A 61,866-nucleotide genomic window follows, 5' to 3' on the forward strand; every position below is an offset into this window, starting at 1 on the left:
ATTGGGTATAACATATTAAGTGGAGTAAAAATGTTGCATCAGTGGTATGTGTATAAAAATGAGTAAAAATGGCAAGAAATGTGTCAGAAAACAAAGTTATAATGTACTGTACTTCATATCTGCAGTGTTGTCTTTCTTGCGTTATATTTGTAACTGTGAGCCTGTTATTGTTGTTCTTAAAAATGAAAATTGAAAAAAGTTATTTTAAAAAAATGAGAGAAATGAAACTGATAACAATGATAATAGATGACATCAAAAAGAAACAAAAATAGCCATATTGGTTTGTTTCTTTGAGTGACGGGACATAAAGGCTGCAGTGACAAATGAATATCTACCATTGGTCCAGTCGGGCTTCCCTGATTGTTCAGAAAAAAATCTATTTAAAGCATTTCAATTATACTTCATGCATAATTTATGAGGTAGAAATAATTTGGCTGAAGTGGCTTTTAATGCAATGGTATATTTCATAGAAACCATACAAGAGGGAATCATAATTTTTCCCAAAATACAAGTGAGCAGTGGGGGTGGGGAGCACTGCAGCTACTGTCAGTATTATTTGGGTTAGTGCAGAGTACAAAAAAGTAACTAGGGAAATGGTTAAATAGGACTGCAGGGGGAAGGAAGTCATATGTTACTGGGCCACACATTCTTTTAAAAATCTGAGCTGGCTCCTGGAGTATCAGAAGTAAAGCTGATTGTATGAAAAATAAATCCAATAGAAGATTCCATTGGTTTCATTGGAAAATCCTTTTCAAGGTGTAATCCCTCCAGTTGGATTGCATTTCACTACCCATGGCAGTTTCTCTTAAAATGTCATGAAGAAAACACTGCATCCCTGCTTCAGAGGCAATTAAAATTCTCACTTGGAAAGCAAGTAAAGGCAGCTGTGAATTGGCATATCTGAGCTTTTCTCTTGACCATTGCAGCCTGGCAAAGAGAAAATATGCTTCAAGCTCCTAAGTAAGACACATAATGGTGAAGGATTCATGAGTTTCTGATTGTTTCTGCTGATTCCTATCCACCCACTCTTTTGCCTGTCTTTTTCCACTACCAGAACAGTTAACACAAATCTTTCCTATTTCTTGAGGTTCTTTCTTATTCCTCTTCCTCCTTCAAATCATGTCAAAGTGACCATGACATATCCTATATTTTTGGAGCATCATTTTATTTCTTGCACATCCCATTCCCATCAGATACTACTGAAACATATCACAACCAATTAAAACTAACATTCAAGACTAAAATCATACAGTGAGTTTATTGCTAGTTTAATGACAAGGTAAAGGTACAAGGCAGCCCTTTATATAACAGGTGTCACATTCTTGTCTCTCAGCCATCATTCAAAGAAAGGGTTGAGAAGAATTGGCAAGAAGTACATGAGAACAAATGATGACTGATGTAAAAAGAGGGTAAGATGGATGACTCAGCAGATGCAGAGCTTTCCATTTTTCCATCTACCTACTTTAGGCAACTCATACACTTAAAAATACTTTTTTACTCAAAAGCTGGCAACTTTAGAAAACCTAAGGGAATGAAAATACATATGTATGAAATGGGACTGGAAGGATTTCAACCAACAGTTCAATCCTAATCAGAGTTACAGCCTTATACGACTGCTGTAACTTTTGTTTAGGATTACACTGCCAGTCTACCAATCTGAAAAGGTATTTCAACATTGCAACATTTTGGCAAACAAAACAAAACTGACTCACATTTATAGATGTGTAATAAGAATTATAAGAATTCAGAGAAAAATGTTAGGATAATGTTATACCACAAAGTAATCTTAAAGATGAAGGGATATCAGCAGCACTTTATTAAATAAGTTCATTAAAAAACAACTCAGATACCAGATGAAGCATTTATTATGACAAAGGTCAGAAGCTCATTTCTTCATCTGAAAAGTAAGAGACCTTTCTTTCTCTGACCATACAATGCATGACATAGTTATTTAATGGCCATGATATAATGGCCATGATTGGTTTCCTACCCACCTTAACTTTCAAGGGCAACATTTGTCAATTTCATATAAGAGCAACTGCGTAAAATGTCCTCTGCTGGGACTGCTGCTCCAATCATACTCACAATCTCCCAAGGCTGCTTTAAAGTTTAAGACAAAGTTGGAAAATCAGAACTTTCTTGCATTATTAATGTAAAAATGGAGAAATATGCTAGGTGATACATTTCAGGTGTTAATCAAATTGTTAAAGACATTAGAAAAATCGTGTTTCTTCACGAACAATGTATAATGAAATATAACAAATAATGTCCTCTTTGGGGTCAGGAAGGAATTTGCCTCCAGGACAGACTGACCAGATATCCGGGAGGTTTTTTGCCTTCCTCTGGGCATAGAGCAGGGGTCACTGAGGGAGATGGGGGGAGGGATAACTGAATTTCCTGTGCTGTACAAGGGACTGGACTAGATAACTCTTCGGATACCTTCCAGCTCCATGTTTCTATGTTATGAATGTATTGCACTCATCAAATCTTTCAAAGGTACAATAACAGTTTCATCCCAAGCAGAGTTGGGATGGACTCATGAAAGCTCTTGCTGGAATAAATGTTGTTAGTCTGTAAGTGCTGCTGGACTTCTGTTTTACATTCTGCTTGCAACTCATTGCTTTCACAGCCCCCTTGAATCCAAGGAAATAAGGAGGAATAGCAATATTTTAAATAAATATATATTTTAAATAAGGAGGAATAGCAATATTTTAAATAAATATATATTTTAAATAAATATATATCCCATTAGTCTTCAAGGCAACAAGGCTTTACTTTCCACCTCATCTCCTTCCACAAATTATTAATTATTGCTCATTTACCTTTAAATGTTCTAGGGGAATTTCTACTGGCAAGATGTCAAGAAGAAATTCTATCCTTCATGTTCTAATTAATGAGTCCTCCTCACTAAAGAGTACTTGATTCTAATCAAAAAGAGTCCAGTAGCACCTTTAAGACTAACCAATTTTATTTTATTGTAGCATAAGCTTAAAGGTGCTACTGGACTCTTTTTGATTTTGCTACTACAGACTAACACGGCTAACTCCTCTTGATTCTAATGAAACTTCATTAGTGCATAGAATAGAAACTTCATCTTAGAATAAGCTTCCTTGATTGGCTTTCACAAGCCTTGCTATTTCCAGATTTGTACAACAATGGCTGGTTGACATTATGAGGTTGAGGAAGGTCATCTTTTCCTCCAATCTTGAAAGGATTTTCTTCCTCATTGAAGACCAGGGCCTGAGGCACCTAGGCCTTTGTTGGCAAATGAATGTAGAGATTCAGATTCAGTTTGAGATTGTCTGTAACTATACAATAAAATTCCTATTCCTGTTTTTTTGTCCCTCTAACAAAATGTGTGCCTGAACCAAAAGAACTCAGCACCTATCTTTTAGGGCCTGGCTAATATAAAGCATATTGATTATTAAAATTATTAAAAACATGTACCTAAGTATCTGAGGAGTTATATAGAATTACCATAAAAAGTTGAAATGAGTAATATATAGAGAATAAATCAAATTGTTTGATTTAAATGTGGGAAATTTTTATGGTTTATATATTTTTATAGGTTTATATAGAATTATTCAAAACTGGAAAATGGGATAAATTGTTTATCTAAAGACGTATAGTTTGGGTGTATAATAATTAAAGGAGTTAATGATGCACTGCTTAATATAATGGAAAATGTATATCTGTTTTAGACAGAGGAATTTAATAGAAGTAAGGGAAAAGGGACAGAGGGTGGGAAAGCTGTTGGAAGTCAACAAAAGGGGGGGAAAGGGAGGGGGTTAGAAACGAAAAATTAGGGGAAAATTGATTGTAATGTAAAAATAAAAATGTTCTAACCCAATAAAAAAATTTTCAAAAAAAAAACAAAAAAAAAAACATGTACCTAAGTATCTTGGGTAATAGTATCTTTTCATCAGGTTATTTTTTAGTGTTCAAAGCACTTTACTGAGTATATTACATACCAAAAAAATTATAATGATCCAAATTTACAAGATATTTAGTATCTGTTGAAAAGCATATATCCGCCTGTCAATCTAGAAATTCACACTCTTTAATCAATTTTCAGGAAAATCCACTATATTGTATATTTCTTCCTTCTCTTAAGTACTCTAACATGGATCAATTTTTTCACAAGTTTCCAAATTTCCCCCAAACTTCTTTTGATCTAATGTGTGTGTTACATGCCATCAAGTCGCTATCAACTTATGGCAACCCAATGAATGAAAGAACTCCAAAATGTCCTATCATTAACTGCCCTGCTCAGATCTTGCAAACTGGAGGATGTGGCCTCCTTTATTGAGTTAAGCCATCTCATTTGGGGTCTTCCTCTTTTCCTACTGCCTTCCACTTTTACTAGCATTATTGTCTTTTTCAGTGAGTCTTGTCTTATCATACAATAGTTTCATTTTCATCATTTCATCACTCTCACATGGTGTGGATCACCTTGATCTTGGTCCCCAGAGAGATATCTTTAAATTATCCTTAAGGATCTTTTTTAGTTCCTTCATGGCTACCCTTCCAAGTCTCAACTTGTTTCTGATTTCTTGGGTGCTGTCTCCGTTTTGGATGATGACTGAGCCAGGGAATAGACAGTCTTGAAAAATTTCAGTTAACTATCAGCCTTAAAAGTATATAATTTCTTAAAAGCCATTATTTTTGTCTTCTGGATATTCCGCTGTAATCTTGCTTTGGCACTTTCTTCTTTAACCTTCATCAATAGCTGTTTCAAGTCTTCACTATTTTATGCCAATTAAGTAGTATCATCTGCATATCTCAAATTGTTAATGTTCCTTCTGTCCGGGGTCTGAGTCCCAGCCCCCAGACTTGCCAGGAGGGAACAGTGGGAGGCAACCAGGAGGCAGCAGCCTTGCCACCCCAGCCAGCAACCAGGTCCAGAACCTGCCCACTGCAGGGGGAAGGGGCGAAAGGCCAAAGCCTCAGAGGGCTGGAGGGAGCAGGGAGAGACCAGCCAGTCCCATCCTCCAGGGGGAAGAGAGGGGGCTAAGCAGGCCAGAGGAAAAGGGCCAAGGCAGGGGGAATAGGGACCCAGCAGCAGCCCAAACAGGGCCCTTACCAGCCAAGGAGGAGCAGCAGCCACTACAGCCCAGAGCCACACCCCGGCTAGAGGACAGTAGCCTGACTCAGGAGTCGCTAGGAGCCAAGCCCCTCCAGGTGGAGCTGCCACAGGCATTCTAGGGGAGGAGATGGGTAGCCCCACCCAGCATCAATGAGCAGGCAGCCCAGAAGCTGGCCAGGGCAATTCCTCGCAAGCAAGGCCAGGGAAGCTCAGCAGCACAGAAGCCGGCTGGGGCAGCTCCTCGCGAGCAAGGCCAAGGAGACCTCAGCTGGGGATGGCTTGCATTCAACCCCACCCTGCCAGCAAGGCAAGGAAGCCTAGAAGGGATTAGTGCTAGGAGGGAAACACCTGAGGGAAGGCACAGCTGGGCCAAGTCAGGAGAGGGAACAAGCCTGGAAGGAGGGCGGGGTGGAGAAAGGAAACCCTATAAAGGGTGGCTAGGAAGAGCTCTGAGGTGGTGGGTGTGAGTAAGGAGTGATGGCATGGAGTGAGAGCAGAGCAGTGTGAAAGTGGAGACTTGGAGGAGAGTTCTGGGAGGAGGAGATGATGGAGGACGCAGGGGGTGAGCAGGCCAGGTTGAGCAGGCCAGTGAGTGGTCTGAGAGGGAGTCTGGGTGATGTATACTGCTCCTCCTTCCACAGAGCAGGGTCCTGCTGCATCCCTGGCGCCCCTTTGACATCAGGGCCGGCCCAGCCGGTGCCCTGCCCAGCGGTGGCAGCGACAAGCCCTGACACCTTCCACCAATTTTCACTCCATCTTCTTCTAAATCTAGACCAGCTTTCCTTATGATATGTTCTGCAAATAGGTTGAACAGATAGGGAGAAAATATACATCCTCATCTGACACCTTTGTCCATTGGAAACCATTCTGTTTCCCCATATTCTGTCCTAACAGTAGCCCAGAATACATCTAATATACTGTTTTAAGTTTTTATTATAAATTATACACAATAGGTAAGTTTATCCCAGATGATCTTCCCAGTCCATCTCATTCATTTTTCTCATGCATATCATAGTTTTAGATCATAAACCAGTGAGCAAGGCCTTTGATTTTAACCCTTGTGTAGGTCCACAGATAGGATGTAGATGCTGTAAATAGGCATGTGGGGGGTTGATGAATATTTCTTATAATTGTTCATTAAAAAATGCTCTGTCAGAAGCATTCCTTAGCCCAAGCAAAATGAGCTTAGCTCACTAGCCCTCACTGCCCTACCCATTGCAAGGTAAATGGATTCAGGGGGATATTAGTCAATTGAACATTTACTGTAAGAAATAAATCAGACTAAAATTCATGACTGAGACATAAATAGGGACATTATCTATCTGTAGTTTTATTTCACCTTCTTGCACTTTCCTTTATAACTTCTTGTCTATCACTATGAGGACACACTAATTATTCTCTTGTCCTTGTTCCTCTTAGTTCCTACAAATATTGTAGCCACTGGGGGATCAGATGTTTGCCAGGAATACTTACTGATCCAACTCCAAAGCCTGACTACTTGTAGAAAAGCAGGCTAACTGGGGGAGGGGGTGTTCCGCTAAAAATGCAAGGCATATTATATGAAGTTTCTGAAAATAAGCTATATTTGAAACAAAAGAATGGGTATATTTAATTTTTGCTTTAAAATATTATAGAACTCTTCTAATTTAAAACTGCGAGCAGACGTTAATCTCATTCAAGTTTCTATTCTTACTTAGCCTGAATTTGCCCTCATCATGTAATAGGTTTACAGTGCAGTCCTATGCAGTTACTCCAGGCTAAATCCATTGACATTCATGAATTTAAACAGGAGTAAGTCTGCATGAGATTGCACATAGTTATTAGGCACAAGCCTGTGTGGGGATTTTAGCTGCATAGAAGTAACTGAAGATGTGAAATAAGGCAGACAAATAAGCATTAAAAATTAAGGATTTCTGCTGTGGGATGCAATGGGTGCCAATGAATCTGGAGAAGAAATCAGTATTCAAGAGGCCTATAACTGGTACAACAAATTTATGACAGATTGCCCATCGGGACAATTGACCCTGTATGAATGCAAGGCATTTCTGGGTCTGCATGGTATGAATCCAGATGCAGATCACTATGTTGATCAAGTGTTCAATACTTTTGACTTGAATAAGGTAAGCCCTATTTTATTAATTACTTTTGCACTTGCCCTTTGTAACGCATACTGTTAACTGATATTATTAAGCTGTTTCTTTAATCAAACTGGCTAAGATACCCATTCTTCATAAATAGCAATTTTATGTCCTTAAAATGGAAACACAAAGATAACTCCTTATTGTAACAGTAATTTGTATTTAGTCATTCATTGCTTTAAAAGAATGTACTATTCAATGAAAACTCTATTAAGTGGACCAGTATCTATGCACTTTGTAAAAAGAGCAAAAAATGAAAACACCTGTCTGAAAATGATTTAAACACTTTTTTTAGTTACCCATTATCTGTTTCTAGTACCCGGTTGCATAGTTTTAAAGTTTCAAAATATTTAAGACCAGGAAGCATCTGAGAAGGCTTGTGGGGAGGGGAAATCCCATTTGTCGCTGTCAAGAAACTAACTTATTTCTAGTCTATTTCTTGGCCAAACTCTTACTTAGGCTAATCTGCCTGGTTAGGCTTCAAAGAAGAATTCTGCAGAACTTAAGGAAACTCAGAGCAAGCAGTTCCCAGAGGGATATTCTTGGACATGTTTTTTGCAGAAACCAAGTGCCAGTGAGATCATGGGAGTATCAAAGTCATGGGGCGGAGAGGGAGGTTCATCCCCTCCATTCCATCTCATTAAGGATCGGGTAGGGGCTGGTTGCTTTGATTAGGGAACACGTCTCAGCTGCAGAAATCCATGTTCCCATGTTTTAGCAACACTTAATTGGTTCTTAGAATCACAACATATTGCAGGTTGATGTGAGTTAAAAATGGAGTTTCCAAGTTAGCTCTTTGCTCTTGACCTGTCAGTCAGACAAGATTGCTGACCCTTAGCTGTATCTTAAGGTTGCCGGGGCCCCAGAGGCCAAAGTGGGGAGGGCTGGGGGCAGTGGGGTACTTGCCTTGCTCACATCTGCACTACAGCTGAACTAAATTCTGCTGAACTGACTTCAATGCGCCTGGCGTTTTCTCCCTTGTGCTGGAAGACGACGGTACTTTCCAACAGAAAGGAAGAGCCATGGGGTGCGCTGAAGCTAGAAATTCTCCATTTGGATGCTTCAGCAGAAATGCCAGTCACATTGAAGCCTCCAAACGGGCTATTTTTGGCTTCAGTGCACCCCGAAGCTCTTCCTTTGTGCTGGAAAATGATGTCATTTTACAGCACAAGGAAGGAAATGCTGGGCGCACCAAAGCCAGTTCAACAGGGTGGGGGAAGCATGTGCACGTGCTTCTCCCTCCCCCATGCCTTCCCCCCAACAAGCCAAGTTAGTGGGGCCGGGTGGACAGCAGGTGGGGGCAGAGTGATGGCAATCCTACCATATTTCATTCTGGGACTAGCCTGGAGATCTAACCCTTGGTGTTCTGTTTGGACTTCGTGGCTTGACTTTACAAGGCAACATTTGGTTTGTTAGTCAGAGAAGCCTACTAAGTAATCTAGACTTTAGATAAGTAGCCTTTACTGTTTTACTATTCTGTTCTGAACATTTTCTATATATGTAATCTTTTGTACAATTCTTAATGAAATATATTAATTATACTTTTTGGGTTTGGGGGCTTCATTCTGAATCCAGTATCTTGGCCCATTTGGCCTCAACTACCAAATAATTTTTTTTGTGAAACTTGTTCTGCAGGTGGCCTACCTTGCAGGGCTGACTTCTTGATTAACACCTGGAACATCTGGGGACTTTATTTCCTCAGTCTCAAAGCATAGTGTTAGTAGAGGAAATTGGAGTCAGTGTTCTACCCTGGGGTGTAAGGGTCTCTTGTCCCCCAGACTGTGTATGTTCTTGAAAACCCACCCTTGGGGACCTGGGGGCTGGTGACACTCACCTCCAAGCTCCAGCTTCACTACCCTCTCCTGCCATCACTGGATTTCCTTTTCCCAATACCACTGCCACTGTAACCAGTTCTCTTCCCCCACAACACACACCTTGTGTCCTTCCTACAATCCCCCTCCCTCATATCCTTTACCTCACTACTTCCAGTGTCCACAAACCATTTTCAGTAGCTACAACAACCCAAAATGCTAGCCAAACTCAGGCAATTCTAGGTTACAGATGTCCCCAAAGTACAGTTTGTTTCTGTAAACAAAAAAGTACCTGGAATACAAAACAACCCTAGAAATCTATGCATTTAGTCATTGCCTTTTTATCCCAAGCCCTTTTAACATACTGGGGTAAACAAAAAAAGTGCTATGGAGAAATAAAACCTTTGCTTTCAACCTGATGGCCACAGAGAGGTATGTTCACGAGGCAGAAAAATAATACCCCAAGATAAAAATGTTAGATATTATGGGTTTTTTCCCTTTGGAAGTTTATGTTATGTGTTTAACATCTTAGGTTATAAATGTAGCTTTATTGTTTCATTTTTTTTAAATGATAGCTTTGTAAAGGAACCATAATGGTGTGAGTAATAAAGGGGAAGGGTGAATCTACACAAAAGAAAAATTCTGCCTGATGTCCAAATGTTTTTTGAAGTTCTGAATGTTTCAGTATTGTCAAACACAATTGCTTCTATGTATTGTCGAAGGCTTTCACGGCTGGAGAACAATAGTTGTTGTGGATTTTCCGGGCTATACAGACCACGGCAATACAGCCCGGAAAATCCACAACAACAATTGCTTCTGCCACCCCAAATGATGTTCCCATAGGTTCCCCATCCACAGGAACAGCTTTTCGGGTGACAGGGTAGGGCGGCACAAGGCAGGAAGAGGCAGGAAAGATACATTCCAAGAACAGAGCTCTACTCTAAGTTATTGGGATTCAAGCTATTGTGTTCTTCCATCAGTCTACTGATAACAGTTTGTTAAAATCAGATGACACATCTCTCACCTTTTAAAAAGCCATCCTATTATAAGGTAGATAAGCAAATACTAGTAAGAGCCCGTCTTCATGACAAAAAGAATCCTTCTATATTTCATTTCAAGAACTACAGCAATGCATTTTTGCCACCATATTCTGCACAGAGTTGAAAAGAAATCAAAACATATAATAGTGTAGTCATCTCTGTCCACCTCTTGAATGTTCTAAAACAGAAAGCTTCTAGAAGAGATGAAACCAAATGCCAATCTAATGTAAAAATTTCATTGATATGAAGCCCTGTGGTGCTCACAGTTTCTCGTAATCTCTCCTGAATTAAGGAGCATTCAAGCTTATGGCGCACTCTCGCCTTTTATAATGATCTGGGAGATTTCAAGAGCAATTCATCACTGCAGCTGCTTCAGTTTGGAGGTAATCCACTTACCAACATGTACCAGCATTTCAATGCCTTTTTGAAGCAGTATTTCAGTTCATTCATGAGGTGAAGATGGTCCAATTATTTGTCTCTTGAAATAAGAGCAGAAATGCAAGAAAAATGATCGCACTAAATCAAACATGTAAGCAAAAAAACCACAGACTCAGACAACTAACAGGCCATTTCAGTTACATTCAGCACAGATACACGTACTCCAATTCATTTTAATGGGACTATAGGTTGTTTCCTACATTTTAGAAGCTATGATTTTCATAATTTTTCTTTTAAGTAGGGGGATTTTTCTAGTGGAGTCACAAGGCTATAGAATTAAACAGAGAAGGGAAAGGGGTCCAGGCATGATCTCTAAAAGCTGGGTGAGTTAAATTGAAGGCCTCAGCCAGTTCTTCATTCTGGCCCCAGGTTTTATATGCTTATGTGGTAGGTGGTGCAACTGGTAGAGAGAATCACAACTAAGAGCTAACAGGAAAACCTAAATCGTGAAAACTGACTAAGAATCTAAAGTCAAGAAGTATATAATAAGTTATAATGTCTATTATGAAATGAAATTTTTAAACATATGCATTGTATGTTGTAGATTTATTATATACGTAAACATTATTTCATTTATACAATACATACATCAGAGAGCACATATTTGTGCAAAATTAATGTTTCATCATTATTATAACACAGCCTCCAGAAAGATAGTAACAAAGTATCCACTTTGGAAAGAATAATTTACAGCAATCAAGTGCTAGTGCAATCCAATTCATAAACACATTCTGAATAAATAAATTATTGCACTAGCCCAAAAACAATATTGCAAAGTCCAAAGAGTCTAAAGCAGCAGGAAAAGAAACCAAGTTCTTAAAGTGACACTGCTCATATGGTCCATTCATAAAATATTTAACAAGTATGTCCAAAAATCCTGCTGTTATTGCAGAGTCCCAAACTGGCCCATGCTTCTTCTTTGAAGAGAAGGTTTCAAATGCGATCACAATGGGTAATCCGGTTATTTTCCCCATTTCAAAATCTTTTTCAAAGCAGTTACAATCTAAACCTAAATATGACAAAAATCTATCAATGGCCAGCTCAAATAAATCATTGCTCAATAAATCATAACTCTGTAACCCTCTAATCCTGAGTACTCACGCAATACTGGCATTTGTTCAAAGTCTGAAGAAAAGTTTCCTCATTTCGCTCATGCAGGAGGTTGAGGGAGAAGTGAGAGCTTGACAGCTGTTTTAACACTCATAATTTATGGCTGGTCTCCGTGACCAGCAATATTGTTCTTGGGCTAGTGCAATAATTAATTTATTTAGAATGTGTTTATGAATTGGATTGTACTAGCACTTTGTTGCAAATTATTCTTTCCAAAGTGGATACTTTGTTACTTTCATTCTGGAGGTTGTGTTATAATAATGATGAAACTGATTAATTTCCACAAATGTGTGATCTCTGATACATGTATCGAATAAATGAAATAGTGTTTATGTATATAATAACAAATCTACTACATACAACGCATATGTTTAAATATTTCATTTATAATAGACATTATAGCTTGTTATACAATTCTTGACTTTTGATTCTTAGTTTTCACGATTTAGGCTTTCCTATGTGGTGGCAGCAAGGCAAAGGATAAGCATCACTATGAGTTATCCCTCAGAATTAGGGTTCCCAGGTGCCCACCAGTGAGGGGCAATCTCCCAAGGTTTTGCCCTGTTGCCTACTGATTGCTGGCAATTGGCAGGTGGTGACAACCGCCTCAGCAATTGCCCGCCACTGGCAGGCAACCAGGGAAAGCATGCACTGGGCACGCTCCTGGTGTGTGAGGGGGGGCACGACAACATCACTTTCCAAAGTGGCTACATTGCCCCGGCCGTGAGTGTGCTCCTGCACTTCACTGGGGCCAATTTTGACCCCAAATGGACCAAATTGCCCCCAGACAAAGAGTGGGAGCACACTCATGGCAAGCATGATGACATTACTTCCCAGAAGTGATGTCTTTGTGCTTCACTGGTAGTACACACAAGGAGTCTATTGCATGTAAGTCTTGGGTCTCCCCCTCCCACCAGGAGTGTATAGGGACATGGGAACCCTAACCCCAGTTCTCACAGTTAAAGCACAAGCAGGATGCGGGCATGATGTGAAAAGCATGGTAACTCAGCTGGTTTCATTACATGAGCAACTGTAAATTTAACAGCATACTTTACTCTATAAGACTCAAACAACATATTAAACACAGGGTCAACTAGACTTTTATTTTCGTGTGTTGTTTTTACTTTTATTATGGCTAGGGCCTTAAATGCTGGAAGTAGCATAAGACTTCTGGACTCTGAGAGGGACTGCATGGGAAAGCCATGACAGGATTCCCTGATATCTTTCTTTAATATGATACGGCAGCACTGAGGAAGAAGGTGTTAACCCTCCCCTCCCTGCTCCATAGGGCATTTCCCAGACAGAATTCTATCTTCCTGTAGCTGCTATTAGCTATGTTAGGAAAGAAAGACAGATATTGTAGTATGTGTTACCAGCAGGGCTGCCATCAGTATATCTTCTAATGGAGTCTATTACAGCCACCCCCTTGCCTGCAGTCCCCCCTCCAATGCCCACATGCTCACATGCTCACAAGCCCTCCTTCCATCTTTGTTCCTAGTCATACATATTGCCCAGTGCCATCAGGAGAAGGGAATATGTGATGGGAGGTCTTGAAAGTGTTTGTGCTGGAAGGGAAGGATCCAAGTGGGCAGATGGGACAAAAGGGGGGGCACAAACAGGGGCATGACTAGGGTTGCCAGGTCCAGGTTGGGAAATTCCTGGAGATTTTGGGGGTGGAGCCTGGAAAGAGTGGAGTTTGGGGAGGGGAGGGGCCTCAATGGGGTATAATGCCATAGAGTTTATCCTCCAAAGGAGTGATTTTCTCCAGGGGAACTGATCTCTGTGGCCTGGAGATCAGGGCCAATTCCAGATGGGCACAAATAGAGTGAGTGCTTTCGCTTTTTCAGCGACCTCACTCGTAAAAACCCGCAATTTCCCATCCCGGCTTACCTGCGGTCCATGGCGCTCAGTTGCGCTCTATAAGAGGATGGTGTGAACGCGGTATTGCGGGTTTGCACACTTCTGGATGCTTCGTCGCCGCGAAGAGGCCCTCCCCTTTCCCTCCTTCCTTTGCCGGCTGGCCAGCAACAATATTCCCTTAATTTTTTTTTTAAACCAGGCGCCATTTGTGCAGTCGCACGTTTGCACAAATGCACAAAAGCGCACAAAAGTCAACGCTGCATATTCGCACACCTGCACATTTGCGCAATTGCGCAAAACACGTAAAAAAAAATTTTTTTTAAAAAAAACCGAAATGCGAACCAATGAAGGCCCCCGACGTCAACTGTGACGGGGAGGAAACAACCAATCCCGGGTACCTCAGTTGGCCGTGTGAACATCCGGAAGCAGGAAGGCACGGCACGCTGCGAGATAAAGCGGATGGAGACGAAAGTGAACGCGTGACCGGTAAGCGATTATTTCCGCAGAAAAACCGCAATTTCTGGCCATCTGGAATCGGCCCAGTTGTAATTCTGGGAGATCTCCAGCCACCACCTGGAGGCTGGCAACCCTAGGCATGACAATTAACAAGGCAGAGGCCCCAGGCAATACATTCGAATACCTGGAACCAGCCCTGGTTACAGGAAACACTGGGAGATCCAGTGATGATCCAGTAATTTGGCATTAAGGGGATAATGGCCTGGCCTGCCCCCCCCCCGAACTTACCTGTGGAGCCCAGTGCCCCAGAAGCAGCCACAACAGCAGCACAGCTCACAGGGGTGGCCGGCATGGCAGCACGGACCAAGAAGGCAGCTGGAGTGAAGGCTTGGCCTGTGGAGATGGCAGGCCTGAAGGCGCAGCCTGAAATGGCTGCAGGAGCAGCACGGGCTGCACAGGCTGCAGACCCAGCAGCTCAACTGGCAGGGGCTGCCACGTTGGCGGCACCACTCACAGCAGAGTTGAAGGCAGCCCCAGCCAACAGGGTCAAGACAGCCCCAGATGCAACAGCAGCCCCAACCAGGAGACCTGGGAGTTCCTCCAAGGTGGGAGCCAGGCCAGCACACAGGTAGGTGCTGGGATGCAAGACGTAGTGGAGCCCCACCAGCCCCTTCCTGTTGGAGGGAAACAAACCCCAAGGGAGGGGGCAGGAGGAGGTTTGGGGGCACCTAGAGATAGGCCAGCATGGTTGGCGGTCCCCTTGGAAGGGGTTGGGCCCTCCACTGACTGGACAGAGCCTGAGGAAAGGTGGGGGTTACCCATCAATGAGGCCCTAAAAACCCTGTTTGGGGAGGCTGATGAGGAGTAGTTGGGAGATGGAGGTAAAGTGGAAACAGAGTGGGGGGAGAGAGACCAGAGAGAGAGAGAAAGAAAGGCCATCTGTTCAGCAGAGGGAGAGAGGGTTGAGGGTGCTGTAAACCCCCTCCTCCCCCCATTTCTGAGGCCTACCAGAACCGAGATAAAAGGGAAGACCAACCTGGAGGACATGCTCCCCTCCAGGCTCCAACACCCTCAGCGAAGGAGCCTGACAATGTGATTTAGGATGGTAATGTTGGTACAGTGCATTTCTTGGCTGAGTTACACCCTTCTAAATCAAACAAAGAGTAACTCTGCTTCAGACTGAATTATTATGATACCATGTAATTTCCCCAGCTATTTTTCTAGAACTTGAGAACAATCTCATAAAATCATCAGTATCAGGTTTTTGTCATACAATTTGGAAATGTGGATCAATTGCAAGTAAAATTTAAATATACTTAAAAGTGAGAAAATGAGTCATACAAATCATACAAAAAGAGATTAGTAACAAACAAATTATTTAATTTTAACCTATTGTAAAAATTATGTTCATTCATGGGTCTGATGTCAAGAGAAGACTGAATAGATGGGAAATGCTGGAAGAATGTTAAAGTACTCTACAAGCACACGGAATGAACTTAATGCTTAATTTAAAAAGGATGCAACAGAACAAAGAACAGACATTAAAAAGCGGGGAAGAGATGGAGTGGTGAAGGAATAATCATTTGTCCTTGGGAATATGATTACAGGATTATCTAGAGATAGTAGCATAACGACTTAGTTGAGATCAAACGAATACCATAAAATGGTGAACGAGCTTTTCTGGTTTCACAGTTGGATGTTTAAGAAAAGGAAAGCAGGAGAGAGGAAAAATTTAACAGGTGTGGTGGTGGGACACCTGCTTTGGAAGAGAGACTTAACTCTTTAAAAGGTTAATTTACATGCAGATATGGAATAAAGAGCGCCAAGATATTCTTGTATTATTTTTAAAAAATGGGTATCTTTTGAATTTAGTATAGACTGCAATCCTAAGAACATTTTTCCGAGAGTAGGGCATCTTGACTAAAATGAGCTTTATTTCTGAGTAGACCTACTTAGGCCTGCTCCTTCAATCTGCAAAGAGCTTTCTGAATCATCCTCTTACCACCAATCTCTTCTGATTTCATACAATATGTTTTGATAAAGATCAAAGATGGTGATGGATATATGCAACACCATAAATATCAAATGTTGTGTACAGATATGAAACAGATGCACAAGACACTATTTTTAAAAGCAGCTCTGAGAGATAACACTTCTCACTTGTATAACATTTATCCACATGCATTTTGTCTCAGTAAATAATTACAACAGCCCTTTATGGTAGGCCAGTTCTTTGAATATCTCTGGTGGGTGGGGGGACTGAGACTGTGAAAGGTGGCTTTTTGAAGCCATCTAATGAGTTGTTGAACTAACATCTGACCCATAGACTTCCCAGCTCACAGCTGACACTGTTTGCAACTAACAGTTGGCATAAGCATTTATGTCTTGATGTTTAATAGATTTGGGGAATATACAATTTCAGACGGAAAATATAACGTGATTGCACACAAACTGAAATATATGATAAATGCTAATTTGTTGCTGCATAAATCAGTGTTCATAGGACATTATAGTAACTGTTACTTCCCTATTTATTTCAGTTATCTTTTTGTTACTTTGACTTAATTATTTGAAGCCACTCCAGGACAATTTATGCTTAAATCACTTGCCAATTGCAATTAGAAGTGCTTAATGCAGTATTTAAGCTGTATTGTTAACCACAAATAATAAAAATAGCATCCAGAAACCTCGAAGCCTTCTTTTTCACATGGACTGCATGGGAAAAATTACAACAGAGCAGCTCCGATGCTGAATCGGTTAACATAACATTGTCTTCTATTAATGCTTTTGCTTTTTTTAAGAAAAAAATTATTCTCTAAAGTACTTGGAGTGAGGATCTTTCTCTCTTTGCAATACTTAGAAGTAGTGACAATGAATCTTTCCCATTGTCCAGTTGAGCAGATGTGCTCTGGGAATTCCATGCCCGAAGATTCATTTGTAGGCACATAGGGGCCCAGTTCAGACCAGGATAATGGTACAGGAGTGAGGGAAGAGTCTTAAGTGTTCTCCCTGCAGTGTTTTTCCAACCCTAAACAGTGCCATTATTTCTAACTGGGCTATATACCAGTTTCCCCAGTGGGGTAAATAGCTACTCCCTAGGTCCTTTTCAAGTTAGGAAAAAATGGCCTGGTGGGAGGCTTCCCTCTTCCCAGGTGTCACCATGCTGATTTGAACCAGGGGCCCATACACCTAAGAATTAAGTTCTAGCCATAGAATTCCCAATACACTTCTGGTTGACAGGACTTGTGATGGGAACAGATACCAGTCCAGGACCATGTATTATATAGTTAGGTACTCAGTTTTACAGCAACTCAAGAGACCAGGTCTTACCCACATAGAAAGTTGACAACTGAAGGCCTCAAAATCTATTTAATTTGTTAAGGAAAAACTCCAACAAGATAATTTTGGAAAGCTATGGCTCGCCAACTTACCGACAGGCCAGTTTGCGAGGCCGCAAGAGAGAGCAGCAGGTGGAGACTTGCAGCGGCGGCTTGGCATAGGGCGGCTCCTTCTGGCCCACAGGGCCCAGCAGGGGCCTATCACTGGGCCAGGGCCTGGCCAGCCAATCAAGAATGGCTTGCCCGGCTGGGATGCAGGCCCTGCGCCTTTACTGTGCAGCCACCCCTTGCTGCCTCATGCTTCTCCACAGGTCTGCGTTCTCACCCAGCCCTCCTTTCCTTCGTGTTGTTCTTACATGCTTGGCTGTTGGGGTGTATTGTATTTGTTTATTTACAATGTCACAACTTTAATGGCAGTTTGGCACTGGGCATGGATCCATTTGGGGTTAACACAGCCTGTGTGCTCTGTTTACCCATAGTGAAGATTCCCTTACGGGATCTGAGGAGTGGAATGGGGCAGTGACAAGGCCAGCTTGGGGGCTGTCTGGGCATGCTTGCTCCCCAGTGATAGAGGAACCACACAGAGGCATATGCCCACATGCATTCCTGCTTGCTGTCATTCCATGGTGCTCATCCTCAGCTGGTGTCCTGAGGGGATCAGGGGGTGATCGGCTGACAGGCGGGTCAGCCGATATGGGATCCACACATTATGCAGTGCCAATGCTCTGTTAAGCTGTAAGCAATAAAGCTGTGGCCTTTTGATACCTCCGCACAAGATTTCTGTGTCTCCTTCTTTTGCCTTAGCCCTCTTCCCTCATACTGGCAACACAAAATAAGACTTGTAAGTTTATTTTTAAAACAGACAGCGACACCTGGAGTCCCCTCTTGTGAGGATGAACTGTCCGAGCCAAGTTTTAACACAGGTTTTATGGAAGAAAAAGAGCAGCAATATCTTCTTGTCATGCATAAAAAATACAAAAGGTTTGTTATAATGAAACTTGTGTTACTATACTTGACAAGAACAACAACTTGTACTGAAGCACAGTGAATCAAATAATGCTGAAGCTGCATTCACATGAAAACTGCAGAATTCATAACTATTTCACTTAAGTCTTGTATCAGACATTATTTCCAGAATCCTTTCAAATTCAAGCTGCTTTGGGTCCCAATGGGAAGAAAGTAAGGATATAAATGAAGTAAATAAAACAACTGATTGGATAACAAAATTGGAAAGGTGATATAAAAATTTATTTCCAGTCCTGTTTTATTTACCCCTTTTCACCAATTCTCTGGGGTTGCTATTAGTCTTTCTGACAGGGTCCCTGTGTCATTATATTCAGCTGCTATGATTCTAAGCTCCACGGGGGCAGGAGCCTGTCTTTTGCTTGAATTATTCCGTTAAATTGGCAACCCTCTACTAACCACCATGAATTCCAGGGGTACTGAAGAAACATGTGTTTATAAATATTTTAAATAAATAATTGCTTCAGACATTGTGTTGCTGCACTAAAGAAATAAAAAATACGCTTTCTAAATGTAAACAGTTAATTGTTCACTTCTTTGTGACACTGTTACTTTTGTGAGACTGTCCTCAGTGTTAAAGTGTGGATGAAATTTGGATATCAATGTCAGAGCAGTCCATAATGTGCTGTGCTGAACTTACATGTGAGTAATGTTGGCACCTTCCTTCATAACAGTTTGTTCATTCATTATGAACTGCCAATTGGATCTGAGAAGATAGAATGTTTAAAAATAATATGGCAAATTGAATTACCCATTAAGAGCATAATTTCTCTTAGTGGCTTTCTATCTGTTACTGAGACAAGTGTATTGCAAAGAGCTAGCTGTGTTAGACCATAGCAGCAAAAATAAACAGGAGTTTAATGACTCCTTAGACATTAATGGCTGGGGTCGACCTATACTCAAGCATAAACATAAATGGACTTAGTGTGATTTTGCTCTTGCAAGATCTTGTGCAACACCTATCGCTTCCTTCCTATATATAATAGTGGCAGTCAATTGGTAGTACAAGATCTTCCACAATGTTACCAAAACTGCTATTTTGGGGGGAAATTAGCTTGCAGTCTGGGTTTAATTAGTGCGGATCTTAACCAGCTATACCAGAGTCCGTCTTCCAGATTACTCGTGCAATAAAGAGGCAATGACTAATAAGTTTAAAACGTGTTTACTAATAGTGTTGCGTATGCCTACAATAACACACACAATCAAGGTACATAAAAGAACTAAGAAATAAAGAGTAGGAAAAATAGAGCCATTTGCATGAGCTGGGAACCCACTTGAGATCGAAGAAGCGGGGAGACATGCACCTGGTCACGGCGGGGAGCAAAGACATAGCAGCGAAGCGGAGCGATATCTAATGCCTGCACTAGACAAGCAGAGTAATGGTCGGAGTTCAGGAGGATAGGAATGGCACGCTCATCTCATGGCCAAGGAAGCCTGCTTAAGTACCCCAAAACGTACCCTGAGGCGGGTGCCTTCCATGTGTTTCTCAAAAGGGGAACAAAGGCTTAATGGGTCTACAACTGTCCTTAATGGTCCACTTTAGAGTCTAATTGTGTGATAGTGACACCTTGGTAAGAGGGGACAAAGGAGGGGAGGGGAGCACCGGGCAGGTTGATTGAATCTGCCCGGAAGCTGGAGTTGTCTTGATGGCATCAGCTCTGGAATGTGGTGGTTGTATTGAGATGCATCCATTAGGTGTTCTGGACAGTCGGCACGTAGCTTCCATTCCGGGGCGGCTTCCAAAATATGCATAGCAGGGTGAGGCTGGGCGCTGTGGACGTGACAGGAGCACATTCGCGAAATGGCAGCCTCAGAATAAACTGTCCACATTGGTTCTTTGCTGCCTGGGAACATGGCTTCTTCCTTGGAATGTCTTGGGCTTGCTACCAGGCTGCCTAGTGGTGAGGGCAGACCCAGTGACCATCCTGTAAGGGGCTCTCCATGGGAACTGACCAGGGGGTGCCTGGCCAGGCTCGTGGAGACTCCCTCCGGCTGGCACTGTGCTGCTAGTGGCATGGCTCTGGGCCCAGGTGAGGTAGGTGCCCAAGGAGGCAGGAAACAGGCATGGGTGGCACAGTCCATTACAGCAGAGAGAACAGGAAACAGGCATGGGCAACGCTGCCCTTAAACAGAGTCTTTGGTGGATCCTTAAAACAACAACGCAAGAAACTGACACAGTTCATGGCAGGCCCCATAACAGGAGGAGGGGGGACCCTGGCAACAACAAGCAGAAATACAACTGGGGTTACAATAAGTATAACTTAACACAAGTGGCTCCTACACTCTTTTCCTTATATATCTGCTTGTGCAAGAGATCTAGCTCAAGTTGAAATATTGTGCTTTTAATATCTCCCAAGCTTCTAGTCCCAAAGGGTTTAAAGATGCTTGAAGAAGTCTTAGGAAGCATAATTCAAAGATGAGAGACTTAATATTATCTCCAGTATCCATGAAGGCAGGTCTTCCGTGTCTTGCATAACTCCTTGCTTCTTCACAAATAGCAAAATAGGCAAATATATAAAAGATTTTTTGTTAGTTTGCATAATTCATATCTGTCACTATATTCAACTGTTTTTGGCATGTAATATTGATTTTTTAAAAAAAGGATATACCACTATGCCAATAAACTTCGACTATAAACATCTCTGGCTTTACAGCATCTAAAATAAGATCCCTGTAAATGCAGCAGTGTTGAATAATTTAGTCAATTTCCATAATATAGCAGGATTTGAGTCCAGTGGCACTCCATCTACAGACAAACATGGCTACCCACCTAAAACTTTCCATAATGTAATCTGGTCAAAGAATGTGAAATTGTTTTGATGTTGATTCCCTTGCTGCAGATTTTGGAATTCTTTCCATGGTTATTGAAAACCCTGATGCTTGATAGGTTGCTAGTAATGAAGGCCCAAGAGGAAGTCATGGTGCAACACAGATGATGTACTCTTCAGCAAAGGAAGGGGGCAGAAATTCTCTGAGCAACTGCCTAATCTCCAAACAATGGGGGATTAGTCTTCAGTTAAAATTCTGTTGCTGAGAGAGAAATTTTACCTACTGCAGTAGTGCAGTTCCCATAACTGGACTTGTGAACTTCTTTATGGGCTTCTGTTTCTCTCCTGTAAAGTAGCTGACACTAAGCATTAGAACCCTTTAGAGGCAGAGAGACTGAATAAAGGTAAAGGTAGTCTCCTGTGCAAGCACCAAGTCATTACTGACCCATGGGGGACGTTGCATCACTATGTTTTCTTAGCAAACTTTTTACAGAGTGGTTTGTCATTGCCTTCCCCAGTCATCTACACTTTACCCCCCAGGAAACTGGGTACTCATTTTACTGACCTCAGAAGGACAGAAGGCTGAGTCAACCTTGAGCTCGCTACCTGAACCCAGCTTCCGCCAGCATTGAACTCAGGTTGTGAGCAGAGCTTGGGCTGCAGTACTGCAGCTTACTACTCCCTGAACGTCTAGGATACCTCTTTGATCCAAAGTAGCCTTTATGAATTAATTTTTGCTCTTTCAAACTACCAATAAAATTAAGATTAAATGTATCCTTTTTACAGATGAGTTGACTTTCTCAGTTATATACTTTCATAATGAATTTGAGGCAACCTGGGTTTAGAAGGCCCAGGTTCTGTAGTCTATATTCCAAGGTCACATTTAGCCATTCATAGAAACAAGAGGCATATGCACATACAATATTATCATTATATGATTACATTACACTACAACTTCAGGGATTCCTGAATGAAGTTTGTTTGGATCCATTTCCGTTCTGGTTTCAGGCCAGTCATGGGACTGAAATGGTCTTGGTTGTTTTGGTAGATAACCCGTTCTAGGAGATGGGCAGGAGAAATGTTTACCCTGTTTATTCTTGGATCTCACAATGGCTGTTGATACCATTGATCGTGGTATCCTTCTGGACAGCCTTTTGGGGTTGGTACTGAGATGCAATATTGTGGTGGTTTTGGTCTTACCTCAAAGGTAGGTTCCAGAGTGTGGTGCTGAGAACTACTGCTCTGTCCCTTGGCTTCCTGCCTATGGGCTCCTGCAGAGTTCCACCTTGTCCCCCACATTCTTCAACATCTATGTAAAACTGCTGGGAGAATCATCTGAAGATTTTGGCTGTTGTCACCAATATGTGGATGACCTTGGGTCAGTCACAGCTCTCTCAGAGTTCTCTCAGCCCCACCCACCTCACAGGGTGATTGTTGTGGAGATAATTATATCATACTTTGTAAATCGCTGAGTGGGCATTAAGTTGTCCTGAATGGCAGTATATAAATTGAATGTTGTTGTTGTTATTATTATAAAAATGAAATGCTTCCTGAAAGCACTTGCCTGTGTCCTGCCTTTATTATTTATAGGCTGAATAAATGAAATACTGTGCATGTTAAACATGTATCTATCTTTTCTTCCTTAGGATGGCTTTATTGACTTCTTGGAGTTTATAGCTGCAATAAATCTCATTATTCGAGGGAAAATTGACCAAAAATTGAAATGGTATTTTAAGCTATATGATGCTGATGGAAATGGAGCTATTGAAAAAAGAGAACTTGTAAAAATATTCAGGGTAAGGAAATTGTATATAGCAGTACATATGCTGATACAGGAAACCAATTATTTGAATGCATCAGAGTTGCAGCTTGAGTTTACTGATGATTTTAAAGATCCCTAGCTAGACCTTCATCTCATGAGGTTTCACAAGATCTAGCTAGACAGATGTTTCCTTTTCTCCCCTTTACCTGGAATGTTTTGATGGGAAAAAGGATTATGTGCCTGCTCTAAAGTCCTGTCCCTTCCCATGGATTGTAGCAATTTAGGAACTATGGATTTAAAGGACAGATCTCTGGGTTTCATCACTGTGTGGATAAGTGCAAGAACCCGTTATTTTGTATGTGTAATTAGTTCACCCAGGATTTTTTCCCGCACACTGATGATCCTCTGTATAGCTGTCATTGCCACTGCAAACATAGAAATATTTGCACAGCAATGGATTGTCTGCACACTGTTTTCCTATGTTTTTTAAAATGGGCCATTTTTTTTTTTTTTTTGTAATTTCTAGAGCACTATAATGCTGTATAGTAATATAGTAAAGGAAAGCCCTCCAGTGGTACAGGGGAATGGTATCCGTAGTGAGCTGAGCCAAGGATAATTGCACCATTTGGGATTATATATCAAATGGGAGGAAGGCAACATGGAATAGTTGAATCTCAGAAGCTGAGCAGGGTTGGTACGTGGGTGGGAGACCTACCAAGGAAGACTCTGCAGAGGAAGACAAAGGCAAACCACTTCTGCTTCTTATTTGCCTTGAATGTCCCTTGCCTGGGGTCATCATCACCATAAATTGGTTACAACTAGAGGTGGATACGAATGACGTGGGAATTCTAGGGTTTGGCTCTGAAAGACCCAGGCCATTAACAGCTTTCCATCCAAACTTATGAGCGAAAGTTTTTTAAAACTCCAAAAGCTGAGGTTTTTTTTCTCTCTACTCCTTTTCACCCCCCTTTCTCTCTTTTAACTTTCGATTCCTCTATCTCCCACACAAGCAGTTGGCTAAAGAATGTAACACATTTAACACTCTGTAACAAGCAAGGTCCTCTGCTTTTTCCTGCAGGGATAAGCGTCTTTTCAGCCAGAAGCCGCTGTGCTTTTTGCTGACTACACTAAAGGAATTCCTGAGAACGCTCTGTCCCGCAGAGAAGGCAGATAAGAAAAAAGGTACTTTCTGTAGTCCTTGAATCGGGTCCACTAGCCAATGGGATCACTCCAGGAGTGACGACACATAGCCCATTGGACTACTATAAAATGAGGCTACAAGCCCTTACAAGATGGCCTGATGCTCTAAACAAGTGGCTAGGGAGGCTCCTGCTTGGGAACCTCTCTGCTTGGTCCAGGACTCAGTCCAAGGGACACTTAGATTTTATCTGACTTGCTTTGGGTTAAGTATTAGAGTGTTAGATTGCCTGTACCCATTAGTGTAAGTTTTAAGCTATATTCTGATTTAGAATATGGATGTGTTACTGTATTCTAGCTTAAGAGTATAGAAGTTAAGTTGTAAGCTGTATATTTAAGTGTGTCCCTTTTGTAGAAAACTGCTTTGTGTTCTTAATTGCTGCAATAAACTCTACTTCTTTTAGCAGCATATGGTGTAAGTGTTAAGTACCCTTAAGAAAAGGAGACCAAGGCTTCCCCAAAAAGTGGTCGACTAGCTAGGAAAGCCATGGAACGAACCAAGCACCACAGCTAACCGGCAGGTCCGGTAAAGGGAGGGGAGGACCTGGCCACAAAGGGGGGCTCTGGAGGCTGGCACTTGGGGTCCCCTGGCAGCAGCTCCCCTCTCCCTCAGAAAAATCACACCACAACGAACTGGGGAAAAATGAACTATGCAGTTTGTGGTTCATGGCGTTTCATGAATCACAAACTTGCCCCAGTTCGCAAACTGGATCGTGGTTCGTGGGGTTTAAATACCCCTTTCTGTACTGCTTCGCAGCGGCACAGAAAGGGGCATTTAAACCCCCGGATTAGCTGCTTGTTGGGAAGATCCCTGACAAGCAGCTGATCATTTAAAAAACAGGGCTTGGCTGCCCAGCCAGGAGTTCCCAGCCAGCCAGCCAAGCCCCACCCACTGTTTAAATTGCCATTTCCCAGCTGCTCTGAGCAGCAGAGAAATGCCCATTTAAACACGGGCTTGGCCGGCTGGCTGGGAGCTCCTGGCTGGCCAGCCAGGCCTGTCCTGGTTTAAGCAGACATTTCTCCCCCGCTTGGAGTGATGGGGAAATATCCTTTTAAACAGCAGGTGGGACTTGGCTGGCCGGCCAGGTCTCAATTTAAATGGACACTCCCCCCTCCCCCCCCTGCTCAGAGCAGCGGGGAAATGTCTATTTAAACTGGGACGGGCTTGGCTGGCTAGGCAGCAGCTCCCAGCCAGCCAGCAAAGCCCCGCTGTTTAAATGGGCATTTAAACAGTGGCCATTTAAACAGTGGGTGGGGGTTGGCTGGCCGGCGGGGAATTCCTGGCCAGGCAGCCAAACCCCACTGTTTAAATGGGCATTTCCCCACCACTCGGAGTGGTGGGGAAATGGCCATTTAAACAGCAGGTGAGGCTTGGCTGGCTGGCCGGGAGCTCCTGGCTGGGCAGCCAAGCCCATCCTGGTTTAAATGGGCATTCCCCCCCCCCGCTCCGAGTGGCGGGGAAATGCCCATTTAAACAGCGGGGCTTGGCTGGCCTGCCGGGAACTCCTGGCCGGACAGCAAAGCCCCACTGTTTAAAAGATCAGCTGCTTGTCGGGGAGGTCCCCAACAAGCAGCTGATCCAGGCATTTAAATTCCCTTTCTTGTGCTGCTTCGCAGTGGCACGGAAAAGGGCATTGGGGTTTAACACGAACCATGAATCGGTTCATGGAAGTTCATGGAAAACGAGCTTCCATGAACCGCTGGTTCGTGAAGTACGAACCGGCTTGGTTCATTCTGAACTTTAGTTCATATTCCGGTTCGTGCCCATCTCTAGTTACAACTTGATGGCATGCACATACATATAACCTAGAGCAGCAGGACTCTAATCTGGAGAGCTGGGTTGATATCCTCACTCCTCCACTTGAAGACAACTGGGTGACCTTGGGTCATACAGGTCTTTCAGAGCTCTCTCAGCTCCACCCACCTCACAGGTTGATTGTTGTGAGGATAATAAACTGCTCTGAGTAGGTGTTGTCTTGGAGGGCAGTATATAAATTGAATGTTATAATTATTAAAAAGGATCCTTCCTTTTTCCTCCTCCCATCCCCTCCTGCCTGGTAAATCCCCTTATCCTCCTTTCTCCCTTCCAGGCAAATGCCCTAACCCTTTTTTTCTTGGCTCCCTCCCAGACACCCTATCTCTGTCCCCTCGCAGCAATTCCCCTTCCCTTCCCCCTCCCCCACCCCTTCTCTCCAAAACACTCTTACCCTTTTCCCCACCCCTTCAAACACCCCTTTGTCTTGCTCCCTCCTAAACATCCTTCTCCTTTATGTGGTGCAGCTGAGCTCAGCATGGCCTTCCAGGGTCTCGCCACACTGCAACTCTGCCTGGGTATTCCAGTGCTGTCTGGGCGTGATCCTTCCTGGGGCAGCTTGTTGCTGCTGCACCTGGGGCACTTTGCTGTGTCCTTGCCCAGGCATGGGGCACCCCGTTGCCTTCTCACCTGGTCATGGGACATCTTACTGCTACTGCTCCTGAGCCTCTGTTATTCCAGGCACCTAGTGAATATAAATTTACCTCCTTAGGTTTCAGATTTATTTATTTATTTGCAACCCTGAGGGTGCTCTAAGGTTGCTGAAACATCTGTTTTATTCCCAGGTGGGCCCCATCTGCAAGTTTAAGTATCCGCAGATGGGTGCCACTTGTTGGCTATTATATATAAGATGCAGAAGAAGTTCAAACATGGGTTGTGTGTCACATGCCTGATTTCCATCTGCTGCAATGCAAATGTAAAACTGGCATTGACTTGAATGTATGTATGTTTGTTTCTGCATGATACAAGAGTGCCCTTGGTCAAATATTCACACAGATCCACCTTAAAAGGTGGTTTTATTGTGCTGAATAAAAAAGACTGTCAAGTTATTCTAACACTCGCTTCATGACGATTTAGTTACACACAATTTTAGGGGTGATAAGAAACCTTTTCTTGTCATGTACCTACATATATATAAAATAAAATAATCCTCTCTTTAAAAGATGTAGAACATATTTAACATTCTAAAAGACCAAATTCTTTAGGACAGGATAAAAACATAGTTGAGTTTGAAAATAAATCACATAGAATGTTCTGGCCTTCAACAATAAGTTAGTTGCAGCTGTAATCTTTAGGCTCTGTTTTATTAATTTAATATAATCCTCATTACTGGAGATTTACAAGAATTTTTATCTTAATTTCTTCCCCTGTGGCGCAAACATTGGGTGGCTACTGTATATATTCACAAAACAGAGAACAAGAAGTCTTTAACATGTTTGCATTTCTGTTTCTTCAGTCTGTTCAGGCTATCACAGGCAACCAAGATACTACTCCTGAAGAGTTCACAGAAATGGTATTTGAGAAGGTTGACATCAACCATGATGGTAAGACTATTTGGATCTTCAACTATTTTCCTGTAGAAATAAAACACAAAGGGTGTGTGTAAAAAGACTAGAGTGATAAATCTATAACAGTCTGAAAACAATCTTCTTTAAAGTATTATGTGTGGTTTACACTGGCTTAATTCTGCAGAAGAATTGCTGCTGATCTTTAGGAAGATGATGAAGATATTTTTATTTAGGACTGCTTTTAATTAATTGTGTGTTCATGTTCATTAGCAGTCCTAAACAGTGTTTTTAAACTTTGTTTTTATTCATTTATTATTGTCATTCTATTTATACTGTGGGAGGGAAGGTGGCCCAATCTCATCAGACCTTGGAAGCTAAACAGGGTCGGTACTTGGATGGGAGACCACCAAGGAAGACTCTGAAGAGGAAGGTACTGACAAACCACCTTTGCTTCTCACTTGCCATTAAAGCCCCTTGCGGGGGTTGCTATAACTCAGATGTGACTTGACGCCATTTTTATACACACATTTATACTATAAGCCGCTTTGAGTTCCTGCAAGTTAGAAAAGCCGCCAATAAATGTTTTGAATTAAATAAATGAATTAATAAATAAGAAAGCTACCAATTGGACATTCTTTAAACTAGAAGTTTGAAAAGTACACAAAAATTAGCCCCTCTGTAAAAATGATTCTTTCCCCTCTACTTTAGAGTAGGAAAGCTAGAAGGCTATTCCATGTCTAATTCTTCCCTCTCACTATGGTCTAGGCAGCCATAAATGGGGTTGTTAGAGCAATTCATTTCATTTATCACATTTGTATCTCATCTTTTTATCCAAGATACACATATCCCATTTTATCATCCCAACAACCCCATGAGATAGTTTAGACAGGAAGTACCTGAAGAGTTATACCCTTCATTGACTTCAATGAATTTAGAAGGGTGTAAGCCTATTTAGGAGTGAACTGTGACTGACTTATCTAAAGCCTCTCGGTGCACAACCTAACTGAAGCTCAAATCAGTCATCACACACACATTTGCATGTATCTTATTTTCCTGATTTTATTTTTACAACCTTTGGAGGCTGGGAGACTGAGGATGTAAGGTCTTGTACAACCAATTTCTGGCCATTAAAATATATAGGGAAGAGAGTGCTAGTCATTGCACAAGACCTTGTGCCATTTATGTTTCTGTTTGAGCACTGCTGGGTTAGATCCTGTATAGATTTCCTTAGGAACAAGGAGTAGAGTGATTTTTGTTGCCCTCCAGAATGAAACAGGGTCACCAAATATAGCTTTAGGAGAATTCAAGGGAATTGGCGAAAATTGCCCCTCATGGAAATAGACAGGATCCAAGCTGTTGCGTGTGTATGATTTCTCACTTCATACACTTTAACAGTTCTTGGTTTGGCAGAACAGAGTCTTCTGCTGGCAACCTTCAAAGTATTCAGTGGCAGCTTGCATAATGCAGTCTTTGATTTGCTAGCAACAAATATGCTCTAGGAGCATATTTGCATTTTCCTCACCACTGGGTGACAGCAGCTGGCATATATACACTAAGGACCCCAGGGAAGACTTCCTAATATGGCTTCTAGATTGGCTTAGTTTCCTGCATCTCATCTTTTAATAAAGAAATCCAGAGTCCAAGAGCATGTGACTCAGAGGGCAATCTTGTAAATCCATCCAAGTCAATGGTGTTATAACACTGCTTAATTGCATTGACAGTGAACTTGCTGAAGCTAAACAGGCCTGGGTCTAGTCAGTGCATGGGTGGATATCACTTTGGAATCATTTGTAAGCTGCCTTGAGTTCCAGGATGAAAGAAAAACAGGATATAAATTCAATAAATATTCCCTGTTCTTACGTACTCTTGAGTGTTCTATACAAACTGGCAGTGGCTACATAAAAAACTGCAGCCCCTAATATATTTTACGTCTATGATTGCTCCACTATAGCCAAGATTTTCATTTACGTAAATAATTAATTAATCAATTACATAAAAACTAATTACTGTCAATGTATTGTCGAAGGCTTTCACGGCCGGAGAACGATGGTTGTTGTGGGTTTTCCAGGCTGTATTGTCGTGGTCTTGGCATTGTAGTTCCTGACGTTTCGCCAGCAGCTGTGGCTGGCATCTTCAGAGGTGTAGCACCAAAGGACAGAGTACCAATCCAATCAAGTACCAATCCATATGCAAAAGAACCTCCTCAGGATACAGTGAAGCCTCCTGCCATTAGCATTCCACACCCTGGGAAACTCTTACAGGATGACTCAGCTCAACCCCACCCCTCCTGAGTAGATACAAATGACCTACATCTTTTCCACACTGTGACACTGAGAGATCTCTGTCCTTTGGTGCTACACCTCTGAAGATGCCAGCCACAGCTGCTGGCGAAACGTCAGGAACTACAATGCCAAGACCACAGCAATACAGCCCGGAAAACCCACAACAACCATAATTACTGTCACTTAATGCTCACTGTGGAGATTGCTCTGTTAAACAGATGAAACTGTGTAACTGGCTTAAACTACAAACCATACATTAGTCACATTGAACTAATTTTGATTAACTACCAGGTGTGTGATTGTTTCCTCTCCACAACTCCCAAGACTTCATCTGGTATTCAGAATTGATCAAAATAAGGAAACATCCTTTTTTTTAAAAAAGACATAACATTAACTCATACTGCAGAGTAAAATATACTTGGAAAGTACTTCATGCAGTGAGAATGCAGGAATTTCATAAATCCCACCTATCTCAATTTTGTAAAGCTCTCTCTTAGGACTCATTTACACTACATTGTTTTACTGGTAAAAATTAAATATTGAAATTAATGGACCACTTTCTATGCAATACGTTTAGAAAAGGTGTTAAATTGTGATTATATCTACTTAATATGATGGATTTCCCATAAGAATTCTGAGAATGGTGATTTAAAAGCTATTGAAGATTCTCTGTTAGAGATACAGGCATCCTCACAGAACTTCAGTATCTAGATATGAAATCCTTTGGAAGACGACATGAATAGAGAAAATTCTGAAGCATGCCAAGGGAGATATGAGGAATAAATCAATACTGACTGGATGGGGAACACTATGCTGTAACTTAGTAGTTCCCTTCCAAGAGTATACTACTAGCAGAACACTAGAACTCAAATTCCTGCACTTCTTTATTACAGTGGTACTTAACATGAAATCACAAAAACTGAGGAGAAGCTGAGGAGGACTGAGAGGGAGATGGAACATATGTTAACATATGTTAACATATGTTTAAGTGTTTGGAGAACATTCAGGAGCAGCAGCTTCCTCAATGGAAGCTGTCTTGGCAGAATCTTCCTCTTCCTGGGAATTATCTGGAGGTTTTGGTACATATATTCCAAATCCTTGTACCTGTTTTGGGGACAATCTGAAATCAGAACTATGTGTGGTCTTATACTGTACCTATGCACCCAGCTTTGCGGGGATCAGAACAGCATCTGCTCTGGGTGAGTCCTGACACTTCACTAAATGAAATGGGTTATATAGGGATGGTATAGAAATAGTAAGAATCTCCTTCTGGGCTCCTCCTGTAGCAGGTGTGTAAATGGCCTAGGAGTCAGAAGTCTATTTTAATTATAGCATGCAAGTGCTCCCACTTCATGGGGAAATCTGATTCATAACATACAAATACTAGGAAGAAAAGTAATTGGTGGTACACTTATTCATCATGGCATCGACTTGAAGCTCTTCTGGTATTCTGGTCTGAGACAGTTTTATTTTGTTTCTGAGCCCGTGAAAGCGGGGAGGGCGGAATATAAATGTAATAAATTAAATTAAATTAAATTGTTGTGTAATCTTACAAAAATACTCAAATGTTGTTTTTGCTGAGACCTAAGGGTGTTTTTCAGATTTTCCAGACCTCCTATAAGATGTTCCTTTATTTTGCATCACTACATTTTCCAACTTCCAAGAATTAATATGATACCTTGTGACAATTTTGTCTAATTATTATACTGATTCCTACTCCCCATGATTTTATTCTAGAGGAAATCTCTTTAAAAGAATTCATCAATGGAGTGGAGAGGGATGAGAATCTCTTCAGAACGATTTCAAAGTTCTTCGACCTTTCCAATGTACTGAAAATTATACAAGGTGGCAGAAAAAAAAGTGTCTGTGAGTTTTGAACCTTAGATGGAAATTATAAAAACGTTACAAGGAACCTATTAAATGTCCACACAGAATGTTACTTCACATCTACTGTTCAAAAAGAAGAAGAGACACAGAATGCCATTTCAGACATTTTTCAAGTCTATTTTGCTATTTTTCCCACCGCTAGATGTGGATTCTACTGTGAAAGAACAAAATTTTGCCTGCATGCATCAGAAAAGCTGTAATACAGAAAACAACATTTACAGTGTGGTGATAAACCACTAAATAGGATTGGGTTCCAGCTAGATGAATTAAGCTATGGTTTAATTAAGCAGAGTTTACATTGACTTAATATCTGCATTAATCAGTGTTTAAAATACCATTAGACTACTTGAGAAACTCCTCGATATACTTCTGGTTTCAAATATAAATATCCTCTTCAGTATTATTACAGATGTCAGTTAATGTGACGATGTTTGATGTTTTAATTATTTTGCTTTGGAGAGGTTTGTTTGAGGTCTGGGAGGACACCATGTAAATAACAGTACTTGGGGAAAATATTAAAACTTCAGAAGAGGTTTAAAAACACCGGCTTTAATAATCTAAGATAAATGGGATAGGATTGATGCTTCTCTGATTCAAAAGAAACCGGGTTAACTCTTACAAGAAGGCATAAAAATACACTTTTGTTATCAAAAGAACAAATTCCAATCCATTTATCATAGTGGAAGGGGGGAAAGTGAGCATCCAAAAAGGCTTGTCTAGCTAGCAGAGTCCCATGTTCCTATTTGACAGGCATGGGAAAAGGCAGGTAGCATTTTAGTTCCTGAACATCTGCTGAATCTCTCCATTCTTAAAGCAGCACCCATTGAGAATTTACCTTGACAATGAACCACATTCTCTGACGGAAAGAAGGCCTGCTAAATACTTCATAGTACAATTGTAAACAGGCTTACACTCTTAAATCTATTCAAGTCAGTGGCCTTAGAAGGGTGTAACTCTGTTTAGGACTGCAGTCTCGTTGAATGGAAATACACGCTATATTGCCTTCTAATGATGTTATAGGACTTTTATTTTTAATAGAAATTGTAGCAACTGTGATTTCCAAGGAGGAAACCACGGGGAGTGTATGGGTTTTATGTAGCCCAACTTGATGATCAGTTACAAGCTGCATTACCCCTGCTGGGGCAAGTTTTCAGATGCCCATATTTATTCTTCTGCTTGTGGTAAAAGCAGTTTGGAGGTGGCAATTGTTGTTAAGGATGGAAATAGCAGCACACAGAGTTAAATACCCCCTTGCCTAACAGTGTCCCTGAAAATCACAGCCAATGCAGCTGCAACTCTGCTCCATGATCCAGGCAAGTGGCATATCCTGGGCCTTTCCACCAGTCCACTGACAATGCTGCTGCCTCTGCCTGAGCATCCCACAGCCATAGAAGTTATATTATTTAGGCAAGAGATGGTTACATCCCTTCTTCTGGAACTCTGAACTAAGTGAGAGAATCAGATTGCCACTGATCGGCCTTACTTTCATCTGCATGCTTGCTAACAATATGAGTAAAAATAAGCACAGACAAGAAACCACTCTGAATAAAATGCTTAGAAAAAATAGCATGATTTCAATCATGCTATTTTATGCATTACCAGAACAATGAAATATATAGTGTAGCATGGACCTGAGATTTTTGGCAATGCGAGGCCCAAGTTCTTGCAGACACCCAAAGGTCAGTTTCTCAGAACCCCTAGCTGAAGTAGCACTTCTAATACCTCAGAAATGCTTTAACTCTGCTACAAGTATATAAATAAGTTTGTGTAAGTTTCCATCATAGACTATCAAATCTGATAAATAATAGGCAAGGAGAGACAAATAGTCTAGTGATCCCCCCCCCCTTTTCAGGGGACTGAAGTCTATGTCCACTTGTATATGGAATATGCTACATCTGTAATTCCTCGTATTATTTGAGATCAATAGAGCAGAAAGCCAGTGAATGCAACTTGATATTATAAACACTTTGACTTTCAAGCTTTGGCATTTAGATCTTTTACATTTATTTCCCATTTCTCATTTCTGCCTAATCAACACAAGGATGTTACTAAAGTCCTTTTTTGGTTAACAGATCAGCATTGCACTAGTTGTGTTACTCATTACTTGATTTAAATATTTATGGTCTTTTAAATAATCATGTAAGAAAATGGGCACTAAAAGCAAGCAATAGGGAAAAAATGGCCAGTCTCTCAAAAGGTTACAAGGACACACCTACCATTACATTTACAATGTATAGTCCATTTAATTATCTATATTAATGTACAGCATAATTTGAAACAGGTATATTTCCCCCTTGTGGAACAAAAAGTTTTCAGCATGGAAACAGACTGTTAGATTTATCAGAGCAGGAAGACTGCCTCACATAAGTACAGGTGCAAGGTAAATTGCTGGTGATGCATCAATAAAAACTTGGAAACTAACCTTTTGCTGTGCCGTTCTTTTAGAACATAAGATGTCCTGTTGGATCAGACCAGTGGTCCATCTATTCTAGCATATCCTGTTTCACAGTTTCCAACCAGTTTCCCTGGAGGGCCAGCAAACAGGGCATAGAGGCCACCCTCCTTCCACGCCTGATACTGCCTCATACCAGTGACTTTCAGAGGTTCACTACCTCTGGATGTGGAGGTCCTCTTTAGTCCTCATGGCTAGTAGCCATTGATAGGCCTAGCCAAGAATCTCCTCTAAAAAAACCCCACCCCTGGTGGTGAATTCCACAATTTAATTATTCACTGAGTGAGGAAGCACTTCCTTTTGTCTGTTTTGAATCTTATGCCTTATCAACCTCATTAAGTGAGAAATGAAAGTTCTATCCACTTTCCCCACCTAATATACAACTTGAACCTCTACTGCGTTCTCCTTAGTAGGCTTTTCTGTAAATTGAAGAGCCCCAGACTCTTTGGCCTTTCTCATAAGAAAGCCATAATCCCTTAATCATCTTGGTTGCCCTCTTCTGCATTTTCCCCAGCTCTGCAATTTTTCCCCCAAATGAGGCCTCTGTATCAATTCTTTGCTGACTCAAGCTTGGGCTGACCTTACCCTACTCTGAAGTAAAATTCTCCTCTCAAAGTGTATGAAGCCATTAACTGGGCTGGAAAGCCTTTAGTAGCGTGGTTGTGTTTGTAGCTTTATCTTTCTTTATGGTCCCACCCTAAACGTATAGGTTGTGATGTTATCCAGCCAAGTCTAAGTAGAGGGAAGATCAGGGGTTTGTGTTTCCCTTATAAAAAGAAACTGGCACACTAGACTTATGGAGTTTTAAAAGGAAACAGGTTTATTTACAAGTAGGTTGGATAAGTAGGCATATAGGCAGGTACTTAAAACTGAAGTAACTAAGATTTTTGTACAGATTACTTCACTGGTGTGAGGCACAAAACACTTGGTATGACTTAGTAAGTTGCTGACTTGAGAGGTTGGTCTTATCAGACTTAAAATCTCTAGTGAGTTTGTTTGACACTCCTCCACAAGTTAGGTGCTCCAGTTTTCACACACACACACACACACACACAGCACATCTATCCTTTTTCCTGCAGAGTCAAAACCCTTTCAGATACTGGGCAGGAGTTATAGTTATGCCAAGGCTATAACCGTTCCTTTGGCCAAAGAGAAGACTCCTTTCTACCCACTTCCTTGGCCCACAAGTTCCCAGGTCAGCAAAAGTTAGTGCTGTCTGTCACACTAGTCCAAGGACTAAAAGTGCTTCATAAAAAATGTTTTTTTTCTGTAAGGGTACTCTTTTCCCTTCCTTCCTCACACAGAGAACTTTCTGGCTGACCCTCTCTGGTCAGATGCCAGGCTGCAACTCTTATCATTCTTCAGTTTATTTCAACTGTCAACCCCTCCTTGTAGCACCGTCATCTCATCATTCTAAAACCAACTGCCATTTCAGGCTAGCGGGGGGGGGGGGCGGACGGACGGACAGACATGTCAATCCTCTTCTCCTCCATGTTGCTGTTTCAAGCATCCGCCAGCCTCCTGCTTACCCACCAGTGCCCAATTACCTAATTCTGATACTCTTCATAATCCACGTTGGTTTTCATCATCCTGAATAATTTGGTATCATCTGCATACTGGGTCATGACAATGCACACATACCCCATCCCAAATCATTTATGGACAAATTAAATAGCACCAGTACAAATAATGATTGTGGAATCCACTTCTTACCTCATTTTATTTCAGTAACTGTCCATTTGCTCCTCTATTGCATGCTATTTAACCAAGAATAATCTGTAAGAGGACCCATCACTGCTAAAAAAATTTAGGAGTCTTTAGTGAGGGGCCTTGTGAAAAGCATTTTAGAAGTCCAAGTATATAATATCAATGCAATAAAGAGCAAGATTGGAGTCTAGTAGCATCTTAGAGACCAACAAGATTTCCAGGGTATAAACTTTTAAGAGTCAAATCCCTCTGCCAGAGGTAATTGGGAGCTGGCATGGTATATTAGTTAGGATGTGGGAGACCTACGTTCAATTCTTCAATCTGTTACGGTGCTTGCTGGGTGCCCTTAGGCCAGTCACTCCATTTAAGCCTAAACTAATTCACAGGACTGTTATGATAATAAAATGGTGAATACATTGCCCTGAGCACCCTAAAGAAAGGGCAGGGGGAAAAAAAGTGTACTATATGTCTACTGGGTCACCCTTATCCAAATGCAAGTTTTATAGACTTCTTCTAAAGAAAAGAAGTTATGTCATAAGGTTGGGAAGCTGAACTTCCTCTGAGGATCCTTCACTGAGTGCATAGTATCTTCCTTTGTCGCCTGGCTGTATAAGAACTACTTTTATTTTTATATTTTGTTACTTTTGTAGGTCATTTGGTGTAACTGAAAAGTGACTAATACAGATGAGAAGGAAGGCATTGCAACATACTGAATGTTCATTCCATTTAATAGTCAAATAATTTTGTTACATACACAGTTAATTGAAAATAAATGTATTCATCTCTTTGTGGTATTTTAATCACTGAAGAAATTGGTTAAGGACAGGAATGTTAATTGATATAACTGTAAACAAAACTGAGAAAAGGCAAGGAATCTTAAGTTGGAGGGGAAAATATGTCAAAGCAAGCTTAACTTCCTGTCAGCCAACATCTTAACTGAATAGACATATTTTCCCTCTTCTTTTCAAAACTGTCATTTCTGCACAAATCTAATTCCATATCCTTGATATTTATGTAATAATTTCTGTTGTTTCAGAAAGCCATAAACAGAGTCAAATTGACCAAGTCGATCAGAAAAGATATTCAGGAAAAAGCTCTTTCAAATCAGTATGTGGCCGAAGTTAAAATCACAACATTACATAAAATGCAAGATAAAATAAACCATCAGCAGTACAGTGTTAAAGCCAGCCATACAGGTGTGCTGCTCATGCCAGCATGACACCAGACCAGCCAGTATATTATCCTTTCTCGGCACAGAAAAGACATTATTTAAAAGTGCTAATCTTTAAGAACTGAGAGCATAACAACAGCACTGCAATCCATAGAGACACTGCCAATACGTACCAATCCCAAAGTAGCAACTCAATGATAAACATTGTCATATCTGAAAGGAACGAAGCAACGCAGGTTAAAGTGATATTGCCCATGCCCCACCCACATAATTGGACAAGGGAAGAAACAAAAGCTACAGAGCGCATTAACTGTAAGCGCTGCCAATGTTTAAACAGGTTGGTGCTGATGTTAGGAGTACCTTTGGTCAATTTAGCTCACATGCTTAGACTGTGCCTATCAAGCCACGCTGATTCACAGTACCATATCTTCTTGATTGGACTGCTGTAGCATGCAGTATTGGGATTGCCTTTAAAGACATCTTAGAAGCTTCAATTAGTACAAAATGTAGCCAAAACTCCTTTCTATGGTCACCTACTCAGTATACATAATGTAACTAGCACACTAATTTCACTGGTTACCAATTAGCTCTTTTAAAGCCTTTCATGACCTGGAGGCCCTCATAATTATCAAACTGCTTGTCCCAGGACCAGGGTGGATTTGATTTAAATCAAACTGATTTAAATCACGATTTAAATCACTAGTCAGTAAGGCTTGATTTAAATCATAGTTTTCTACATAAAGACTAATTCTTGCTGGTATAACTTTAATATGCAAGTAGATGAAGATTTTTAGAATAACAACTTTTCATATTAGTTTTACAGTTGTATAAAACATTGATTTTAATACTATTAGAAACACATTATAGTTAATTTATTGTGAGATGAATTATCCCCAGTTTAGGTTAATCATTCATATTTGGACAACTTTTCTGTTGTACTTTATTGGAAGGAGAAAAATAATCATTACCTTAATAATAACAATTTAAATAGTTTTATTTATTCAACTGAAACAATAACATTACAGCATATGTTATTTGCTTAAACAAACATCCATGTTTGTTAACTCCTCACACTTAGTTTCTTCTTGTGCAGATCTATTCCACTCCAAACAATCAGAAAAATATTGTTTCTATTCACTAAACTTCTTGAAACTTAAGGGGTTGATTCGGTTTTCATAGGTTTGTAGAGCAATTGGATTAAGGTCTTTTTCTCAACTCTGTTCATGTTATAAAATTTTTGCTGTGAAGAAGAGGCATGTGATCTCTGCTGAGCTGACACAAATTCAGTTTTGAGAACTGCAAAACCAAGCATCTGTGATAATATCTTGTAGGCAGAGAAACTGCCCAATGATCTTACAAAAACCTCTGGAAGAGCATGACATTGTGAATGGATTAATGGAATTTATTTACCAAAAAAATTAAACATATACAGCCTTATTCTACATAATTAAAAACTAATCTTTATTTCATGATGGAATAACCTTTGGATGGTAATATATTTTCCTCAAAAAGCATTTTATTTAAAAAAATCCAATTTAAATTTAAAAAATCCGATTTAAATAAAAAAAAAATCTGATTTAAATCAAAAAAATCTGATTTTTTTTAATTTTTTTTTTAAAAATCATTTTTATCCACCCTGCCCAGGACTCTTGCATGCATTCTTCAGACAGCTGTCATGTGGTGCCCTCTTTTTGAGATGTCTATTTCTCAAGAGGCTGATAGCAGACTTTTCTGTGGCAGTTCCAGCCCTTTAGAAGTACATTCGCTTGCCACATTCATATAGGTATGTAAAATGGGTTTTGTTTGAGAGGGCACTTGATGGAGGGTAAACTGTAGATCTGCGGAGTTTTTTATTCTGTGTAGTGTTCTATTGTTGATGGGCAAAGGGTCCAGCCCATGTTGGTCTCAGTTTCAGAGTCTAGCTCATGTTGGTCCCAAAGCAGATCAACCAATGATCCAATAGCAATGTATTAACCCATCAAAGATAGAGATGTTTTCATACTGGAATGTAAAGAGCAGCCATCCAGAATTGCAGATCAGTTTCCCATCCTAGATGTAGACTGTAAGACTCCTCCTGGGTCCTCAATCACCATATCTGCCAAATGCTATCTCCCCCAGATGTTTCTAACAAGCAACCAGTATAGCACAACTGAGTTGTAGCTTGCTCAGGGAGAGGCTGCAATCCTGCTTCCAGCCATGCACCAAGCTGGGTGCACTTGTGAATTCAAGAGAACCTGGAATACTCTATTGATGTTGCAACTAGCCATACATACCAGGATAGGAAAGGGCAAAGCATTGTAGAACAGTACTCTCTTAAAATTTCTGATTCAAGCCCTTAATGTGGCTACCTACCGCACAACCCTACAAGGACCCCCAGGCACAACTGAATTTTGGAGATCAGGAGACCAGCTATCCCAGAATCAATTTATTTGCTTAGCACCTTCCTATTTTGCAATTTCCCTTAGGTTCATGAATTTAATTTCTGCTGCCTTTCATCCCAGCAATCATTTTGTCCTCTCATCTGTCAACACCAACACTTAGCAAAGGAACTCTATACCCTAGGAACCCTGCCCCCTATCAGAGTCCTATTTTGACTCTTGAAAGCTCATACATTGGAAATCTAGCTGGTCTTTAAGGTGCTATTGGACTTGAACCTTGCTCTTCACGATTTTTCCAATGAGATTCCCAATCTGAAGGCAATTGCAGTTAGCAGTGGGCAGGGAGTGAGGATATATTCTCATTTGCCAAATGCCTTGCTAGTGTAGTTTGTTTTTGTCCCATTGTGGCACATAACATGACACAATTTTGGTCCACTTCTTGCAGCTGAAAACATAGGTTCTTTTAGAAGCTTGTGCCACACCATACTTTTTCTTCTGTAGATTAAACTACTTAATAAAATCTATTTTCCCCCACAATTTTTGTGTTCATTGTCTCTGCATACCTTAAAGGGGGGGATCATTGCCACTTGTCAATATTCACACACAAATAGCTTACTGCTAAAGTGACCTGTAGCACCATACCAAAATACTTTTACAGGCTTATACAGCATATTCATACAATTTAATGCCTTTAATCAGAAAATTTATTATCCCTCTTACCTCAGATCCGTTGTCTCTGCCATTTTGTTCAACCAATCTTCATTTTCCTATTTCTATACCTTTCCTCAGCTACCTTGCCAAGTCTATAGCTTCTCTTTTTCCTCGGACTTTGTGAAAAGTACCCATATCCCTAGGGTCATTGTGATGTTTTCACTGTGATAAAGACAGCTTAAAGGTTCCTTCCTGTGGGCAGATAAGAATGATGTCTGCTTGTGCAATGTTTGGCATGTAAGTAAGTTTTTGTGTTTTATTTTTGTGTTACTCTGGGGTATTTAATATTTGTTGCCATGCAGGCCTCTAAGGGAAGAAGTGAAGGCTGGATAGGAGTCTGTTCTGATTGGACAATAGCAGTACCTAGCAGGAGGAGCAAACTAGAGTTCTTTGTGTGTGTGTGTATCTCAGAGAAAATGAGACCCTTTCAGTCTTCCATAAAGTTTGCCCAACTTAGGAAAAATGCTTTCTCTGGGATACACACAGAAAGAACCAGACTTCCACACAGATTGACCGACTTTGCCAGAATGAGCTAAGTCTCTCAGTACATTGTCTAAAAACGGCAGTTTTCTCTGCCCTCCAGGGTACAGCTACTGTCCAATTAAAGCAGACTCCCTGGATTTAAACCAATAGTAAAACCTCAAATATTAATGCAAACTTATTTACATGCAAATCATTACAATCCTTCCACTGGAAATCTCTCCTGTTCTGAAGTGTGTTTTATGAGAGAAAGGAACCACACATTGTAGCTGTGGAGAAACATTCATGTTTTGTAGCTTCCATGCAGAAAAAGGTATTGGAAGTGAAAATATTCTAAAACTGACAAATGTAGGCAATCTTCTTGTTCCTTGAGTAACAACAAAATGACACTATAAAGTCCAAGAAGGTTGCAATGTCGTCAAAAATCAACATTCCTGCATGGCCATCAATCATTCAGAGACCCCCTTCAATTTAATTAAACTACCATCACATATTTCACACATGTAAGCCAACTGCTGGAGCAGGGCAGAACAGCACATTAATTGGCATGTTTGAATTCAATCTAATTTGTGTTTTCTTTAAAAAAATATTTTATTTGCCTTTTAAACATATTTACATGTAAAATATTACAATGCTACTGGAAGTCTCTCCTATTCTGAAGCAGCAGTATAGTCACAAACTACAACACTTTGTACATTTTTCCACAAATATGTGTCCACCTGCATAAGAATATCATTTTCTACAAAATAATCTCCTTCTGCGTTTATATTAAGGTTATCAGAAAGCAGTATGTACCTAAAATGCAAGAAAGATTATTTTAAAAATTATTTTATATAGTTTGTGATGCAGGGGGCTTAATATATTTCTATTACTTCGTTATGCTGTGAGTCGCCGTGAGAATTTTCAGGGTTAGGGACAGTAGATAAATGATACAGGAAAAGAAATGAATAGCGTCAAAGAAAGATAACTGAGCAAGGACAATTCTTAACCTGAGAGGAACATCGATGTCAGAAAAATTAGAAAAGTAAAGCGTCCAGTGGCTGGCAGAATAACTTGCAATCAGAATACAATTTGTATTATTATATATGTACAAAAAGTACAACTACCCTAAAACTGGCAATATGTGGGAACTACCGGCGTATTTTCCCGAAATAAATCCCCTCGTTTTGAAGAAAACTCCTTTCCTTCCCTCCTCATTCTACCAAATCTTATCTCCGCCAATAAACTGCTCAGGACTAGGGGACCCATCCACCTTCGCCGCAGTTTTTCTCCGAACCCGCGCCGAATCTCGAAATTCTTGAGCCATTGAAAATTTTCGGACTGAGTTGCTAGGTGGGATTGTATAGGCCCTTCCCTTTAGACGGTCGTTTAGGAACTCGGTAGGCAGGACCCGGATAGTGTAGAAACCATCCAATCAAGTCAGGGCGTTCTGGTTTTTTTTTTTAATACTCTTTGCGGCCTCTGATTGGATGCTTTCCCTGGAGTGACGTGACAGCTACCTATCCGAATATGGAACACAGCATACGCTCTTGCTAGATTGGGTTGGCGCTAAATTTGAATTGGATGATAGAGTTCCTCCCCATCCCGTTCAGTGTGGATGGAGGAAGTCGGGGCCTCTTCTCGATGGCGATGAGACATGACGCGGGAGAGGAGAGAGACGGGCAACACCGACGTCCGCTCCGCAAAGAGGAGCGAGGCGGGCGCTGCTGGGGCAGACGCCGGGACTCCGAGAGCAGCTTCAGTTTCCTGGAGCGGTGCCAGAAGAAAAGCGCTGATCGCTTCGCCTTGTCCATGTACAGCATTATGGAGAAGGTGGGGCTTGGAGCGAGGCCTACCTCTCAGGCTTCACGTGTGGGCTGAGAAAACGAGGAGAAAAACGACTGACTCCTTGGAAGGAAGCCGGGGTAAAATGGGGCGGGGGGTGGGTTCTTGCACAGTGGCTGAGAGAGGGCGCGAGGATGGGGTGTCTCTTGACGCCCCTCGGGGCCGGATCGCCTTCGTCCTTTTCTCTGGGCCTCTGACATACGCCTTAGAAATGTGTGTAGGAAATGCTAACTCTGTAAATCCAGCTTTTAAAAACTTACACGAGTATAACTCTTCTTCGGCTTGCCACTGGTGTTTTTAACGTTTAGTCTAGCAAAATTTCTGCCCTTTTAAAGGGCTAAATAATGTGCCATAGTTAAGTAGATGGTTTCCTCTCCCACCCCTTGCAAGGATTTGGGTAAGAAGGAGCTGTGTCTGATGTATTTTGCCTTCCCATTCAGCTGTTAAGGGTCAAAGTAAGGAAAAAAGACATTTGGAGATCTGATCATTGATCTCTGGCTTGGTGTGTAGTTTACCTCTGCGTGGTGCAAACTAGCACCATTCTAGATAGATCTTGCTACATATGTCCTTTTGGTTTGAAGAAACCCACTAGGTCTAGAATCTTACTGAAGTTGTGGTTTCTATAGTCTCTCTGTGTTACAGGCTGCCTGTGTAAAGCTTTCTCTTACTCATATGTCTTGCAGTGAACTCATTTTAAAAGTGTCTCTATCTTTTAACCTAGTACAACTTTCCCTTTGAAGATGATAAGATTGTCTCGATCAAGTCGCTGATGTATGATACACCTGACGGTAAGATTTCTGTTACTAGCTATTTATATTTAATTTGCTTTTTGGAACTTATCCTGTGCACTACATATATGTTTGGAAATGTATGGAATACTGTATATGTGAATGGAATTTTCTCAGTCTGTTCAAGATTTTGTCAAGTTTTGCTAAATTTTACCTATAGAAGGTTAGCCTTAAGGTTTTCTGGGTTATCCCCATTCTGTTTATATTCTATATGTAATCTTATAAGTTCCTTTCCAGCATATTTGTACAGTGGCTCAGCTGATATCTTAGGAAATGTAAGGTTACTTTAACCATCTTGAAAATCACATTCATTGACATGAGAGTAGCTTTTATTTATTTTTATTTAATGAGAATATCTTCATCTCTGTGCAGCAGTTGAGGCAAAGAATAAAAGAGCAATCAAATTCAAGGTAAACTGGAAGATAAATATCAGAACAAAGTCTTTTTGGACATTTTATTCTGATTATCAATGGGCATGGGTTGTAAAATCTTAGAAATGACTGGTCTAGTTTGTGATGGCAGTGTTATTTGAAGAATTTCTCCAAGTTAATTATTTATGTGTAGTAGTTAGATTTAAAGAGCTGTAGAAGGGAAGAAGTGAAACTCAAAATTATCTGTGGCTTAAGTAGTGGAGTTTTAAACAAAATACATGTTTTTGTTATTGAGTAGAAGTAAATGTGAAACAAGTTGTGGAGGTTTGAGAGTTTCTTCTTTTTCCAATTCCACCATAATTTAGATTTCATAGATAATGTCTCCCTTATGATACATATAAAGAACTGAATTACTTTATGTGCATATAAGACCATATATAATAGAGCCTGAAATTTCAGTGTATGATTAAAAAAAATTACCATTGGCTGTAATTGTCTGCAGAAGTGGCACTTCTTAGCTCTTTCCCAGAACACTGAGAGGACTCAGTTTTCATGTTAGCAGATGGTAGGGTGCCCCCAAGTCTTTTGTACTCTTGCAGACCATTAGTGTTCCTCAAACCCTAGTTTGAAAAACTCTGCCCTAAGCCAAAGAAGACCAGGGATGCTATGCAGAGGCACACAATGGCAGACCACCTCTTTTCATCTCTTGCCTTGAAAATCCCAGCAGGAGTTTCCATAAATCGGTTACAACTTGGTGGCACCTTTCACTACCAGTAATAAACCACTATTATACTTTGGTTAATGCCAAGCTATAGGCTAATCGCATTTTTTCCTAATTTGGCTTACAAGATGCACTCTCTCCAATAATAGAAAAACTATTACATTTCCACAGTGAAGCCTTAATCATTTTAAGTAGTTCCTTACTTTTCCATGGTATGGTAATAATTATGCAGTTTAAGCTCACAACCACAATATGTACCCAAGAAATAGAAATAATCTGAACCATTCCTACTGTCATTCTAACTGCCCTTCTCTCATTAAATTCTGTAGCACATGGAGAAAATTAATAACCCATATCTAACAAAGCACCAGGCTGTCCATAGTTATGAATATGCCACCTACAAAGAACATCTTGCTAATGACTGATATAAAGCTGGAGTGAAAAGTGTTCACTTTTAAGACCCAGGGTCTAGCCTAGTTCCTTGAACAACATAAGTTTAAATTAAACCCTGGGGTTAGAGTCCCCGTTATGCGGCTGAGAGGGAAAACTATTGCTTCTGTCTAGTCCAACAGTTCAAAGTGAAAGAGCCTGTTTGTGTCCCTTCTCAACATTTTATTGTTTATGTGGAAGGGTAATTCTTGTCCCTTGTTTCTTGTGTAGATTTGAGCAGGATCATGTTGCCTGGCAAGTTTTTCCAATCAGAAAGAATGGCGAAGTGTGTAGTTTTTTGTTTTCTAAGTCATTGGGATCTCTACTTACCTAATTGCCAGTTCTCTAGGTTCTGTCATGCATTAGTTTGGCCAAGATACAGAACTCAGGAGGCTGTATAGGTAGGAGTGTGTTTTATTCTGACAGAGCCCAGTTTTGGTTCTTGCTGTAGAGGTATTCCCAAGTGTATCCCTTTTCATTTTACACTTTTCCCCATATAAATAAGTGTTGCCATAAATTGGGACTGGAGTCCTGCATATATTTTGTCAGTTTGTCCTATACATTTCATTTGGAGTTACTTATGGTTAAGCTAAGATCAATATCCTTAATCACAGTATTTATTCTATACATTTTTATAATGCTTCTTCTATCATTTTAGGTCCAAAAGTTTGGGGTGAAGAATCCGAAGGTGAAGGCGTAAATGGCTCACACGAGACATCCAAAAATGTTTGTTTCGTAATTAGTGCATTTTTATGTTTAGAGTTATCAGACAAGGTTATTTTCTCATATTTGAACACATCACAGTAAACCTAGAATTTTTGTGGTCAATATTTGTGTTGATTGCAGTAGGACTCAAATACAATCCTTTGTTTTCTCATCAAGCAGATACCAAAATTAACTCTAAATAATCCAATAGCTTAGTAAAAGAAATACTGTTTGTGGCAGGCTTAGACTTTGTGCATTAGAATCAAAATACTTTCAAGCAGATATGGTGATATGAGCAGATAGATGCTTAATGTTTCATATTGCTTTGCTAAGTATTTTGGAGAGGCAAGCATAGCTGAAAGTACAGCATTGTCCAATGTGTGTGAACATACCTCTTGAAATGTGTATTAGCATGGTGTGAAAAGTTATCAGGGACTGTAATGTTTTAAAATTTTATTCTTGCAATGATGTTTCTTGTTTTAATTCCCTCCCACTCCACCCCTGGAACTTTAAGCTATCTGAGGAAGAACAGTTTGTGGACTCATATGAAGAGTTTCCATCTTGTACAGGTAAGGTGAGTTTAGAAGGTAGGGGAAGCTCTTACAGTTATTTTAAGTCGAATCTAAACAGCCTTGGTTATGGATGATGCCTGAGTGATGTATGCGCCTGCCACTTCCTCTTTTGCATGAAAGCAGAACTGCTGAATGGTTTTAAAGGAAAGGATTAAAAAGTGATTACAGTTCCACTGCAGGGTTGTAAAAAGCAACCTTTTAATTTCTTAGAGAGTGACTGGTCACTTCCAAATGATCTCTCCTCCTTCCTCCCCTGTAAAGAATATCCATGACTGCCTTGTTCCATCTCCTATATTTGAAACTTTGATCTAACTATCTTTCTTCAGGTCATGCATTCGACACCATCACCTCCCATCATTTCCTACCCCTTAGGGTAGGGGGGGGAAACGCAGCTTTCTTTGATTCCAGCTCTTCACATTTTGGGTACAATTAGTTATTGGGGTGATTAAAAACATTTCTCTAGTTACTAAATTATAGTTTATATTACAGCTTAGTACAGTAATCCCCAGTGTAGCACCTGGAGCGGGGCTGTGGCACCAGCTGATGTTTTTCCAAGTGTTCACTTGCTGCTTAAGTCTAAGCAATAAAATCCACGGATTTTCTGTGGAACAGACACAAATCAGGAACTTGTTGATCACTCCCTACCACCTGCCTACCTGACAAATTGCTGCGTGCAGGCATGTCACAGCTGTGCATCCTTTCCTTGGCCATAAACAAGACTTCTAGATCTTTGGACTTGGAACGTTTTCCTGTGGGTGTACATAGAGCAAACCTTACCTTTGTTGAAACTGAAACCAAACAGCACCTTTTCTTTGAAGCTGAGCTGCAACTAGCTTTTCTCCACCTGGGTGCCGTAGATTCATTAGATTAATTCATGAAGCATCACTTTTGTCTCTTCAAGGAGTACACCTTTAAAGCAGGTGCCTCTTTTGTAGGAGCATGCTTTCCTTGGAACATTTTGAGATTGAATTCTCCCTCCTTTGGCAGCCATGTTGTGATGACACCTGATATCTCTTTTGAAACAGTCCCAAACTACTTGGATTCATACCCAAGTTAGGAACCCCTAGATTAGTAAAAAAAAAAAAACCCACCCAAAGTGACAGAAATGTCATTTATTTTACACAAGTCAGAGACAGAAAGGCCTGGAGGGATACGATCTACAGAGTAGCCAAGGATCGGACATGATTAAATGGCTAGGGTTGGATTGGAATGCTACATAAAGTACATTTTCTTGAAGGTTTGCAGGGGTTATCTTCTCCAAAGATAGAATGTTAAAACAATTAAGGAAGTATGTCTTACATTAAAAAATTGAGCCTACTGGTATTATGCTAACTAGAAAATATTTTTTCTTAAATTTCGAGCTGTAGATTACCAAAGCAATTCTGAAATGTCATCCATTAAAAGACATCTGGAAAATATGCACCTCAAGGTAATATCTCAGCATAAATAGGTATTTAGAATATTCAAATATACTGAACTTGGAATATTTTGATAAAGAGAAAAAAACTAACCACTGTAAGATATGTAGACCCAGGGAACTGACAGTAAGTGTCATGTGAGTTGTAATTATACAGTTTTGTTAGTTATTACAGCTTTCACCAATACCTCACTAAAGATGTATAGCGGAGCGAGATTTGGGTCCAGTAGCACCTTAGAGACCAACAAGTATAGTGGTTAGAGTATTGGTCTAGCATCTGGGAAACCCTTTTTAGGATATCCATTTTACTATAGAATCTTCCTTATTAACCTTTCACATACTCTCAGCCTAACCTACCTCACAGAGTTGTAATGAGAATTGGGTTTCCATTGGTGAGAAAGACAAGGTATAAATGAAATAAACATACTAGTTAATAGTTGAACAGTACCATCCTAAACAGATTTATTCTCTTCTAAACCCATTGATTCTGATGGACTTGGAAGGGCGTAAGTTTGTTTAGGATTGCTGTAGAAATATTATGAAAACATTCACTTGCGTGTTAAAACAGAAAATATGCGTCCATACCATTTGCTGTGTTGATACTAACATATTTTTCTTCAGCATAATATTGACAGATATAGGACCATATACAGTGTTCTTCTTGAATATAACTTTAAATTTCTTTTTAGTGATAACTATTCTTCGCTGTCTCTTCAAATTTCTTCACCTTCATTGGGCAAACTTTATTCACTTTCGACATTTTTCTTTTTACAAAGGAGAATATTCCTCTTACATGTAGTTCTGGATCATTGAACAAGAATAAATACAGAGCTGAAATGGATGTGCTAGTGAATGATGATGCTTTTTGTGTGCCAAAATCACCTATGGTAAGCCAAATGTACATGTTCCAGTAAATCTTCATGCGGTTCTAGAGTTCCATGGATGTTCCTGTTTGTCAGCAGATGTCCAACACTCACGTATGTCCCTAATTTATTCAATAGAGGGATGTGATCACATTTTTGTGAATGCACATTGGATCTCTGGATTGAATGGAGAGGCCTTATAAGCAGAGTAACTTGCTTATGTTACCTTATTTAGAAAGAAATTATTTTCTTCCTATTCAACATGAAGCCTCTGTGGTAGCTTACTAAAATATAAAATATAGAACATTGTGGTAAAAAAACATAATCGATAATGAAGCCACATGCATAGCAATTAAAAGCATAGATAAAAAGCAGAGTATGAATAAAAATCATACCATTAAAAGCACAAAATAATAGTTTACCTGGCACTTAAATGTTAAGAGAGAAAATGCCTTGCTCACATGTCTTGAGAGAATGTTCCAAACCCCAGGTGCTGTGACTCCTTTCCAGTGATCACATGCCTTGTTTGAGAAGGCAGGGATGTGTTGTAAAGGTCTTTGTGAATATCTTTAACTGATGAACAGATTCATGATGGGGAAGTCAGTTCATTGGATATCTTTGAGTTTTGGTGCTTTAGAGATGTATACTATAGCCCCCAAATGAAGGGAAGATCTCTTAATGATCACAGTGATTTTTTTTTTTAATGATCACAGTGGTCAGTACCTGTTCAATTTGGCCATTGCATTTTGTACCATCGAAGTTCCTTTTCTCATAAGGAACTGTTAAATTACTGAACTGCTGGCTGAGACTGCATTCAGCATTCATTTATGCATCCTTCAACCCTGTTTTTTAAAGAGTCATAGAAACATAGGCCGTTTCCACATGTACCGGCAGAGCGCTAACCTCTCACAAGAGTGTCTTCCTAGCATGATTTCTGACATCATCACACCACAAAAACGGGAGCATGGCACGATGATGTCAGAAATCACGCCAGGAAGACACCCTCGTTGCAAGAGATTAGTGCTATGCTGGTACGTGTAGAAACGGCCATAATATTTGACAAATGTACTGATTTGGCACGTATCCTAATGTAAAAGATAGGCAGCGTATTTCAAATTAAAGCATTCTAATTTCTTTGGCAGTTGTATCACATTTTTCTGCAAATATTTAAATTCTCGTCACTTTCTTTTGGCAATTTTTGCTTAGATTTTAAGAACAGAAGCAGAGAATATTCATGAATCTTCTTTTCAAGAGCTGATGAATGAATCCTTATATGGTGAGCATCATGAAAAATATTTTACTGCAAAAGTGCTTAACAAAGAAGTTCATGGTTTGCCTATGTGGCTGATGAAGGTGAAACTATGCAATCTAGTGACCATAAATGCTTTCAAATTAACTGGTTACAACATACACCAATACAGGTCAAAATATTTCTTGTAGGCTAGGATAAAATATCACCCTGAATTCTGAATTGATTCTGTAATTTGGTTCTGGTATTTCTGAAAATTCAGCCATTATTTTCTACAGGAAAATGACTGTGGAGGCTAACCAGTGGGCTGGGGGAGTCATTTTTCAACCAAACTTCACCAAATTTGGAGGGAAACTGCTTCTGACTATTCTTTCAACCCCCCCCCCCCCCCAGTTTCATGTATATTGGACCCCCCCCCCCAAAAGGTGCCCTCACCCACTCTGGGGGCTATCCGGGGGGCTGCGGTGGCATTTTTCAAGCAAACTCCACCAAATTTACAGGGGATATACTCCTATCTGTCCTCTAATGACCCCTCAAGTTTCAGGAAGATTGGGCCCTGTGGGCCAATTCTATGGGCTTCTGAACAAGATACCACCAGCCACTCCATTGTTGCCTATGAGAAAAAAGTCAAAGCTAAGTCCCCGTTGCAGAAACACTGGGGCAAGGCTGACACAGTCAAGGAACCCTCCCAAATGCAAGCTGAGCTCATCTCAGAGACAGCCCAAGAAAACCAAATTGAAGCACAGGAATGGAATCTCAGAACCAAAGTGAAGCAAGGGGACCAACACCACATCGGACAATCATATCTATTCCACCCAAACCCAACTGAAGCAAGGGACAGTGTTCCAGCTTAGCCCAACAGAAGCAAACTGAAGCAAGGGAATGCCTTATGCTTGTGGCTGGGTACTGCTTGGTTCTCTGCTGTGGTGGTTCCCCACTGGCTGAACCCTGTACCTGGCTGCTGTGAATGACACTGGCTCTCTTGGGCTAAGTTGCAACAGTGTCCCTTGCTTCAAGGAAGGTTGCAGAGTGTGGTGCTGGAAGACCATAGCAGAGCCCCTTTAGCCTACAGGGTTCTGCAAAGATCCATATTGCCCCCCATGCTTTTCAACATCTATGTAGAGCTGTTAGGAGAGGTTATCAGGAGATTTGGGCTGAGTTGCCACCAATATTCAGATGATGCTCAGCTCTATCTCGTGCTCCCAGCAGAGCCCAGGGAGGCTGCAGAAACCATAAATAGGTGCCTGGAAGCAGCTTTGGGATGCATGCCTCCTCTCTTGTGTTGTTTGTATGTTTTCCTGTTTTATTGATTTTTAAAAAATATTTTTAATGTTTTAAATGTCTTTAATATTCTCATATTTGCCACATTGGAAGACCCTCTTTAAGAGGAAATGTGGAATAAAAATAGTTTAAATTAATAAAAGGGGAGGATAAACCTACAATCTGCTAAAATAGGCTAATTCAGCATGATCCAGGGGGCATATACTTATGTACAGGAATTGTGGAAATAGTTCTGGGCTCACATCTGCACTTCTACCTGTGCTATGGAGGTGAATAGTGGGGCTGACTTCCATAAGAGTGTTTGAGCTTATCATAGTGCACACATAGTTTGGGAATAGAAGGAGGATCTCATAAAATGTATGATGAAGATGCTGTCATTGAATCATAGGGTTGGAAGGTACATCTCGGATCATCTAGTCCAACCCCCTGCACAATGCAGGAAATTCACAACCCCTCCCCCCCCCACACACACACACTTAGAGACCCTTACTCCATGCCCAGAAGATATCAAAACACCATTAGGATCCCTAGCCAAACTGGCCTGAGGAAAATTGCTACCTGACCCCCACATGGTGATCGGCCTTACCCTTGCATGTAAGAAGGGGCCACATAGGACTTGGTCTCCAGACCCCTCACCATCTTTGTTGTCCTCCTCTGGACACGTTCCAGCTTGTCTAGATCCTTCTTAAATTGTGGTGCCTGAAACTGGACACAATACTCTTGGTGAGGTCTAACCAGAGCAGAGTAGAGCGATACCATCACTTCACGTGATCTGGACACTATGCTTCTGTTGATACAGCTCAAAATTGCACACCACATTGCTGACTCATGTTCAGTGTATGGTCTACTAAGACCCCTAGATTCTTTTCACACTTACTACTGCCGAGACAAGTCCCCCCCATCCTATAATTATGCATTTGATTTTTCCTGCCTAAATACAGAGTTTTGCATTTATCTCTGTTGAAATTCATTTTATTTGTTTTAGTTCTGTTTTCCAGCCTGTCAAGATATCCTGTATCCTGTCTTCTACCGTATTTATTACCCCTCACAATTTAGTAGCAAATTTAATAAGCATTCCCTCTATGCCTTCATCCAAATCATTTATAAAAATGTTGAACAGAACAGGTCCCAGGACTGATTCCTGAAGCACTCCACTAGTCACTCTTCTCCAAGAGGTCAATGAATCATTAACAAGCGCTCTTTGGATGCGATCTGTCAACCAACTACAGATCCACCTAACAGTAAGAGGATCCAAACCACATTTTACTAACTTGTCAACAAGGTTATTATGTAGAACCTTATCAAAAGCCTTACTGAAATCAAGATAAACTACATCAACAGCATTCCCCTGATCCAGCAAGGTAGTAACTTTCTCAAAAAAAGAGGAGGTTAGTCTGACATGACTTGTTCTTGAGAAACCCATGCTGGCTTTTAGCAATCAAGGTTGTGTGCTCAAGGATTTGTTCTAAAACTTTTCAGGTATAGACGTCAAGCTCACAGGTTGGTAGTTATCCAGCTCTTCCTTTCTCCCCTTCTTGAAGATGGGGGCAACATTTGCCTGCCTCCAATCTCCTAGCACCTCACCTGTTCTCAAAAATAATGGACAGAACCTCAAAAATTACATCTGTGAGTTCTTTTAGTACCCTTTGATGCAGTTCACCTGGCCCTGAGGACTTAGTTTCATTTAAAGAAACTAGGTGTTTATGTTAATCCTAGACTGTAACCCCCATCATGTGTTCTGTTATTGCCATGTTGAGGACCATTTCCCTCGCAGGAGAAGACTGAGGAAAAGTAGGGATTGAGAGGTTCTGCCCTCTCTTCATCGCCTGTTACAATTTAACTTTCCTGTCCCTGCAGTGGACCTACCATGTCCTTGCTCTTTTTCTTACTTTGAACATAAGCAAAGAACTCTTTTTTTGTTGTTGTTTTTAGCATCTCTTGTTAGCCTAAGCTCATACAGAACTTTAGCTTTTCTAAGGCTCTCTTTACAAACATTGGTCATTTGTTTATATTCATCCTTGGTTATAAGGCCTTCCTTCCATTTCCTAAATGAGTCTTTTTTATTTCTCAATTCATTGGAAAGCTGTTTATGGAGCCACCTTGGCTTCTTTAGGCTCTTCTTGTTTTTTTTCTTCTCATAGGAGTCGTTTGTGATTGTGCCTTCAATATTTTGCATTTAAAAAACTCCCACCCCTGTTGAACTCTCTTCTCAAGTATTTCTGACCATGTGATTCTACTTTCAGTTTGTTAAAATTTGCTTTCCTGAAGTCCATCTTATATATCTGACTACATACAATTTTTCCCTTCCCCAAGACTGTAAATTCCAAAATGACATGGTCACTGGCTGCTACCCAGGATGCCCACTACTTTCACCTCGTCAACCAGTTCTTCCCTGTTGGTGAGAATCAGGTCCAAGTCCTTGGATTGGAACAAAGGAAACCCTTGTATGAGCAGAAGGGCCTGCTGTTCATCTAGGGGCAGGAGTGTCAATTCCACAGACTTCTTAATTTAGCTGTAGAAGTACCTCAACCCTCAAGAAGAGCTTTAATGTGAAAGGCCTGTAGAAGTTGGGGCAGGGTGGAAAGATTGTGTGCTCAGTTGCTATGAAGCGGTTACAAGTTATTTTTTAATAGTTTATTAATAATTGGGTAGATATATCAATAATGCCACTTGGTTTTATGTCCTCTTACTAATACTTCATTCTATCTGTAGGTCACTCTGCTGTGGCTCCAATGAAGGAAGGACAAAAGGGACATCATAAATCTATGTCTCTCCATCTGTACAACTCTACTGCTGCAGTCTCAACAGATGAGACAGTTGTATCTGGAACTCAGTCCCTTTGGGAAAGTGGAAAAACTGGCTGTAGTAGCTTTTTGGAAACTTATGCGTCTGCAGATGAGAACTGTTCTTGGAATAATATCACAATAGCAGACATGTATCCAGAAATGGTGAAGACGCTTAGCAGGCTTATGTATAAAGTGTCACATAAAGCCTGTTCCCATTCACAGATCAAACGGTATTGGCACCCTAAAAAAACAAAGTTTAACACAGCTACTGAGAGAGAGAGAAAATTAAGGCCATTAAAACACAATTCTACCCTGGTAATATCAAAAGATAATGAGAAGTGTAAATTGACAGTGAAGAATAGTGGAAGTTATATACCTTTAGATTATAGCAACAATCAGACGCCGCATACACTGTTCACTGAATCTAGTGTGACATCTGCATACCATAGTACAAAAGAAATGAAAATTGACTCCTCTGATGTTGAGGGAGTTGGACAAAATGGTATAGGGCCTTCTATGTTTCCTAACAGTCATTCTGGGGGGCGAAAAATTCATCTTGAAAGTCCATCTTGGGTCCCTTCATCTTCAGACCATGTAAGAAAGGGTCAGGCTTTTGAAGAGCATTATGCTATTTGCCCTGTTCCAGGAGCAACATTTGATATGATAGATGGAGATGAAACTACGGAAACAAGCATGTCACTCAAGGATCCATCAACTTTGAATAGTAACATAAATCCGTTTTTGCAAGCTAACAAGTCTTCACCAGTGAAATCTCCATGTAGGTTATTCAGAAATCACGAGATTAAAATGATCCCTACAGCTGGTTCATTACAGCGAAGTCAGTCTTTTTCACAGTTTCTTGTTAATTGCAATCGCATTAAAGTTCAACAGAAATTTGAAGATGCATTTGAAAAGATGTACAAAGAACTATGTTGTCCACAGTTGCAGAAATCATTTAAGTTTTCAAACATATGCACAAACCCAACCAAGTCTGGTGATAAGGTTTTAAAACCAGATTTGAGTGACTGGACAAAGTTTCATCAGAAACGTAAGTCTGGGAATATGTATCAGAAATCATGTTCTGAAGGATTTCCAAAAATCCCTACATTGCTGAGAGCTGCAAGATTAAAAAAATATGAAGCAGTGCAAGTGTCCAAGACTGTAAATGCCCTAGTCAATTCTCCTATACGAACGCTACATACTGTTGCCAGAACCAAAAGAACAGCAAATTTTTCTAATGAAGATTTTCTGCCTTCACCTGTAAAAAGATTAAAAAATATATCTGAGAGCTTTGTTTCTGGAGTGGGCTGGAAATCAGCTCACTGGGAGGATATTAATCTTGATAAATCTGGAATGACTCAATCACTGCATTATCCTAACTTAAGCAATTATTATTCAAAAAAAATGGTAAGTAAACCCTGATCCTTTAATCATATGAAAATGTACTCTATCCTGATAAGATATCCATAGATATGTTCCTTCAGAGACTGACAGAGTTACTAAATATTCAAGTCCTTGTCTATTACCATGGCTTTTCTCTTATGCATGCGTACATATGTAAGTTCCACTGAACACAGCGATTAAATCTTGGCTACTAGTAGTTGAGTGGATTTTCCTTTTACGCTCAATATGTTGGCTTGCATCTAACTCAATAGAATTTACTGCAGGAGGGGGAAAAGTAATATATTTTTTTCTCTTCTCCCATATCTTCTGGCAAAATATTCACATAAATATTGCATATAAAAATACTAAAAGTAAGGCATACTGCTAAGAAAATAAAAGCTTGCTGACACTGATATAAATAGCCCCTGGATTTATACTAATCCATGTTATAAAATGCATCACTTTAATGTTTGATACTTAAATTTTCAGGATTCTGGAATCTGTGTTTCTTCAAATCGCACCTTTCTGGTTGGGCCAAGCACTTACATGCACGGTAGGTTTCCAAAGAGCTATTTTTTAATGCTCAATAGGTATCTTGGAAGCAAGTGAAAAAAAGTCCTCTTCACAATTTTGACAGAGAAGATACACTACTTTTCAATCATTCGAACCCAGACATATCTGGATAGCTTTAAAATGTCTAGTCCTTAATTGTTACTTAGTGAACTTCAGTTTTAAAATATTTTGATGTGTTTGAGAAGATGATTAACATGATGAAGAAATCGAAGTATTTCCCAAGGCAGAAGCTCTGAATGAATATTTTTGGAAAAATAGATTTGGATAGAGTTCCAATAAATAGTGATTTTCAGAAGATTTTTCCTTGTATTTATTTTATTTTTTATTTAACGTTAGTTGTAGTTCACCTTTCTCTCTGAGACAACAGCTGGAACATTCAATAAACACGGGTATGTGCTGCAGATTTCATCATTAATATGGCTTCAAGTTAAAAAATTTATATAATAAAACATATCTCATTTATGGTGATTGCTTCAAAGTTGTGGAAATGTAAGGATTCTGTGTCTGAGTCTGGATCAGGAGGCTGAATGAAGTGGTGGAATGGGGCATACCACTCTTGAATGCTAATCCATAAAGTAAAACCTTTTTAAGTAGAAAATTTACCACTGAGTTTCTAACCACCCTGTTTCCTGTAGCGTTAACAGTTCAACTTGAAGGGAACTGCATTTAATTTTTAACATCCAGCCCAATAAAGAGTTCTGGAGAACTTGAATGCTTGTCCATTGTTTTGTGTCAAAACTCTGCTTGCAAAGCACTTCCCCTTACTTCAGATACACAAAGGCTGGGAGGTGTTAGGCTCTCCTTTGGAGGCTTTTAATGGCTATCTGACAGCAGATAACTATCAGCAGTGCTGAGAGGGAGAGCAGGAAGGGTTACATCAGTGCTTTGTTCTCATGGCCCTTTCTTACATGCCCAGGTTAATGCTGATTGCCACTTTGGGGTTAGGAAGCAATTTTCTCCAGGCCAGTTTGGCTAGAGATCCTGGAGGGTTTTTGCCATCTTCTGAAAATGGAGCAGAGGTCACTAGAGGTGTGGGGGACAGGTAGTTGTGAATTTCCTGCATTGTCCAGGAGGTTTGCCTAGATGACCCTGGAGGTACCTTCCAATTCTGATTCTAAGGGTAGGCTGAGATTCAGTAGTGAGACAACTCTACATGCTCTGAGATAGTGTGCTAATTAAAAGGGTTACAGTTTAATATTTATGATTATATCTTATTCTTATATGTGTATGTTTGAAGTGCTGCACAAGATATATGGTTCTTTTGGCTGATGGTAATTGTAAATGTACCTCTCTGTGAGCCACAGAGCAAGTACCACTGCTATACAGACAAAAAGCCTGGAGAGACATAGACTAGCCACTATGCTAAATCAAAAAGTTCTCGTAATCTTTCCTCTTGATTTCCCTTCAAATCATTAAGATAATCAGATGATCATCTTAATCAGTTCCCTGGCTTCTATTTCAGAATTACTTTTTTAAGCTGCCTGTGTAATCATGAAAGTCACATTCAACTCTATAAATGGAGGCTGTGAACAAAGATCTCCAAGAACAACCTGTATTATTGACCATTACTAATACATATTTAAATATGCATACTCTAGTTTTCTCACTAATTTTATAGCAACCTGAGGCATTAAACAAGGTTGTATACTTGTCCTTTTCCATTTCACTTTCTGTATGAATGCTGTAACTGGTATTCAAGTAAGAGATTTTTTTTCTCCATCTTGCTGTTAGCCCCCAAAAGCCATCTTCATGCTGATGAGATGATATTGTTCTCATATGTCCAGGTGGTCTTGAGCATTCCTTTCACATTGGAGGCTTTGTAAAAGCAATGCATTTAGTATTAACTTAGAAGAAAGCTTTTTGTTTATGTGCTAGAAGCTCCAAATTACATGTGAAATGTCTTAATAGTAAAAAGCTCAAGTAGGTCAAGTCATACAGTTACCTAGATTTATGTGTTCCTAAAGCATGTAGAAATGTACATCTCCAACCCACAGGACAAAAGGAAAATCAGATAGCCAATTAGATTTTAACATTCTAACGGTGTCAAACGATTCTTTGGATTTCTCAAGGTGGCAAATCAACTTTTAAGTTCTGTTTTTGTGTTTAAGGTGCAAAAGCTCTTCCGGTTCTGTTTTAGTAGTAAAAATGAACTCTTCCAAAGATATATAATATGTCTACCTGGCTTTTACTAGTTTAATTTTAATTCCTTAGGAAACCCAAGGACCACACATAAATTTTGTAAACCAGGTTTTCCATTATGTGATTCATACATATCTTGAACATTCATATTGTTGCTATAATAAAAATGTATTGGGTTGAATACTAAGAACCGTAAATAGAGGGAGTTCATGAGACAGCTCTCTTTTCTATCTCCTCACAGGCACCTGTGCTCCAAAAGCTGTTTCTTAGGGCCAGGGGATCTTTGCAAGTGTAGAATGTATATGAAATAGCAAAAACTGGAAATTGGAAACACAAACTCTTCTATTCACAGAACAGCTCATAGAAAAGAAAAGAGGGATCATGATTTTTGCCTATTTCCTCAGCTTGAATCCTGGTCTGTTCCCCAAAGGTCGCCTGACCCAAAGCAGAGTAGCTTTAGGGGGGCATAAAGAGGACAAATTCCATGAACACCTTTTGTTCATATGAGTAAACCCACTGATTGAACTAAACACATCTTTCACATATAACAGGGAAGGATCTGTTTTGATGGGTGAAGCCATGCAGGATGGAAAGATTAAAACCTCTCCCCACTCTCCATATAGTCTTGAATTGACTGTAATTCTTCATTTCTATAAAATTTGATCATGGTGTCCCAGGGATTACTGTAAAAGACCTGCCTCCTGGTTGCCTCTTCTTCAGGAGGGGGCACACACATACCCCTAGTGGCAGGTCCACAGAGAGCCAAATGTGTACAGAAGACCTTAATTGGTGAACTGGACAGTAAGTGAGAAGGTGCTGTGTCACACAACTTTGTCCTAAGCCATTTAAGGCTATGAGGTTAAGAACCAGCGCTATAAATTGTGTCCAGAAACAGATGGGAAGCCAGTGCAGATCTTTCAGCACAGGGAATATATGATCTTGTCTAGCAGCTGACAGTAGATTTGACTATAACATTTTGAAACAAATAGAGTTGTGTGCAAAGTTAGTGGAGTGCTTACCTCTATTCACACTTGCTGTTTCCACAGAATCTGGAATGGCAGATGACTATAAATACATTCCCAAGTTGTTTCGAGGTTGTGATGCTCTCAAAAAAGAACAAAACTGTTCAAGCGGGTAAGTGACATCTAAATATATTTTAGTATCCATTTGATGCTTTCCTTTGTTTAATAATAATAACATTCGATTTATATACCGCCCTTCAGGATAACTTAACACCCACCCAGAGCAGTTTACAAAGTATGTCATTATTATCCCCACAACAAAACACCCTGTGAGGTGGATGGAGCTGAGAGAGCTAGAAGGTATGACTGAGCCAAGGTCACCCAGCTGGCTTCAAGTAGAGGAGTGAGGAATCAGACTTGGTTCTCTAGATTAGTGTCCCGTGCTCTTAACCACTACACCAAACTGGCTCTCTATATTTAAGAATATAGAGGAGGAGGAATAGTGAATAGTTCATCAACTATTCACTATTTTGATCTGATTTAAATCAAATCAGTTTAAATCATAATTTAAATCACTAGTCAATAAGACTAGATTTAAATCACGGTTTTCTACATAAAGATTCACACTTAGCTTCTTGTGCAGATCTAGTCTATGCCCAACAATCTTCTGTTCATTGAACTTTTTGAAACTTAGCACAAGAGGTAAGGGGTTGGTTCTGTGTACAAAGATTTGCAAAGTAAATGAGATTAAGATCCTTTTCTCAACTGTGCATGCTTATTTTATAACCTTTTTGCTGTGCAGAAGAGACGTGAACTCTGCAGATACAAATTCAGAGTTTTGAGAACTGTAAAACCAAGCATCTGTGATATCTTAGAAAAATTGCCCAATAATCTTACAGAAACCTCTGGAAGAGCATGACGTTGTAGATGGAAATTCGTTTACCAAAAAATTTAAACATTGCATGAATATATGCAATGTTTAAATTTATATCATGCTACATAATTAAAAACTAATCCTTATTTCATGATGATAACCTTTGGACTATAATGTATCTTAAATAGTAAACTATCTTTAAATAGGTTTTTCCTCAAAAACATTTTATCAAGAAAATCCAATTAAATTTTAAAAAATACAATTTAAAGGCCGATTTAAAAAAAAAATAAAAATCATTGATTTTTATCCACACTGTTCATCAATAAATGAAATTGGCTAAACTACTCTGCATATTTAAAATTTTTGCAGTTAATATGTTTAAAAAACAGCAGGTGGTAATAGTGGGATGAACATATGGAGGAATGAAGAAGAAATCTGAGTAGGTAACTGTGTTGCTGCCTCATGATGAAGATATCTGGCAGGGTCCTTTTACAGTCTCTTGGGCCTTGGGGGGTGGGGATACTACCATCATGTTATATGGCCATCTGTGGAAGGAGGAAATCAAGCTGATGCCAAACAGTCATTCGTCTTGCTGTATCATACAATCCAGCATCCTGTTTCCCACAATGGCCAGCCAGATTCTCACATGAAGTCCACATACAGATTGCAAAGTCAGCCTTTCCCTGCTATTACATTCCTGCAACTGACATTAGTGGCTTATTGCTCAATTATTAACATCATTTTTTTAAACACATGGCTTGGGGCTATTGAAGAGCTGCCTAACAGATGAAAGAATTAGTTTTACTTTGGCATCAGATCAAAATGACTGTTGCTGTTCTGTATATAGTCCTGTTGATCTACTGTAGCCAAAATTGTAATTGTTGAGTAACAGGGAGCCTGGATTCTTAATGCATATAGCATATCACTTCTCAGCCTTTTGGCTAGGAGGCTAAACATTCTCTACCTAGTTATCTACTTTTTCTCTGACTGCTACTAGAATTTGAGCTAAATTACTTGAGGCTCTGGGATTGTGATTTTATAATTCTAGCAGAATTGGCTCTTAAATTTATTAGCTTTTGTATTCTGCATGAGGTGTTTGATTATGGTATTTGTATGTAATACACAATGGATTTCTCTCTTGTATGGATTTGAAACGCCATGGCTATTCACCAGTGCATGAATAATGTATGGGGTATTAAGGGGGAAAGTTTATGCCTGAAGAGAGAAAGAGATCCTGCTCTTCAAGTGGTGGAAATGTTTGTAACTGCTGGTGCATCTCAAGAAGCTCTGAACAAAGGTTATATTAGTATTTATTACTGCACCTCATCTAGCATATATTTCTTGCAAATCTTCTCTTCATTTCTAGGGTTCCCAAAAAACTTAACTATAATGAAGGGCAAGTGAGAAGAGCTTATGTGGAAGAACCCATATGCAAAGATTACCAAGGATCATTTTTAGAAGGAAGTGGAGATGAAATGTCATGATGTTCTAAAGGAGAAAGATATTGGATTTAACAGTCTGCCATTTAGGAACACACGTTCAGAACCAAGTTTGCTTCTAGAAACTCAACAGACCCTTTTACTGAAGTTGTTCCAGGTCTGAGGAATGTGGCCAATAGGAAACAAATACCATTTTTGAGGGCTTTGTTTCTGAGTACATGAGTGGCTAGTTAAAATTCTTAAAGCACATTTAACATCTTGTTTAATGTATATACTGTTCTGAGCTTCTGCTTTAGGAATGAGCATTAGCCATTGCTGAAGATACTGGATTTGGAAAGATCTAAATTGTTACTTAGTAAATTTGGTCTTAATGACATAAATGTGCATATCTAGTGCTTGACACTTTTTTATTTTTATTGTATAATAAACCTTTATATATGGCTGTGTTCTTGAAGCAACTCAATTACTTAAAAAGTTGACCAGTTGATGAGTAATACCTGATTTTGCTAAATACATTCTGACAGTGCAATCCTAAGCAAAGTTATTCCAGTCTAAGCTCATTGGTTTCAATGGGCTTAGACTGGCGTAACACTGTTTAGGATTGCTCTGTTCGTGTCCCTATGTGTTAGTAAGTGAAACTTAGCAGTCTGCATATTTGAGATTGTGCTCTTATTAACCAGGGTAACAAACTCACCATAATAATCTAGGAGAAGGCAAAGCTAGGTAAAATCAGAAGATAGTGCAGAATGATACAAGAGGTTTAAGTCCAAATGATCTTTCTGGGGATGAAAGAATCTCAAATAGGCTCGATGGCAAAATAGTAAATTCAGTTCAATGGAAAGGCCAAAGCAATGCAATGGAAAAATAGTAATACGTCCATGTTTCTTATAAGGGCAATCACATCCCTTGATGATATAACTGTGTATTCTAAATTTTTTGCCTTCTGACTTTCTAACAAGATTAGTAAATCAAGAAAATGCCTCAAATGTGGTACTCAAACTGTGCTTGTTTGGTTCTAAAGAGCTATATTTTTAAAAGACCTGCATGGTTTTTAATATCGGGTAGTAGCTAATT

At 40.2% G+C, this 61,866-nt stretch overlaps 2 protein-coding genes across 2 annotated transcripts in view; both read left to right on the forward strand.

Annotated features, from left to right (window-relative positions):
• Window positions 1-7,014: 7,014 nt before the first annotated feature.
• GUCA1C (guanylate cyclase activator 1C) lies at window positions 7,015-36,895 on the forward strand. The gene is made up of 5 exons (XM_054974433.1): window positions 7,015-7,206; window positions 22,715-22,864; window positions 27,297-27,384; window positions 31,368-31,492; window positions 36,713-36,895. Exons 1-5 carry the CDS (start codon window positions 7,015-7,017, stop codon window positions 36,893-36,895), a joined length of 738 nt encoding a protein of 245 aa, XP_054830408.1.
• Window positions 36,896-42,031: 5,136 nt separating this feature from the next.
• Window positions 42,032-61,866, forward strand: part of HJURP (Holliday junction recognition protein) — a 20,328-nt gene continuing 493 nt past the window's right edge. The window contains exons 1-11 of the mRNA XM_054974102.1: window positions 42,032-42,228; window positions 42,962-43,028; window positions 45,208-45,275; window positions 45,769-45,823; window positions 47,194-47,255; window positions 48,020-48,130; window positions 49,313-49,382; window positions 53,349-54,829; window positions 55,295-55,358; window positions 58,564-58,651; window positions 60,720-61,866. The exon at window positions 60,720-61,866 is cut by the window's right edge and continues 493 nt beyond it. Coding sequence (XP_054830077.1) covers window positions 42,040-42,228; window positions 42,962-43,028; window positions 45,208-45,275; window positions 45,769-45,823; window positions 47,194-47,255; window positions 48,020-48,130; window positions 49,313-49,382; window positions 53,349-54,829; window positions 55,295-55,358; window positions 58,564-58,651; window positions 60,720-60,837 — 2,373 coding nt within the window. The 5' untranslated portion in view covers window positions 42,032-42,039 and the 3' untranslated portion in view covers window positions 60,838-61,866. The remainder of the gene's footprint in view (window positions 42,229-42,961; window positions 43,029-45,207; window positions 45,276-45,768; window positions 45,824-47,193; window positions 47,256-48,019; window positions 48,131-49,312; window positions 49,383-53,348; window positions 54,830-55,294; window positions 55,359-58,563; window positions 58,652-60,719) is intronic.

This window comes from Eublepharis macularius, chromosome 3 (assembly GCF_028583425.1).
Source record: "Eublepharis macularius isolate TG4126 chromosome 3, MPM_Emac_v1.0, whole genome shotgun sequence".
NCBI lineage: Eukaryota > Metazoa > Chordata > Lepidosauria > Squamata > Eublepharidae > Eublepharis > Eublepharis macularius.

What these genes read in the sequence shown, in the direction of transcription:
- GUCA1C (XM_054974433.1), top strand. Translation starts at nt 7,015, where the DNA reads ATGGGTGCCAATGAATCTGGAGAAGAAATCAGTATTCAAGAGGCCTAT. An exon ending in AACTTGTAAAAATATTCAGG is followed by an intron (nt 22,865 to 27,296) that starts GTAAGGAAATTG and finishes CTGTTTCTTCAG; the next exon opens with TCTGTTCAGGCTATCACAGG. An exon ending in AAGGTGGCAGAAAAAAAAGT is followed by an intron (nt 31,493 to 36,712) that starts GTCTGTGAGTTT and finishes CTGTTGTTTCAG; the next exon opens with AAAGCCATAAACAGAGTCAA.